The 61,895-nt window shown below is 37.1% G+C and overlaps 1 protein-coding gene and 2 long non-coding RNA genes across 6 annotated transcripts; 2 read left to right on the forward strand and 1 right to left on the reverse strand.

The window, feature by feature from the left end:
• Positions 1–32,697: 32,697 nt before the first annotated feature.
• LOC133298294 (uncharacterized) lies at positions 32,698–40,043 on the forward strand. Of its 3 annotated transcripts, none has more exons than XR_009749775.1 (4): positions 32,698–32,977; positions 33,058–33,171; positions 33,267–33,343; positions 39,882–40,043. It is a non-coding gene; the product is annotated as an uncharacterized LOC133298294 (long non-coding RNA). The 3 variants fall into 3 exon arrangements; XR_009749774.1 differs by lacking the exon at positions 39,882–40,043 and adding an exon at positions 34,138–34,333; XR_009749773.1 differs by lacking the exon at positions 39,882–40,043 and having other exon boundaries at positions 33,267–33,804.
• A 5,589-nt stretch (positions 40,044–45,632) lies between these two features.
• Positions 45,633–48,275, forward strand: LOC133298290 (uncharacterized). 2 transcript variants are annotated; one of them, XR_009749772.1, is made up of 5 exons: positions 45,633–46,029; positions 46,110–46,223; positions 46,319–46,395; positions 47,225–47,296; positions 48,018–48,275. It is a non-coding gene; the product is annotated as an uncharacterized LOC133298290 (long non-coding RNA). The 2 variants fall into 2 exon arrangements; XR_009749771.1 differs by lacking the exon at positions 47,225–47,296 and having other exon boundaries at positions 45,637–46,029.
• Positions 48,276–59,583: 11,308 nt separating this feature from the next.
• LOC133298289 (uncharacterized) lies at positions 59,584–60,510 on the reverse strand. The gene has a single exon (XM_061497559.1). It carries the CDS (start codon positions 60,508–60,510, stop codon positions 59,584–59,586), a length of 927 nt encoding a protein of 308 aa, XP_061353543.1.
• Between the last annotated feature and the right edge of the window lie 1,385 nt (positions 60,511–61,895).

Below are 61,895 nucleotides of genomic sequence, written 5' to 3' on the forward strand. Positions count from 1 at the left end.
TAAGCTCCTAGTTCTGGTTGATCCTCTCTCTTGTGGCCCCACCATGTTGGTGGGCATTATGGTTGTATTATATGAAAGTATGTGGTATAATGTATATGTGCATTCATTCACATTCATATATATGTTATATGATTCTCTATGTTATGATGATGCACTGATGATATATGTTATGAGAATCCTGGCCAGTGACTATGGTATGTAGGCTACCTATGACTCGACTATGGGAGCTATTGCATACAGAGGTTGAGTTGGCTGTCTATGGCTTGACCCTAGAGTCACACATGTGTAACCGTCTATGGCTTTTACCCTGGGATTACACAAGGATGATATGATGATGCTATGTTTATGTTGTATGCCTATATTATATGCTATATATCTGACTTGTCATGCAGGAAGTGGGCTCAGGGGATTAGAGGGTCTTCTATGAACCTTGAGCGTACTGAGATGTTTTATCTCACCCCGTTTGGGGACATCATTTCAGGTACCCAGAGTAGTGGTGATGCTTCTAGGGGCAAGGCCCCCGCCTTGGAGTAGTAGATGACGCTGCTGATTTATCTTTATTATGTTTAGACTCTATGATGGCATGTATATTTATTAACATGCTTAATTATCTTATGTTGAGATTATATGATGTATTTATCTAGGCTCATGACTGTATGATTAGAGCCATGGATTATGGATTATTTATTGATGCTTAGATGTTTGGAAATTTATATAGACTTGATGTATGTATTTCGTTAATTGGGAATTGAGCTATATCGTTTGTATTGATCCATTGAGGGGATTGCAGTACGTGCGGGATTTGCAAGCTGTCTGTTTAATTATTGTATCTATCAGGTTGTGTATGTGTGAGACCCATGTTCCTAGTTATCCGAAATACAGCCATTATGCTGTCCGTGAGACTCCATCAGGAATGACACTTGATGTCATATCCTGATGGTCAACGACCACTAGTGATGGCCAATGGTTTTATTTAGTATACTTAGATGTTAATTTTACACGAATGCAATATATCAGATGAACGCTGTGAAAATATTTTAGAGTGAAGAAAAAATATATCATGGCCAGGGGTGTTACATGCAGCCTTGGACCAAGCCAATCATGACCTGGGCAAAGCTGACATAGAAAAAATTGTTGCAAAGGAAGCCATGATGAGTGAGAGGGCCAAGATAAAGGTTGTGGAAAAGTCTTGCGACTTTGCCAGGAAGGAGTGAGACGAAGCTGAGAAGGAGGAGATGATCTCGCCAAAGAGATGACGCAACTATAGTCTAGAGTGAAGACTAGAAACAATCATTTTGTATTACAATAGAACATCTCTCACCCTAGTGTGGTGATGGCTATTTCAAAAAGAAAGGCCATCCCTTCAAGTAGCACAGCAACACTAGAAGAAGACGAACAAGAAAGCTAGAAGGAGCCAACCTGGATGACCCCCATAATAGCCTACGACCTTGAGGAAGGAACCTTGCCAAGAGATCAACAAGCAGCCAAAAAGCTCATGAAAGCTTCCACATACTACACCATCATCAATAACCAATTCTAGAAGAAATGTTTCTCCATTCCCCTGCTCAAATTTTTGAATCCCACAAAAGCCTTTATATGCCTTGGCGAAAGTACATGAAGGAATAAATGACCACCACATAGGAGAAAGTCCCTATCCCACAAACCTTTGCTTGCAATATTTTATTGGCCAACTCTGGAGGAAGATGCCAAGTATCATGTGTGACTTGGCATCAAATGCCAAAAACAAGTAGATTTTCATTGCGCACGCCAGAGGAGCTATCATCAATATCTTCCCCACGACCCTTCTATCAATGGAAAATGGATTTGTTGGGGCTTTTCCCAAATGTCATTGGAGGATATAAGCGGCTTGGGGGATATAAGCAGCTAATTGTGGACATTGATTATCTCACTAAATGGATAGAAGTTGAATCACTGTCAGTGTCACAACAAATAAAATAAGAACATTTTTCTACAAGATAGCCTATAGATTCGGTGTCCCACACACCATTATCATAAATAATAGAACATAATTTTTTGACAAAAAGTTCAACAAATTATTAAAAAAGCCGCAGGTAAAACACATTTACACATTAGTGGAACATCCGCAGACCAATGGCCAAGTAGAAGCTGCAAACAAAGTCCTTAGGAGCGGACTAGAAAGAAGATTAGAATAAACAAAAAGGGATTGCTATATCACTTAGATTATGTTTTTTGGGGATATAGCATAACACCTCACTCAACCACAGGGGAAACTCTTTTTGGTTTATGGGAATAAAGCTATGATCACGGTGGAGAGAGGAGAACCCACTTGGAGAAAGATGTACCTAAACAAGGACGTTAACAACCAAGTAATTCTCAATCTGGATGAAGTAAAAGAAGTCAGGGCGATGGCTCACATCAAAGAAGTGGAACTTAAAAAAAGAATCACAACAAGATACAACAAAAAGGTGATCCCGCAAAAATTTGAAAAAGGAGACTTGGTCCTAAAAAAAAATGATGCATGAAACAAAAGCACAAGAGAAATAAAGCTTGCAGAAAATTGGGATGGACCATACCACGTGACTAGCAAAGCTAAAAGGGGAGCTTATTGTCTAGAAACACTTTATGGGCTTAAGGTCCTACAAAAATGGAATGCTAACAAAATGAGAAATTTTTACAGCTAATTGCCTGCATATTGTACTTCAATGAAATCAATAAAAGAACTTTTCATATATTATTCCTCTTTTGTGATCTTTTTTGAGAATCTCACTAGCAAACCCCAATGAAATAACTTTAATCCAAAGGACATCTCATGAAATGATTGAAGATCAAAATTGAATATCTAGAAGCACCCCACAATAAGAAATTGAACTCCAATCTACGGCCTGAACCCTAAATTGGAACCTAAGGCATGAACCTTAGGATGGAGACTTGAACACCAACCTAAGGCCTAAACCTTAGGTTAGAACTTAAGGCGTGAACCTTAGGCTGGAGACTTTAACTCAAATCTAAGGCCTGAACCTTAGGTTGGAGCCTAAGGATTGAACCTTAGGCTAATGATTTGAACTCCAACCTAAGGCCTAAACACTAGGTTGGAACCTAAGGCGTGATCCTTAGGACGAAGAAGTACATACAAGAGCTTAAGTCGTTAAGCAATACATCATCTGGCAAGGGCAATACAACAGCTCATGGCGAAGAAATCTATAAAATAAAGACACACATACCACGAAAGTTAAACCAAGGTATAAATATATTTAAGTATAAAAATTGTTATGAAGCCTATAAGCTCAAATCAAGTACAAACCATAGTAAAGTTACAAACAAAAGAACAAAAAATCTAAGTATCAGGGGATCCAACAACAGCATCTTCAACACTAGCATCATCACCTCCAACATTAGCATCCTCTACAATATCCTTGGTTGCATCCAAAATCTCCTCCTTAGCAACACGTGGAGCAATCTCTTCTTCCACAGGCTCTTCCTAGTTAGCCAAATCTAGAGGCTCGTCTTCCTCAGTAAATTCCTTTTTCTTCATAAGCACTCCATCTTGAAAAAAAATGAAGGTAGTGAACTCCTCGAAAGTTAACTCCGTCTGGATTCACAAGAAGAACTTGCTCCCGAAAAATTTTTTGAGCCTATTTTGGAGCAGTAACTGATGGGGCTACGTTCAAGCCCCCTTTGTGGCGTTCTAACTACAGATGCCATTGTTTTACTTCCCCATTTTGCATAAATATTAATTAAAGGAAATGCAATAAATTTTGACTTTAGTAAATAATTAACCATGAAGGAAGAAAAATGAGAAAAGAGAGGAAAGAGGGGAAGATGATATGTATTTTGGTTTTCCTTTTTGATTTCACACATTCCTACATTTTTCTTTCTGCAAGGTACCTCAAAATGGCATCCACTAAAAAGGCAATAATGACATCAAGGCATAAAAGGATGAGGGAATAATCCTGACATGTTCTAAATTGGTTAGAAAAGAGAGGAAAACAAAGCCAACTCAACCATTTTTCAATAGCTCAAACCATTCTCCTTCATTCGATCCTAGAAGAAGAGATATGTCCTTTGATCAAACAGAGGTAGAACAAGTTGCAGTATTCACCAAACTATCACAATTGTCCCCTCCTTATAAATAGAATATCGAATGAAGACATAAAAGAGCCTTTTCTGGAACAACACTCACATCTTTCTCTCTTCTCCATGAGTCTCCACACGAGAAACCACACCATAGTTTTCCATTTTTATTTTTCATATTTTAAGCTTTCATCACTGTTATTGTTTTTGTTTTTGAGTCTATAACTTCTGTTCTTTCTCTTCATCTTCTTCAATCTGAATTCCAAATCTGTAATGGAATTTCAAATTGTTGGAGTTTGTGTATTTTTAGCCATATCTTTGAGTTTGAACTAATTTTACTTTGGAAGGATAATTTGTAAAGCTATAAATCCTAGTAATTTTAGTTACTTAATCTAATGGATTTATGATTTTTTGTGTTTTAATATCTTGTATCAATGAAAATTGAACAAAATTGAGAAAGGAACTTCCATTAGGAAGGGATTCCTGATTGTATAACATTGGTTGGAAGGTGAAGAATGTGGAAACACTTTCACAGATTTTCTTAGGGATAAGGAACCACCAAGTTCACTAAGATTCGATTATGCGTAATTTTTGGGAATGAAACAGTAAGGGAACGTGGGGTTTCGTATACCAAAGTATCCCAAGAACTTGAGGAATCAATGTTGGAAATGAAAGTGACCTGATCAAATTCATTGGATCAGGTCTTGAGCCTATATTATAGTTGATTTACAGTGGATCAGTGCATCCATTCCATTTTTGTTAACTGACGTTCCACATTCTAGTCTACTTGTGTTGTTCTTGAATATTGCTCAATTTAATTTTTGTAATACTCTTTAATGTTTCAAATCACAAAATCGATTATTCCTATGATTTGTTCTTCTTTTAATTAGGGAGGAATGATAATATATAACGAAGCGAGGAACTCTTTGGAGCAATCTGAACCTTCTGTTAGAGTGGGAACATTATTCTGATAGTTGTGAATGATATCAGAAACAATCCAATCATGTTTATAGTTATTTGCTTTATTCATTTTAATTCTTAATACAATTTATAGTTCATCTCAGCAATACTTTCTCCATGGAAATGATATTCTGGGACATTATACTCCCTATTATTACTTAGATGTATGCTGTTGCGTGACTACAATAATCTCGGAACAATTTTCCTTGGTGGCTCAGACAACCAACAATAACCCAAGAAGGGTCTAAACCATATGCAAGAATAATGAAGTATTGAACTCCAATCCAAGGCCTGAACCTTAGGGCAAAGAAACAAAATTCAAGGATGAAGTTGACCACCAAACTTGCAAACATTTCGCGAAAGAAGACACATATGTCGCAGAAGAAATATAAAAAAATACAAGTACGAAACTTCCTCAAATAAAGAGTCCTCTTGCAAATGGAAATTCATGGAATGCAAGAAAAGCATCATCCTCAAGGGTTCTTATAACAACCTTCATAACCAAGAGAGGTTAAATAAACAAATCAAGAAAGAGTTCAGTAGTTTAAGTGGTGTTTATAGAAATTGTGATCAGTTATGTCAAGTAATGATCCATTGATCATGAAATTGAGATAATGAGATACACAGGGATACATTTCATGCCAAGCAAGTCATATAGTACATAAATATATGTATGAAGAGAATTCAGGACATATATGTCATTATAGAGAAAGTCATGAATTACTTGAAAATTAGACTAGATGTGGTCAAAACTTGAATTGGATTTTATCATTAAATTCTTTAGAGAATTTAGTGGGTTCAATATGATATTGGATTAGTCTAATAATGATTAGGTTAAAAATTAAAAATGAGTCAAAGTTTAAGGAAAATCAACCAATAAGAATGAAAATAAGTCAAAGTGACTTAAAAGTAAGCAAAACTAGTCTTAAACTTGAATTAGATGACATAATTAAATTGAGTGGTAAATTTCATTGAGTCAAGGTATCTTTAGATTAATCTAATGATGTTTAGATTAATTGTTAGAAATATGACACAATATGGATTTAATTAGCCAATGAAATTAAAGATAATTAAGTTATTTTAAAAGCTAACTAGTTAATTTGTTGTATTGATATTTTGTGAAAAAAAATCTGATGTTCCTTGTCTTAGAAGGATCCCAAATCAGCGCATGATGACAGGTAAAAGAGTGTGTAGAAAGCCAACCAATAGGAAGCAAGCTAACAAATAAAAAAATCTTGGAAGTCAACAAAATAGACTAGATATTTTCTACTCACTTAGCAAGTCGGTTCTTCTTCTTTAAAGAAGCAAAAATCTGCACTCTCATGCCTTTAAAAATTGTGACTACCATGAAGGAAGGAAGAGCTTGAGAACTTGCTTCTTTAGTCACTAAAATTCATAGACACTTTGAGAGAAAATCATCCTTATAACTAGTAGAACATAACCATAACTTCTAATCCGTGAAAGGAGCTTCACATGTTCATATTTTATACACTTTCTTATGACTTCATGGCTGCCATCCATGAGAAGTAAGATGTTTTCATGTCTTGTTGAAGGAAAATTGAGAAAATAGGCACCAAGGAGTGGTTTAAGGTAATATGATGATTCCAAGTCATGATTCTGTGAATTTTGCAAATATTACTTGTATACCAAGTAAGCGTGATATAAAAGCACTGACAAGTAAGCTCTTGGTTAGGAGTTTTCCTCCGCCTTTGTTGTTCCACCAAAGTCCATTAAGGATGATGGTTAAATTGTGTATAGATTGACAGTGAGATATTTAGTATATATGCATACATGTGCATTCATTCATATAGACAGATACATTGATGATGTGTTTAATTTATGTACATTGATCTTGTGACGTGATATAACGTAAGTAAGCAAGTAGAAAGAAGATTAACGGAACTACATATCTTCCATAGTAAAAATATAAAGACGGATAGCGAAAGAATAAATCTTCCGTAGTATTAAGATTATGAAGAAATCAAGACGTAGAAAGGTGATTGAGTAGTCAAGATGTAGATATTTGTTCTTAGTTATATAATATATTATTATTAAATTATTACAAAAAGCAGGGAAGTATAATCTTCCGTATTACAAAAAGAAGGGAAGTATAATCTTTCGTATTACAAAAGCAAGGAAGTATAATCTTCCATATTATCATAAAGCAGGGAAGTATAAATCTTTCGTAATATAAAGCAGTGAGATATAGGGGAGTATAAAGGCTTCTGAAAAAGTTAGTGGGAAACAATCAGTGAAATACAGTCAGTGAGATATAATCAGTAGGATAGACTAGTAAAATTACATGTTGTATTATATGCTTTATATCTGACCTTTCATGCAGAGAATGAACTCTTAGGTGGAGACTACTCCATAAACTCATAGTCTTATTGGGATTCATTTCTCACCCAATCATGGGGCTATAATTTAAATTACTGGTACATCAAAAGCAGGAGAACCTGCAAAGGAAAAAGGACCAGTTCAGTGAGGATAGAGGAATTTGTACAGGTATGGAACTGTACAGATAATTATAATTAATAGTAGAAGTTAATTGAAAAGAAAAAGTTATATAACGAAATTACATAAGGTAATTAGAAATTTTATTAAGTCTTCTGCTACTTTAACTTAGCTAGATGCGCATAGTGTGACCATATGTAGTTAACACTTCGATTAGTAAATTGGGGTGTTACAGTTCTCATATTCCCCTAAGGTATACATTCTTTTATCATTTAGAACAAGGCCAAACTCTTTCATCTCTGCACTCAAACAAGTGAAGCACCAAGCTAGGGGGGCCACTGATCTGGAGTAATATATTATGGTTCACATTTAAAGACTTCACCATGAAGAAAGCATATACAAGAAAGGCTTTTAGTCAACAAAGGTTGGCCTGTATTTCAGCATGTTACTTTTGCAACTTTTTTGCAAAAGTCATCTCAAACTGCATACACAATAACCAATAGGGAGACCTTACTGTCTCACCGCTTGCAAGAAACAATCAAGGACATCCCCTAAAGTTGTCCATCCCTCTACTATAAATACAAGTGTGCTAAACACAAGGTACATATCTTCTTCTACATGAATAAACATGCTTACACAAAATCTGACTTGAGCTTCAGAGTGTCTTCGAGGTACATCCCACCTTGTTCCAGCGATGACTTACGGAGTTAAAACTACATCAAATCACTTGTAGAGGAAGTTGCATTATGGTCAGCCAACATAAAATTAGTTTTGATCATATATATATATATATATATATAGGGGTAGATCTTTTGACACTAGTGTCAAATTTAAAGTTTGACACCTCATTTGAGAGTCGTTAGATCAAAAAAGATCAAGGACTCTGATTTGTAAGCATGTGACACCATTGATCTTTTTTGATCTAACGGTTCTCAAATGAGGTGTCAAACTTTAAACTTGACACCAATATAAAAAAATTATATATATTTATAGGTAAAATCATTTCTGCAGTCACTTTACGTACAGTAACGACAGGTGTATGGTTATGATTCTCCACATTTAATGCTTTCATCCTTTGTATAGTTATGATTTCTCCCATTTAATGCTTTCAAGTATATATATGGCAAGTATTTGATTGCTGCACGTACAGCAGCTGCAGAAATGTAAACCCTATATATATATATATATATATATATATATATGGGTTTTGCATCTATCATTTAACATGACCACAACAACTTTCCTACACACACAACATTTTGTGGGACCCGCAATTTTTGAAACCAAAAAAAAAAAAAAATCTCCGGCACGCAAAACGAATCTCTATAACATAACACAATCACTTTTCCTACAACATAACTCTTATAAAACCCTATATGTATATATCCTTTTGTTATTTCTATTGTGTACAATTGGTTGTTATTGTGGCTTCTCTTCATTAAAAAAATTTAAAAGATATTGTCAACCGCTATATGTAGTGAAAGGACATAATAATATTATAGTTGTGTTGCTAACGCTTGACGAGGTATTTTATGTGATCTTATTGCCTCGTTATTTGGACAACTTTAATGATTTGACTTGCGTGATGTAGCTAATAGCCAATATGTCCACACAACGACACCATGATGTAAAGTATATTCGTTTAGCAATGGTGATATATGGCTTGTTGGTTTACATTTGAACCGGAGTATCATCGGTCTGGTCCAATTGTTGTAAAATATATAAATATTGCAAACCTGGGAGTTGAACCCGGGACCCAAAGTAAAATCCAAGGAACGTCATATCACCATATTTGGTAATTTTGCATGTTTTACTATATATTTATTTTTAAACTTAGTTTAGCCCGTTCCATTATCGATTGAATCAAGAATCTTTTAATTTAATTATTGTTAATAAACTCGGATCGATCCGGTCGAATTGACCCGAAAATTGGTGAACCGGTTATATTAATGGTCGGAATGAAGCAATGAATCGAGCATTCATTGGATTCGGTATGACCCGGCCGATTTTGGTAAAAATCTGTGACCCGACCAGTTAATCGACGATCCAGCCCAATATATTTTAAAAAAAAATCTTGATTGACATATTTGAATGATCTGTTGCTTATTGACTTACATATGTTATGTACCTACAATACTAATATTATCTCAGTTATGCACTATGCAGAAATTTTTTATTTGATTTATAGTTAGAGATGTCATAGATTGAACCTGAAACATCAGTATTACAAGCATTATATATTTGTTTGATCCTTTATCGGACAATAATGTGTACTTTATTATTTTTTATATTAAAATATTTAGAATTTATAGTATTTTTTTAGCTATTTGAGTATGTTTATAATTTTTTTAATATAAATTATAAATTTACATATAATTATACGATCATGCAGTTGAACCAATAACTCACTAATTGAACCAGTAACCCGGTACCTCAACCAGTTCAATGATCGAGCTGGTTTTAATAACATTGAATTTAATACACTAACTAAGTTGATAAGCACTCCGAAATTAATATATCTTTTTTTTGGTATAACAAAGAGGTATCCCCATTCAAACTCCTCCGGTCACCTTGTCTTTGGAATACGACCCCGAAGGCTATCCCTCGTTGAAACAACGGATGCATTGAGCTTCGTCACCGAAGGAAGGATGAGATTAATCTCCATTCAAGAAGAGAGGCTCATCCTCTGATATGATCCCCAATAGGAATGGAGGAATGGATCTACTAGGAATGGAAATTCTAACCCCAAATTCATCCACCAACACGACCTGTTAAGAACAGAGCGTATCTCACGCTACAGACCTCGGAATCGGACGTTTCCAAATCGAGGTGAAAGATCTCTTTCTAAATCGCGACTCTGACTCAAGAATCACTGAAAACCGATGCGTGTATCAGGAGATATGAACCGAGACTATTTTGGACGAAAATTGAAGGTTTTGGTGATAGGGTTTGATACAAGAATTTGTGAACACAATCAAGAAACGATAACTGGAAGGCGCCACAAGGATTAGCACCCTTGATAAGTTCTGAGATTCTCAAAAGAACCCTAGAGAAGCTAGTCTCTCACAAAAAAAAAAGGTTATCTTTTTATTCTCAATTCCCCCTTCAAAAGCTATGGTGTTCCCTTATATAGTGGGCAACATCCATATTGAGTTTAACCTAAAAGTGCTTACACATAAAAGAAAATAGACAGCCCAATAATCCAGCCCAATAAACCTTATTACAAAAGTTTAACTGAATATAAGAAAAATAAAATTAAGTGCAGAATTTGGGCCAAGTAAAAATAAAGCCTTCATGCATATCCATTGAGGCTTATTCTTCAAAGTCTTCAATTTGAATCAAGTGTATCATTATGGGCTCTTCTTCCTTTAGACTTGGGCTTGTCTCAAGTAAAGTGGTCACCAAGAGATTTAGAGCCTCTTTAGCCTTTTTAGTTTTTGCTTTCGTCATTAGACCTCCAAGACCTTGTATGTCCTCCAAGTTTGTTGTCTTGGTCATGCCACCTCATATGTCCTCGTCATCCTCTGGTCCTAAAGATTTTTCAAGAATTTACTTGAGACAGAGTTTGAACTCCTAATCCAAATAAACTCTTGAAAGTTCAGTTGCCAACTAATTTACTCTTGGATATTTATATTTTGTCATGAGTATTTATCTTGGTGATTGTGTTCCTTGATAAATGAAACAAGGGTTTTTTTTTGGGACAAATCCAACAAGTTAGTTGTATGTGTCGGGAATGTCTTAGAGGACACCACAATGAATAAACATAAGAAATTAAGAAAAAAAATGTTATGATAATTTTATTTTAACAAGAGAAATGTTTAAGAAATCTACGTTTTAAAAAATTAATCTTAAAACTATATCACTTTCTTCCGTGTATTTATACACATCCAATAGCATTATTGTAATTCAAAAGTAATTAAAATAAAATAAATAGTTTGAAACACTAAGTTAAAATATTTATAAAGTTTAGTGATACATTTTTAATCAATAGCTTTAACCGTAATAATTTTAAAAAAACGGAGGCTTATCAAGAAACATATTTACGCTAATAATTCATACACAGAAGTGAACGTGACGCTGAATTTATAGAATGAACATATAATTAGCTCAAAATAGTATGGTATTAGGGGGCGAAGTTACAGCGGTCCCGGACAAAAAAAAAACTTAGTGAGACTGAGGTGAGAGAAGGAGAGAAAAAGTTGAGGAGAGAGGAGAGAGAAGAAAAAAAATTTAATACATGTGTCAATTTTTGAGTGAAAGGACCACAGTGATATTGGAACATATTAAAAAAATTCCGGTATTAGAGTACTTAACTTTATCGTTGGTGAATGATTAATTTATATTGATGTAAATTTTATATTTATTATTATCTGTTGATTTCACCTGACTCTAATTACTCTAATTTATTAATTATATGAATTTTTAGATGAAGTTAGATAACGATTAAGATTGTGTCAAAATTTACTATTTTTATATTCATGTAAGTTAATTATTTCCCTTACTGATATTTATTTTTGGTTGTTATATTCCCAAAAGAGAGAAGGAATATAAGTATTTGTTTTTTGGTAAATTGGAATATAATTATTTTCAAATATAAAGAAACACAATGAAACTTGTAACACTTTTTTTTCAAATAATATCGTACTTTTTAGAAAAAATAATAAAGAAAATATGTTAACATATGTGTTTTTATTACTGAAAAAAATATACGGATATATTATAAAAACACAGGATACAAATTGTCTACCAAAAAAAAACAGGATACAAACAATATTATAGACTTTTATAGTCTTTTATTTTATTTTATTTTTTTTATAATCATTGGAGGCAATGTTATTAAAACCGGCTAGGTCATTGACCCAGTCGAGGTACTGGATCTCTGGATCACTGGTTCAACCAGTGGGTTACTGGTTCAACCGCATGACCCGGTAATTATATGTAATTTTATAATTTATATTAAAAAATTATAAACATACTCAAATATCTAAAAAAAAGGACAAAAATTTAAAATATTTTAATATAAAAAATAATAAATGATATATTATTATCCAATAAAAGATCAAACAAAAATATAATGATCGTGATACGGGACTTTAGATTAAGAAAATGACATCTCTAACTATAAATCAAATCAAAATTTTCTGCATAGTGTATAATTGAGATAATATTAGTGTTGTAGGTACATAACTTATGTAAGTCAATAAGTAAAAAAATATTCAAATATATCCATTATAAATTTTTTTTACCGGGTTGGGTCACCGGTTAACCGATCGGGTCACCGGTTTTCATGAAAACTGGCCGGGTCGCACCGGTTCGTTGCTTCAACCGGACCGGTTATATGACCGGTTTACCGGTTCCCGGGTCGATCCGACCGGGTCGGTCCGGGTTTAAAAACACTGATTGGAGGTATCTCCAATTAACCATATCTATCTAACTTACCCACGTTGCCTAGCTCTTTATTTATTTTATTTTTTTATTAAGCAATTTATTTGATTTTTCAAGATTAATATGCTCCCGTATTAGTACTCTAAATATTTTTATTATTAAAATTTCCCATCAAATGTCTAAAGCATCATCATATTTGGAAAGAAAAGATGACTAATGCAAAAGTATAAAAAGGGAGAGTGAATTGTGCAATAACTTGTTTTGCAAGAAATCAATGAAAATTAATCCCTCTAACAAGAAATCAACCCAAAATGAAATTAAACAAAAATCAATCCTTTATGTAAAAGCATAATTAAAACATATCAAATAATGTCCAATAACAAAGATATAGCAGTGGTATTGAAAGATAAGAAGGGAAAGGGACAACCACACTAAGATTTATCCTGATTCACTCACTAACCACTTGAGAGCTACATCCAAACTGAGGTCGTCGATTCCACTATGTTCTAGTTTCTAACAGGTGTCAGAAAAATCATTTTACAAAGAGTTTTTACAAGAACTATGATCAAACCTTTAATCACTCTCAACCTATAACCTATAAGATTTCTCCAATCAATCAAGAATGAATTACAATAGTCCAAATCGTTCAAATAGTAAAGGAGAAATCTCTCCTCGTTCAACATAAAAAAAAAGATCTAAAAAAATCAAAAGATGAAAGAGATATTGAGCTTTCCCTCTAGGATGTAAAAATATAGCCAAATAGGTGTTAATTCTCTCAAATTCTAAGTTCTGATGTATTTGTAAATTAATCCTTATTTGTGAACCTTAATTGCTAATTTATATAGGCGTAGAAAAGATTAGATAGCCGTTTATAGTCGTTACACCTCTAATTTTTAATTAACTCACGTGACCAGTGAAATATCCGAATATTTATCACGCATATATCCGGATATTCTGGATTTCAATACCGGATATTCAAATATCTATATCCGGATATTTTCAGACAGCAACCTAAAAATTGACCCAAATGATTTCTAATTGATTTTTACTCACTTCCCACTCATGTATGAATACGATGGGACGAAAATTTGTTCCCTCTGAGTTGATTTTATTGACAAAAGCTCATCTGTTCCGCAACCTGGCATCCATTTTTGCTACTAAAAAACGTTCCCAGATAATAAGAACAAAAATATTGGAAAGGGAACGGATGCCAACAGAATAGCTGATAAAAAAAATAGTAAAAAGGGAACGAATTGACTTATTTCTGTACCAACTCTACTAACCCTTATCCTGACCCACTACTTTGTAGGAAAAAGCCTGAAAAGAAGCTTCCAGAAAGCAGAGAGTGCACAGTAATCAAGCGGCAATGAGCATGTACAGCAGAGAAGGAAGAGTGTTCATTAGTTAAAAGGACAGAAAAGACATTTGAATTTCAGAGCAAAAAGGCAAAATCCAACCCCAAGCTGTCTCTTCGAAAAACTTTCCTCATCTGTCAGAACAATAGTCCACCGCCTCTCCACACAAACACAGAATAACTGATGGAAAATCACAAGTTTACCATCACCTTCCTCAGCTTATAAATAGGAGAGCCCAAGATGAAGAAAGCATCTTGTTCCTTAAGAAGAAGACCATAGACTTCATAGTTTAAGTTTCCATTTTGTAATTTGTATAGTTTTTAACAATAGCTAAGTGACAACACTCTTCTCTCCATTCTTCATCACCATTTGAGACTCCTCACGAGCAAACCTCCATTTTCTCCATTTTTATTCTTACTTTGGTAATCAACTTGTGTTTATTAATAAAAGTCTGTTATTTTTTTCTCATCCAATCGTCTCTTCAATCTGAATCTCGAGTCTATGGGACTTCAGATTGAGATAACTAAGTTTGTATTTCATCCATGAGCTAAGTTATTTTGGAATGAAAAAACTGTGAAATTCTTAATGAATAGTGTTTCAAACTTTTGAACTAAACCTTTTGTATTTCTATGATTTAAGTGTTTTTAAATATCTGGGAATCAAAGGAAATTCAATGCAACTGAGAATGGAACTTCCTCAAGGATGGGATTTCAGATAGCTTAATTGTAGGAGAAAAGTAAGATTGTGGAAACAATCTTACTGGTTGCCTTAAGAATAAGGAACCACCTCGTTCCCTGAAGGTTCTGTACTTAGTAACTATTGGAGTCAAGGGAGCCAAAGGAATATGGAAACTTGTGAGCCATTTAGTCCATGAGTTGAGGAATCAGAGTTGGCAGTGAAAAGACCTAAACAAATTCAGAAGGATTAAGTCTTGAGTTGAGAACACAGCTAGTTAAGAATGGAACAATGGATCCGTTCCTTTGTTAAAATTGTTATCTGTTTGTCATATCACCCTAGTGTCTCTAAACTGTTGTTAAACTTTAAATTCTGCTTTTGTCTTTTCAATATCACAACACCAAACTTCCAATGATTTGTCGTTCATCTTGAAATCAAGAAGGATTTGAATATATAACGATGCGAGTAGTTGTTTAGAGTCAATCTGCACCTATTATTTTAGGGGAACAATCCTAAGATACTAGAGAACGAAAGACTAGACAGTTTAAAACTGTTCTTTTATTCTTTCCAAATTCTTTGAAGATTAGTTCAAAGTATTATTTAAAGTTACTATCTTCGTGGGAATAATGATTTGGGCACTAATAATCTCACTTATTACTTGATGCGTGCACTTGCGTGTTGACTTTGTACTTCGAAGTTATTTTTCCACTTTTGCGTGTTGTCTTAGCCTTCTAGCTTGTAACAGCCTGTTGTACACCGGTATTGTTAACATTAATTATGATATTAAGCGCAGTTACAATCACAGCAATTCATTTATGAAAATGCGAGTAAACTTTTTTCGTTTATTACGCGAGCGTTTAAAACAATAAAAAGCGTAATAATTAAAAGTTGTGACCGTAACCGTAAACTCTTTGCGGAATAATTATTAGACTACTTTTATAACTTATTTTAGTTACTACAAGTCACTAAGGGGTTCCCACAAACCCACTTAGCTAATTTCTCATTTTTATGTTTTCTAAATATCCGAACATGGTTCGGTATTTATTTTTCTGCGGACAAAAAGCATTCTACAAGCCTCCTATCTTTTGATATGTTATTTTAAACTCAATTACCTTTCTAGGAAGCTATTACATGAGTTATTTCGATCTCGTTTGCTCCGGATATCGCCGTTTGAAATTGGACAAGCAAAGCTGCCAGCCAACCCCAAAACAGCTCCAAACATCCCTCACTCCACGAATTACTGCAGAAAATCCACTCAACCAATTGCTCTTATATTTTTATACAACAAACTAGACACCTCAATGTTCAATTTGACATATCATACACTTAATTGTACTAAGAAAAGAAGCGGGAATAAATTTCCCAAAACCGGTCCAGAACTGCCACAAGTGCAGTGAGCAATTGGGAAGTCTGCACTCTCTGCCTTCCCCAGGCCGGCGTTCAACCCAGAATTCTCTCAAATATTACTACAAGATAGAAGACATCTCAATATTCAAAATGGCGTATGGCACGTCCCTATCGAATCTCTTTGGAGGGAGATATGCTCTCCCGAAGTTCGCCTAAATTCTGCCAATTCTACAGAAAATTCGCTAGAGTTTCCTTTGTTTTTACAAAAATCCCAAAGTTTGCAAATGCTTTCTAATACCTCAAATGTACCTAATAACCAATGGGTGACACACACAAGGACCAACAATACCTTGGGGCACTTACAACCCAACTCAATTTATAGTTATAACACAATTCATACCATATTGCTCACTTTATTAATCCTTGAATTATTTCAATCACCAATGTCCATTTACATGCATTTTCTAAACATACACATAATCATAATCCTAAAATAGGCCTAAAGCCCTTCCATCATATTACATCAAGTATTCATTGTACAATTACAACATCTCAATTACATATTACAACTTACAAATTCATAACTTTAAATTACAACTTGAAACATAAAGCTTAAAATGACCTATACAACATGTACCTAGACTTAGGAAAAAATAGCATGAACAAATATGACATGAAACTCATCCTACATACATATGGGATGTTCATGCCTTAAGTCTATCCTAGGCCCAATGGTCATCAAAATGCAAAACATAAAAATGTCCTCCAACACTCATCCTACGGCCTCTTGTCCGCCGCTCCTGTACCACTGCTACCTCCTGAAATAAAGCCCCCAAGACGGCCTCTTGGCCGCGGGTTTCAATGGGAGGGAGGAGAGAGATGATGATGACAAATGGGGTTATGCACATGTGGCATGCCCTACTTAAGAAGGGTGGGTCCCCCGCCACCTCACGCGATTTAAAACTAATCCGAATTTCCACTAAACGTCCGTAAATTCATGACCTATTTAGAAACTCTAATTTTTAACATTAACCATTGTCCTTTAATTATACTTGATCAGATAAATCCTGAGTTTTCCGGTTATTCAGAAATACTGCAGTTTTAAGCTGTTGCGCGCGCTGTTGGCACGCTTCCCCAAACTAACTTACTTCCATCAAATTTTATCAAAAATCATATTTCCTAGTTCTATAGACCATTTATAACTCATATTTAAAACCTACAACTCAAAACTCAATCGGCACGCTTTACAGTGCAACTGTACCCGATACTTTTACCCGGTAAAAATACTATTCACTGAATTTTCTGAAACTTGCCTAACCACTCAATTTTTCGCTCTGAATCCATTTCCAGGGTTATTTTTATCATCTGAGACCTTCTTCTAAATTTCTATCTTCCTAGGGTTGCGTGTTGGCTAATTGTTGTTTTGCCCTTTCTTTGTATTTTGGCCTTACTTTCAGGATTTTCACTAATCCTTCTCTTTAATTCTCATTTGATATTTTAATATTTAAACTTAGAAATGCGATGTGTTATATTTACCCCACCTTTTAGAATTTTGTTCGCATAATTAAATCATACCTGTCAGCTAACTCAGGATACAACCGAAGAATCTCATCCTCTCGTTCCCAAGTAGCCTCCTCAGGTGTACGTCCTTCCCACTGAATCTTTAGCATTGGAATAACTTTGCTTCTAAGTCTCTTTTCACTGCGGTCGAGGACCTCAATAGGACCTGCAGGAGTCTTTAAATTTTCTCTAATCTCAATGTCATCCGATATCACCACATGTGATTCATCCGGAATATAGCGCCGCAACTGTGATACATGAAAAACAGCGTGCAGATTTGACAATTGTGGGGGCAAGGCAAGCTGATAGGCCACTAAATCTACTCTTTTCATTATCTGATACGGCCCAATAAACCGAGGACTCAGCTTCCTCACGCCCAATGCACGTCCAACACCCGTAACTGGAGATAACCGCACAAATACATGATCACCTTTTTCAAATTCAAGCGGTCTGTGTCTATTATCTTAATAAATTTTCTGTCGATTATGTGCCTGTTTTAGTTTCTCTCTGATCATTTCAATTTGTGCTGTAGTTTCTTGCACAAAATCCGGCCCAAATCTCTCTTTATCACCTACCTCAGTCCAACAAGTAGGAGTACGACATCTCCGTCCATACAATGCCTCATACGGTGCCATGCCCAGACTGGAGTGAAAACTATTATTATACGAGAATTCCACCATTGATAAATACCTGTCCCAAGCAATGCCCTGTTCCAATGTGCAAGCTCTCAGCATATCCTCGAGTGTCTCTATATGGTCCTCTCAGTCTGACCATCAGTCTGCGGGTGATACGCAGTGCTCAGCCTAAGCTGAGTGCCAAAAGCCTGCTGCAAGGCTCCCCAAAAATGAGAAGTAAATTTCGGGTCCCGATCACTAACAATGCTAACCGGTATCCCGTGGAGCCTTACAATCTCCTTTACATATAACTTTGCTAATTTCTCCGTAGAGAAGTCCACTCGCACTGGCAGGAAATGTGCAGATTTAGTAAGCCTATCCACTATAACCCAAATTGAATTGTGACAAGCCTGAGTCCGAGGCAAACCAACAACAAAATCCATAGAGATGCTCTCCCATTTCCACTCTGGTATGTCCAACGGCTGAAGTAAACCAGCAGGTTTCTTATGTTCTATCTTGACTTTCTGACAAATTAAGCACCTCGACACATACTCAGCAACATCCTTCTTCATCCCAGGCCACCAGAACTTAGTTTTCAGATCTTGATACATTTTTGTAGCACCTGGGTGTACAACATACTGACCCTTATGGGCCTCAATCATTACCTCCTCTGCTAACTCCTTGGGCACAACAATCCTGCCCTGATACAATAATAACCCCTGTTCATTCAAAGATATTCCACTCTGCCCTTTCAAATACTTAACACTGTCATTCCGTACCTGCATTTCTTTAATTTTCTCATGTAATTCATTTTCCACCCGTAGACACTCAAACTCATCCATCTTGCCTACAAAGACATCCCTCAATTTAAAATCACAGAATTGTTCAATCACTTCATTATCCCACAACATCAGCTGGGACACACTAACAGACTTCCTACTCAAGGCATCGGCCATCACATTAGCTTTACCCGGATGGTATTTCAATTCAAAATCATAATCCTTCAAGAATTCCACCTATCTCCGCTGTCTCATATTCAGCTCTTTTTGATCAAACAAATATTTCAAACTCTTGTGATCACTGAATACAACAAATTTCATCCCATACAGAAAATGCCTCCAGATTTTTAAGGCAAATTCTGATATTATTCATTTTTTAATAGTTTTACTCATTTATGAATATTGATTCATATCTATAATTCATTTCATTCATAAAAGTTCATAAAAAAATTATGTATTTCTTATAAATGAATAGATAGCATAAAATAGTCAAAATCGTAATATTCTTATTCATAAATATTCTTATTAATATAAGTATTCATAACATAAATTAAATATTATAAATAAGAATATTCCTATTCTATTTTTATATTAGAGATTTTTGAATATTTAAAAATCTCTAAAATAAGAAATAAATAATAGATATTCATTCAATATCTTAATTATTTTAATTATTATAAATTGTTTTTTTTATTATAATAATTAATTATATATAATTAATTATTATAATCTTAGTATAATATATATATACAACTTTTCTTTTTTGAATATACAATTTCAAACAGAAGATTATTAAAAAAATAGAATATTAATAAATATATAACAAAATTGGAATAAAAATTATAATTTTATTACACATATTAACATAATATTAATATTGTACGTATATTATAATTATATATATACAATCAAATACAATAATAAAAAATGCGAATTCAAAAAAAGAAAAAATATAATGAATTTTATTAAAAACAATGGCAGCAAGCTCCAAATCGTGCGTCGGATAATTCTCTTCATGAGGCTTCAATTGTCTAGAAGCATAAGCAACCACTCTCCTCTCTTGCATCAACACATACCCCAAACCTTTCTTGGAAGCATCACAGTATAATTCAAACTCACCTTCCAGATCGGGGAGGGTCAACACAGGAGTAGTAGTCAATTTCTCTTTAAGGTCTAGAAAACACCTCTCGCATTCCTGGGTCCACACAAAAGAAGTATCCTTTCGTGTCAATCGGGTCAATGGCAGTACCATTGTGGAAAACCCCTCAATAATATTTTCGAGCATATCCAGCAAGACCCAGAAAGTTCCGGATCTCAGTAACAGTCTTCGGTCGTTCCCAGTCAATTATAGCATCAATTTTATTTGTATCCACAGCAACACCCCTAGCAGAGATAACATGACCCAGAAATTGCACCTCAGATAACCAGAATTCACATTTAGACGGTTTCACATACAACTTTTTATCCTTTAATATCTGCAACACAGTCCTCAGATGCTCTGTATGCTCCTCCTCACTCTTAGAATAGATCAAAATGTCATCAATGAACACAATTACAAACTGGTCCAAATACGATTTAAAGATGCGATTCATATAATCCATGAATACCGCTGGGGCATTAGTAAGCCCAAAAGGAATCACCTGCTACTCATAGTGTCCGTATCTAGAACGAAATGCCGTTTTAGGAACATCCTCCGGCTTAATCCAAATCTGATGGTATCCGTACCGGAGATCAATCTTAGAAAACACACAGGCACCCCTCAACTGATCCAACAAGTCATCAATACGCGACAATGGGTACCTGTTCTTAACCGTAACTTTATTCAATTGCCGGTAGTCAGTACACAATCTCATGCTTCCATCCTTCTTTTTCACGAATATTACTGGTGCTCCCCACGGGGACACGCTCGGTCTGATAAAATTCTTTGCAGACAGCTCCTCAATATGTTTCTTCAACTCAGCCAACTCCAGCGGAGACATCCGGTATGGAGCCAAAGAAATAGGCCCCACACCAAGAAACAATTCAATCGAGAACTCAATCTCTCTCTCAAGTGGAAATTATGGTATCACGTCAGGGAATACATCCACAAACTCATTAACCACCAGAATAGTAGAAATCTCAATCTCCTTACCACCTACCAATCCACCCAAGAAAATATAACCCTGATCCCCAGCCTTCGAGGCTTTAACAGCTTGACACATAGACAGAAAAGGAGACGGACCCACTGAGGGCCTCTCATGTGCTAGTCTCAACCTCTTCCTGCAACAATCAATCATTGCACAGTTTTGAGATAGCCAATCCATACCCAAAATCAAATTGACAGAGGCCAAAGGAAAGATAATCAAATCCATAGTGTAACCACTGCCTTCGTAGATAAACCCAACCTCTTTACAAATAAAGGAGGAATCACTAACCTCTCATGTAGCAGTAGTAATACGCTGTGACACCCTCCCCTATACGCGTCCAAGGGAGTTGTCTGCTAAGCGGATTAGAGTCGTAACGAATTTTAAATAAATACTAAACTATGTTTTCAACTTAATAATTCAATTTTAGGATTGAAATCTGGTGGTTTACTGAAATCAGAGTGTGACTTTACAAAATACATGACTTGCTGAAGTAATAGTTTTCCTGCGAAACCTTACTGCTTGCAAAAATGGTATAAATTCGAGTTCAACAGCTTAAAAATTATTTTTTGATACAAGAAAACTAGACATTCGGGGCTTTGCGTGCATATAAAAATCAATTCATTCGGAGGTGTCTAGCTCTCGAAACAGAACTCGCAAAGTAAGAGATAAATCAGTGAAAATGTTCCAAAACGACCTAACTTGGAAAAATCATAAAAGTCCGTGCTTACATAATTTCATTGTAAATGTTTGTATAATCTAAAACTAGACACCTGGGGCTACGCGTGCATATAAATTATAAGTAAATCGGAGATCTGTAGCCCCAGAAGCGGAACTCGCAAAGTGCTTGCAAAAATAGTTTATAAATCAGCATTCAAAACGTTCATGAATTGTTTTTGTAAAATATAATCAGAATAGTTCAAGTTAAATGCTGACCATAAGGTCTCTGAATACACCAATTTAAAACAGGTTCTGACATTTTTCCGATATCACAAAATATTAAAGCAATATCATTAATCAGTCAACAGCTAGCAGAAACAGTGGACAACAGCATAATTTTCCAAAGCAACAGCAAACAAGTAGAACATGTCCAAATCAAATACTTCAGCAAAAATCCTTTTTCGTCTCCCTGCAATTTATAAAAATTGAGCCCCAAAAGGGGTGAGAAAGAATCCCAGTAGTGTGATAGTAAAACCAGTATTGCCACAATATTAGACTAGGTACAAAATTCCAAAACAGTCGCATCAACATGTAATTCCGGACAGATGCCAACATATAGTCATAGTGTGTACATAACGTCTAGGTACTAATCATGATGCGTATATAACACCATAGTCATCATAGTGCGTATATAATGCCATGGTAATGTACGCTCATAGCACTGCAGTGCACGTACTAACATACACAGTGGAGATTCCATATTGGCTCCCATCAAGGTGAATTCCAACTAGGGCCTATGCGGACTGAAGCCAAGTGTCCCATACCCTGGTACCGGAGGGATGCCTATATGATGCGTGCTCAATCATATGCTTACTTATATTATATAATTCAATTTCCAAACTGGATGCACAATGTTGTATGCCATGATATGCTTCGTACACACAAAAGAAACAGATGAATTATGATGTATTTATGCATGACTAGATCATCATCATAATAGCATATACTTCATGTACTTTTAATACCAAACTGCCGCATAACAATTACTTCTCATAACAGAAGTTTCATCATATAAAGTCCATAGGCAAAATACATATAACATTTAACAGAGTACACATCCAAGGCACATGTGAGCAACAATTCACAATTCCATACACTAGCTAATAGTCACAATAGGTCTCACCACCAAACACTTACCTCGAGTCTTTAACATTTTTAATCAAAACATCACCGAATAGTCCACATATTAGGATCTTGCGCACCTAACAATTATATGCATCAAGTCAGAATTTATTACACATATTTCCTATACATTACATAGCTTTCCCTTGTCCTAAATCCTTACTTTACAATCGGTTCCCATGTTCCTTTATTAACATAATTTTCGGATTGAGGGTTTATTTTACCAATGCATAACAAGTGACAAAAACCTAAGGGTCCATGTACATACCGGTTATATTTTATAACTAGCACCTACTTAATTCTTATCTCACCGATTTTCTAACAGTGACAAGATCCCCCAAGGTAGACTACACATGCAAGCTCAGTTTGGCTAGTACTTAGGGGTTCCTCATTTATTCATTTACACAATCTATTTTCTGTACAACATATGCATGCGTAATTTCCTTTAACATGCTGTTTATTTAATTCTAAGCATATGCAAGGTCTAACAAATTGATTTTAACTACACGAGCAGTTTCGAAACTCAAACTGAATCATACTTAAATTCAGAAAAATCATTCTTTTAATCTTGCATGTGTTAATGGCAAGGCTGTTCATAAGGCAGTAGCAACGAGAATAAAACAACAAAAGACCAGCCCCTAAAAGTACACATACACGGCTGAACAGTTTAGTAGGGAAGGCTTAGAATTCGACTCACCTCCTTGGGTGTTCTCACAATCACTAATCGGCCCAAAGAGTAGCAGCAAAAGAACGAACATCACTCTTATTTTTTTTCCTAATCTCCAAGAGCTCGAATTCAGTTGCATGCAAGAGGAAAGGAAAGTTCTACCACAACCCTTTGTTTGTTGGTGTGCAACCGAAGAGAAGAGGGGAAACAAGAGAGTATTGAAGATGCCGCACTTCCTTAAGCTCCAAGATTGTGGATTCTGAACACATGCAACAGGAAATAGCTCTAATATACCGAGTGATGTGTGAAGGAACAAATGAAGGCAGACACCTTACCTTCTTGCTAGAAGGGTTCGTCCAACAATGAACAAGAGAAGGAGATGATGCCAACTATCTTGCTCCCTGTTCATGGAGCTCACGGCTTGAGTGGTGTAGTTGATGAGATGGAGTTTTCGTTGTGTTCTTATCTCCAAGGGCTTACGGTTTCTGTTTGTGAGGGAACAAGGAGATGAAATGTTGATTTTGTTTCTGACTCAAATGAGAAGTAATCAGATTGGAGTTTGGTGCTTTGTCTTGCGCATAGGAAGGGAAAAAGGAACTAAAGTGAGGCTGGTTAGTTCCTATGATGACCAGATTTTATTTTGGTTTCCCCACTTTCACGCGCACAAGGAGTGAAGTGAGGAGGATAATTTTCTTGGTTAAGGATGGGCATTGGCCGAGACATGGTGCATGGAAACAAAGTGTCCAAAGATAGGTCAAGGTGGCGGACATGCAAAGCAAAGGAGAGTGAGTGACCTACATGCAAGTCATAGAAAAACTAGGTGGTAAATATTAGCTGATTGCAATGCTACAAGGATCAGAACATGACTTGATTTTACTCCCACTATGCGCACCATGTGAAAGAGGGGATAGGGAAGGTGTGATTTTCGGCCAATAGAGTTTCATGCAGCTGACCATTTTACTTTAATTGGACAAAGGCTTACAAGGCTGACTTGAGGTTACCTAAGATTACAAACAACCAGAATTTCCTATCAACCTATGCGCATAACAAGGATTACAAGAGTGGATGAGGTTTTGCCATGTGTTACTAATCAACCAATGCATGGCAACTTGTAGATTTATTTAAGATAAGATGTGAGGATTAATTGTAGATTATGGCTGAACTTAAGCCCTTTGGGGTCGTCGGCCAACACAAGGATTGGGTCCAAAAATATAAGTCCCAAGGCTCTTCTATCTTAGGAATTAACACATGCATTATTATTTTATGTTACCCTCTAATTATTTACTTAAGGGTGTATTTACAGAACTAAAATTAATCACATGCTTATAACTAATATTCAAATTCAGAAATATTCCTACTTATTCCCAATAGCATGCATGCACAAAAATTACTTCCCCTAACTCGAATGAATTCCATCATGAACATATATATATATATATATTTTGAGTTCAACACATGTATTCACGTTACTAATGGAAGTTTATATACATTCCTAATTTTTACGGGATGTTACATACGCATAGGGGTAAACATCTATGATACTCTTAACCCCAATCCTTTTGCAACATATTCAGCCACGAACGAATGTGTCGCCCCCGAATCAAATAAAATAGACAATTCAATATTTGAGATAAAAATTGTACCTTTAACCAGATTAGGTGCCTTCTCTGTTTGCTGCACATTGGTAGTATAGACACGCTCAACCGTAGGGACAGATGGCAAGGCCTGTAGATTCGCAGCTGCCCAGTATTACTGTAATAATTGTTGGCATAATGCCCAACCTTACCACATTTAAAACAAGCATTTGGAACCGTAGTACAAGGGCCCTGATGAAACCTCTTACACTTATCACATCGAAAATTAGAATTCCTGTCATTAAATCCGCTCCTCTGACCACCACCCCTCTTGAACTGCCCCGAAGGCTGCCTTACCTGCAACCCCCTACCTCTATTATTATTCTGATGGTAGCCACCTCTGTTATTATTACCTGGAGGACCAAATGTCCTCGAAGAACTAGACTTCGGATACCTGTTATAAATAATTTCAACCCGTTCGCACTGGGTCACTAACTCAGCAAAATTCCTCACGGCAGTATTGGACATCCTCTTAGCAATTTTCTCGTTCAAACCTCTCTGAAACTTAGCAGACAAAAACTCGGGAGTCGGCAGCACACCCCCATAATTTGCAAACTTCACTAACTCATTGAACTTTGCCACATAGGCATCAACAGTCATGGTACCCTGTACCAATTTCTCAAACTCACCCTGTTTCGCTTCCCGAACATCCCGGGGAAAATACTCCTCTTGAAACAATCACTCAAACAAAGCCCATGTCAATTCTTCCCCCTGAATAGTAAAAGGGCGAGATGCATTGTACCACAACTCGTGGGCATCCCCCTCAAGCATGTAGACAAAATACAATAATCTATGGGGATCCTGACACCCCATCACCTGGAATATTTTCTCCATGCCCATCAACCAGGTAGTCACAACCTTCGGGTCCCTTGACCCCTGAAATGCTAGTGGTTTATGCCTTCTAAAAGAAATGAGCCTCTGCTCATCAGTACCAACAAATACTTGCCCAGCAACCCCAGATGACTGAGCAACAACAGAAGGATCCACAGAAGGCTCTGGGATATAAATAGGATCAGTAGTGTGGTGACTAGCCTCATCAGACTGACAACTAGCACCACTCCCCTGCTGGTGAGGTGTAACAGATGGCGTACGGGTGTGAGTCTCTGTAGCCGTATGTGGAGGAGAATCATTCATTCTGTTCCGAGCTCTATCCGCCCTCATCTCATTCATGAAGGCATGCATCATATCCTGATTATTTTTAGTCAGGGTCTCGGTAGCAGTCTCTTCCTGCAAAGCATTTAGAACTGCAGTAATAGGATCTGGTGCTACTAGACGACCTGCACCTCGAGTTCCACCGTGACCACGTGCCCTACTCATGATATCTGTACATGTAACACAAAGGAATGAGTTGATCAGACCCACATTGAGGAATCACATATGCAGTAATCATAAACAGTTCACAAATAGCTATGCAACACAAAATACAGTTATGCATTATCAGAGCTCCCTTACAAAACTGCTCTGATACCATAAAATGTAACATCCTTTTGTACACCGATATTGTTAACATTAATTATGATATTAAGTGCAGTTACAATGACAGCAATTCATTTATGAAAATTTGAGTAAACTTTTTCCATTTATTACGCGAGCGTTTAAAACAATAAAAAGCGTAATAATTAAAAGTTGTGACCGTAACCGTAAAATCTTTGCGGAATACTTATTTAGACTAATTTTATAACTTATTTTAGTTACTACAAGTCACTAAGTGGTTCCCATAAACCCACTTAGCTAATTTCTCATTTTTACGTTTTCTACCTATCCGAACATGGTTCGGTATTTATTTTTCTGCGGACAAACCGCATTCTACAAGCCTCCCATCTTTTTTTATGTTATTTTACACTCAATTACCTTTCTAGGAAGCTATCACACGAGTTATTTTGATCTCGTTTGCTCAGGATATCGCCGTTTGAAGTTGGACAAGCAAAGCTGCCAGACAACCCCAAAACAGCTCCAAACATCCCTCACTCCACGAATTACTGCAGAAAATCCACTCAAGCAATTTCTCTCAAATATTTATACAACAAACTAGACACCGCAATGTTAAATTTGTCCAATCATACACTTAATTTGACTAAGAAACGAAGCAGGAATAAATTTCCCAAAACCGGTCCAGAACTGCCACAAGTGCAGTGAGCAATTGGGCAGTTTGCACTCTCTGCCTTCCCCAGGATGTCTTTCAACCCATAATTTTCTCAAATTTTACCACGATATAAAGGATATCTCAATCTTCAAAATGGCGTATGGTACGTCCCTATCGGACCTCTTTGGAGGGAAATATGTTCTCCCTAATTTCGCCTAAATTCTGCCAATTCTACAGAAAATTCGCCAGAGTTTCCTTTGTTTTTACAAAAATCCCAAAGTTTGCAAATGCTTTCTAATACCTCAAATGTACCTAATAACCAATGGGTGGCACACACAAGGACCAACAATGCCTTGGGGAACTTACAACCCAACTCAGTTTATAGTTATTACACAATTCATACCATATTGCTCACTTTATTAATCCTTGACTTATTTCAATCACCAATGTCAATTTACATGCATTTTCTAAACATACACATAATCATAATCCTAAAATAGGCCTAAATCCCTTCCATCATATTACATCAAGTATTAATTGTACAATTACAACATCTCAATTACATATTACAACTTACAAATTCATAACTTTAAATTACAACTTGAAACATAAAGCTTAAAATGACCTATACAACATGTACCTAGACTTAGGCAAAAATAGCATGAACAAATATGACATGAAACTCATCCTACATACATATAGGATGTTCATGCCCTAAGTTTATCCTAGGCCCAATGGCCATCAAAATGCAAAACATAAAAATGTCCTCCAACACTCATCCTACGGCCTCTTACTCGCCGCTCCTGTGCCACTACTACCTCCTGAAATAAAGCCTCCAAGACGGGGTAAGATATACGAATATATCTCAGTAACCTAGAGGTTCTGGAGAAAACTTCGACAAATGGCTCACTTCGATGCATATAAATAATATAAAACAAAATCTTGAAAAACGGGATAAAGCAAGGGATTTAGAGAAACTGGGGAATATAGGAATACAAAATACGAAGAAGCTGGAATGGTAGCTACCAATACCACGCAACGCCCTGCCTAATGGCTTGGCATATAAGCCTAGGGGTCTCATCCAAGGCGTGATCCAAGAACAACTAACCAAGGTACCCCTCCCATCCGCATACATCCGAGACTTCCTAGTGTGCTCCTATCCAGATCATACACCACGACCCTGGGTCAATTGGAACTCCCTCTCGGAGACCTATCCAGTGGAAGTCCGAAACGCCTGAAGGCAAAAACTGTCTACTAGCCAGAGACTCGGTACCTACGTACCAACACACATACTACATGCATGATCATGTTATTCTACACTACTCATATACATTTCCTACCATCACCCTCAACGGGTATGGTGGAACACACAAGGGGAACAAGCCCAATACCAAGATGTTACCTTAATAAGCCTCTTCACTTAGCTCCATAGCAGTATACTCTCCGAGCTCGTTACTAAACAGAATGCCTACACAGAGGACATTCCCAATTACTCAAAACTCATACGAACACATGCCAATTACCAATTATACAAGCATGATTCATTCACTTACCTCAATCCCACTTGGTCCAGGACCAAGGGCATTCCACCGACTCACGGTTCGAGGTTCAAATCGACGTACGGCAACCTACAATAACCATGTATGAATCGTCAGTACAGGACAATTCTATCAAAACGTGAAAAACCTCAAAAACCTCCCCTACACCCTTCTAAGTTCGGCCAAAGTAGTGTAATTTTGAGATTTATTTTTCTAAATTTTCTTTCTCATTTTCCTAAGCATCCTTAGGTTGCTAAAAGGCCATATCAAGTGTCGTTTTTCACTTTACGTCTTTTAAACGCCGCTTTGCTTAATATTTCACTCTAGGATCCTTTATGACTCTCAACACCATTTATTATTTTTCATTGATTCTCCAACCTTCCAACCACCACACAACCCATCTAAATACCGTTTAGAGTAAACACCCTTTTTAGTCCCTGGCAATATCTACGAAGTCCTTTTCAGGCCCTGGCAATAAAAAAGGACCAAATTGGTCCCTGAAAGTACAAGAAAAGGGCCACTCTACATATTTGGGAGTTGACATAAGGACTAACATGACCCTTTTTTTGTAATTTCAGGGACCAATTTGGTCCTTTTTTATTGCTAGGGACTAAAAAAGACTTCGTAGATATTGACAAGGACTAAAAAGGGTGTTTACTCTACCGTTTAACACATGATTCATCATCCAAGCCATGCCAACAACATCAAATCCCTACAATTCCCTAAATGGGCGAATTGTATCATAAGCAATTCCAAAGGATCTTTACTTAATTTTAACCAGTCTACACCTCATACAATCCCATTATATCAACATACAAGCATACAACAACTCGACAATCCAATCCTAACACATTTCCCAAATTCAAAGTCATGACAACCTAAAATTTTTCTAAGTTAAAAGTCCACATTTTTCACCAATAATTTTTATTGCATTTATGGCTAATACATATCATTCTAAGACACATTCATGTACAAACATTTTTCATTTGAGCTCTCTAAACACATCAATCAACTAAGCCCTCTTTAGGGTTCATAAATCCAATCACATAATTCAACCATTTAAATGCAAGGAAACTTACTCAAAAGCTTGGCACAAGGCTCATCCTAAATATACTCCACCATTGGCCAAGTGAGCCGCGGCCTTGGAGGGGAGATATCTCAAAAACTAGTGGCTTTCATAGCTTAGGAGTACCACCAATGGCTTTAGAAGGCAATTTCCAATGAATTTCAACACAAAAATCAAAGGATTTGGTTAGGTTTTGAGTGATTTAGTAAGGAAGAAGAAAGCTTGGTGTATTTCCATGGGGGAGGGGGGTTGGCCGCGGGTTTCAATGGGAGGGAGGAGAGAAATGATGATGACAAATGGGGATATGCACATGTGGCATGCCCTACATAAGTGGGGTGGGTCTCCCGCCACCTCACGCGGTTTACAACTAATCCAAATTTCCACTAAACGTCCGTAAATTCATGAGCTATTTAGAAACTCTAATTTTGAACATTAACCATTGTCCTTTAGTTAAACTTGATCAGATGAATCCTGAGTTTTCCGGTTATTCGAAAATACTGCAGTTTAAAGCTGTTGCGCGCGTTGTTGGCACGTTTCTCCAAACTAACTTACTTACATCAAATTTTATCAGAAATCATATTTTCTAGTTCTATAGACCATTTATAACTCATAATTAAAACCTAGAGCTCAAAACTCAATCAACACACTTTACGGTGCAACTGTATCACGGTATTTTTATCCGGTAAAAACACTATTCACTGAATTTTCTGAAACTTGCCTAACCACTCAATTTTTCGCTCTGAATCCATTTCTAGGGTTAGTTTTATCATCTGAGACCTTCTACTAAATTTTTATCTTCCTAGGGTTGCGTGTTGGCTAATTGTCGCTTTGCCCTTTCTTTGTATTTTGGCCTTACTTTCAGAATTTTCACTAATCCTTCTCTTTAATTCTCATTTAATATTTTAATATTTAAACTTAGAAATGTGAGGTGTTATATAGCTTCACTTGGGACTTGTTGCACGGCCTTCCATGTTGTGCAAGCTCGTTCAGCTAGTTAGTACTTTGTTATTCATCAAAACAATGCATCTTGGTCTTGGTGACCTATGGTTCAACAATCTCCCCTTTTTTGATGTGACAAACACTTCATTGAGAAATGAGGTTAGTAGCATAAGAAATCAGAATTAAGCTCCCCTTTACAATATGCTCTCCTTAAAAACGTACCCTCTCCTTTAATAGGTGATTTATCATATACATTTCTAGGAAATCATATTTCTCCCTTTTTTTAATCACTTTTAAAACAAAGAGGACATTTTCCAATCTCAACAAATTTCTCCCCTTTTTGGCAACATCAAAAATTGCTAAAACATTTATATATATCATAAAGAAGCAAAAAGTCAACCTCTAGTCAAACTAACTTCATATTTAACATCAAGATCATAAAGTATTCATTAAAATGACTAAAAAAAAGAATTAAACAATATTTTCCAGTAACTAAAAGAATGCCATTGGAGAACAAAAAATTCTAATATTGGTGTAGGGCATTAAAGTAATAATTAGTAATAATCAAAACACTTATATGTGATATCAAAGCATGAAAATAATGTATTAGAGCATTGAATACATATTAACAAACCATATGTATTAAGATAAAGGATTTAATAATCTTAATTCCACTTTTAGCTTTTTGTATCGATCTTTAGGCAATGGCTTGGTGAAAACATCCGCTAATTGAGCATGTGATTCTACAAATTCTATAATGACATCTTTTTTTTGTACATGGTGTAACATCCTGCAAAAAAAAAAAAAATAATTTGGAAACAACATAACTTGTAACTAGGGGTGTGTAGCATGCTTGAAACTCGAATTAAATTTTGTGTTTACAGTGGAATTAATTTAATAGGGAATGAATTATTTTAGTGTAGCTTATGAGTGAATACTTAGGTATTTTAAGAATTCGAAACACTAGTTAGGAAGGAATAGTAATAAGTTCAATTATAATCTATTTAGAAACCTTAATTATTAACTAATGGGCATATGAAATTACATATATATATATATATATATATATATATATATATATATATATATATATATATTTATGATTAATATGTACATATTTTAGGTGCTAAGTGAACCTATCATGAAATAATATTAATAACATATTACAATTTGATGAGTGACCCTTAAGAAGTATGATTAACATAAGAATATTTTTAAGAATCCCTTGGAGAACTCTAGTTACACATAGACATAGTAGCTTCATGAGACTACATGGCTTAGGTGAATTAATGGGTCCAATTCCCTCATGGGCCACGAGCCAAACATTTTAAAATAAGGGTTTAAGTCAGCCAATATTTCTCACTTATGCTTGGCCAAAGGAGGACACATGTACAACCTAATCTCTCACCAAAATTACCTGCATGAAAACCTATTGGTCAATAGCAAAGCAACCTTGTCTCTCTAGAGCCCAATATGGGCAAAAGATATCTTAACTTTCATATGATTTTATTGGGCAAGAGCCAACTTTCCTCTACCTTGTTCTCCATCTAGTACGCACAGCAAAGGAGAAAAGACCACCATCAGGTTGATTACTCATTCTGGTCAGGAAGATAAACTAACTAGTCATCCCATGTGTACAAAGCCGCGAGCTCCTAGGGAGAACACCCCAAACACCTAAGCCCATCCTTTGATACTCCTCTCTTGATTCAATCGTCCACCAAGCCAAAAAACACGCAGACCCCTTTCTTCTCCTACTCCCCTCAAGCCGCGAGTTATCTAAGAGGGGAACAACCATTCAAGTTTCCATTTTCCCTGTATGGTGCGGCTGAGTGGCAGCAAGCAGCCAAGAAGAACGCACCATGAGTCCATTTTCTTGCTTGTCTTGTTCGGCCGTGAGTTACATGTAAAGAGGTGTAGAAATTTCTCTAATCGTTTGTGTATCCTTCCCTCTTCGATTTGATGAGAAGATTCAATTGCATGCAGGTTACCTTTTCGGTTCTTAAAGGAACTCCCCTGCATGCAGCAGCAACCCGACTTATGACAAGAAAAACCAGCAACCTTGAGTTTTGACTCAAGCTTCTTTCTTCGCAAGAACAAGTGAGCAATTCTCACATTACTTGCTCTCTGATTTTGGCATGAGAAAGGATGAGTGGGCTGTTTCTTATGTGTTTTCTGTTTTAATCCTTGGACAGTGAAAGGTGAAGGTGCTGTCCTCTTATGGTTGGGGCACACGAACTGATTTTGGGAGCTGGTTGGGAACATATGCAAGGTAGGAATCTGAACCGTGTCCTCCCTTTTTTTTCCTCCCTCTAATTCGGCATTTTGTTATGTATTCAAGAAGAAGATGTTGTGCCATTTCTCCTTTGTGTTCTGCCATTGGGAAAAACCCATGAACTTGGTGCTTGTTAGCACAAGGAGAATCCAATTGGTGAGCTTGGAAGTGGCTCCCATTAATTTGGTGGGACGGTAGCTGGAATTAGAAAAATTAATTAAGTTGCATGTGTCCATTTGGTTAAAGACAGCATACTATCATTGAATTACTCTGATTAAGTAATAGTAGTAGGGTTATATTAGAGGAAGGATTAGAATTCATTAGGGATTAGCCTTAAAATTAAATGTAGGCAGAAAATTAATAAGCGATTGGAACCGAGCTTTGTATGTACCATAGCATGTGTAGACAGCTTAAATTATGCCCCTTCAATGACTCCAAAACCGTATAGGCAAGGGATGTACATGATAAATTAGTAGCCTCTAGGAGATGGTCATAAAACCAGGGTACATGCATAAGCAATTTGAAGTTACGATACTAATTGACAATGGAGAAAAAATTAAAGCAAGCAAGTAAGGAATTAATTTAGTATTCGAAGCTTGGCATTTCAGTTAGAACTTTAGGAATTGGCAGCGTGGAAATTACATTTGTTATATAGTAAATAATAAAACGAAATTCTGTTTTGGTAATTGATTTAATTAGGTGCAAAGACTTCTAAACCTCGGGGAACTCTATGTGATGTATATGGTGTCATGAAATAAATTCTGATTGGATATATATATCTATTTGATTAGGTGCGCAAGATCCTAGCCCATTGGATTGTTTGATTGATATTTGGCTGTCTGAATAATGCTTGGACTCACAAGGTATGTGTTTGGTGGTATTACCTAATGTGACTATTAACTAGTGTATGAAGTTGTGAATTGTTGCTCACATGTGCCTAATGATTATCCTGCTATTTATGATGAAAGTATTCTGCCTATGGAAATGTTATGATGGTAACTCTGTTATGAAAATAAATGATGGCGTGGCAGTATGGTATCAAAAGTACATGAAGTATATGTTATGATAATGATGATATAAGCATGCACTTTACATCATACCGCATCCTCTTTTCTGTTTTGTGTGTGACAGCATAGCATTGCATGCATGCACATGACTCATGTTAGCCTTGAAATTTAGAATAGTGATATACAGGACCATGTGTATGAGCACGCATCATATAGGCATCCCTTCGGTACCAGGGTATGGGACACTTGGCTTCCGTCTGCATAGGCCACTGTTGGATTTCACCTTTGAGGGAGCCATTATGGAATATCCACTGTGTATGTACGCGCACGACAGTGCTATGAGCGTAATGATGGTGTTATTTACGCACTATGAAATGTTAGTACGCGCACGAAGGTGCTATGAGCATAATGATGGCGTTATATACGCACTGTGTTAGTATTTGGGTGTCCTAGAGACAATCTTATGATTAAATAAGGACATAGATGTAGACCTTTTTAATATTGTCGCAAATAAATAAAAGCACTCTTTATCTTGTTTCATAATTCTGTCTCGATATTAATGTTAATATATTATGAATAACTTGATAAACCCCGTGGAATAAAATAGGTATCTCTTGAGTATCTGTGATGAGATCACAATCATGAGGATTCAAGAATACCGGATGTTTATTCCTAATTTTATGTTCCTAGTCTAGAGATACTGAGAATGGGGTCAGTAATCTCGGGTAAGACTAGCACGACTTATCTACTTGTATATGGATACAAGGTATAGACCTCATGTGCTACAGATATGGAGATGTCTTAGCTAAAGTCGCGGGTGGACCTATAAGGGTATAGCTCGCACTGAACAGACCCACAAAGAGACTCTGTGAGGAACTCTCACAGAGAGTATCATTAGAGTAGTCTCTTTATATTTGGGTATGTCTTTCCTAAGACCAGAAGTTATTACCTAGACTGTGTTCTAGAAGGCATGCTTTGATTGTGCACCTCGTCTGCCTGAAACATGGAGACTCATAGGTATACTGTTGGGCTTGTCCTGAAAGAACACAGGGCTAGGGTGGTAAGAGACCCAACTTGAGATATCTCAAGGTTTGGGGATCGCCAGCTTATGTCAAGACATTGGCATCAGACAAGCTTTGTGCTAAGAGTACTAAATGTCTTTTTCTGGGGTATCCTAAAGGTACTAAAGGATACTACTTTTACTCTATGGATGAACACAAAGTGTTTGTATCCAAGAATGCTGAGTTCCTTGAGAAGGATTTGATCTCTCAAGGAGCCAGTGGGAGTAATATTGATCTTGAAGAAGTTCAAGAACCACATGAACAGATTGAGGAACCCAAGTCTGCTCAGCAGGCGACGTTCTCCGATGGAGAAGTAAACACACAACCCCGTAGGTCTACGAGGGTCATCCATCCACCTGAGAGGTATGGATTTGTGATTGAGAATCAACAAACCGTTGAGGATAATGAACCGAGTAACTACGAGGAGGCAGTCAAGGATGTTGACTCTTCTTGTTGGCTTGAAGCCATGGAATCTGAAATGGATTCGATGTATCAGAACAAGGTATGGACCTTGGTTCCTAAACTGCAAGGAATAGTTCCTATCGGTAACAAATGGGTCTTTAAAAGAAATACTGATGCAAATGGCAACGTTCAAACTTACAAAGCTAAGTTGGTGGCAAAAGGATATCGTCAAAGACAAGGAGTTGACTATGATGAAACTTTCTCACCAGTTTCCATGATCAAATCTGTAAGGATCATGCTTGCGATAGCAGCATATCACGACTACGAAATTTGGCAAATGGATGTCAAGACCGCCTTCTTGAATGGGTTCTTGAAGGAGGAAGTGTACATGACACAACCTGAAGGCTTTGTAATCAAAGATCAGGAGCATATGGTATGCAAACTTCAAAGGTCGATATATGGGCTAAAGCAAGCATCAAGGAGTTGGAATATTCGTTTTGATGAGGTCGTTAGGAGTAACGGTTTCATCAAGAACGAGGATGAACCTTGTGTTTATAGGAAGGTTAGTGGGAGTAATGTTGTCTTCCTAGTGCTTTATGTAGATGACATATTGCTTATAGGAAATGACATCCCCATATTACAAACAACGAAAGAATGGCTTTCAGAAAGCTTCACCATGAAGGATTTGGGAGAGGCGGCCTTTATACTTGATATAAAGATCTATAGAGATAGATCAAACAGGCTGCTGGGTTTATCTCAATCCACGTATATTGACAAGATGCTAAAAAGGTTTAGCATGGAAGGGTCGAAAAGGGGTTTTCTACCAGTCAGTCATGGGATACATCTTTCAAAGGCTATGTGTCCTAAGTCACAGCCTGAGAAGGATCGCATGAGTGGAATTCCATACGCTTCGGCTATTGGGTCCATCATGTATGCCATGATATGTACGAGACCAGATGTCTCATATGCTTTAAGCATTACGAGAAGATACCAGTCTGACCCTGGAGAGGGTCACTGGACGGTAGTCAAGACCATCCTTAAATACTTGAGAAGAACTAAGGATACGTTTTTGGTCTATGGTGGGAGTTAATGAGCTTACAGTGAAAGGGTTCACTGATGCCAGCTTTCAGAGTGACAAAGATGACTGCAAGTCACAGTCAGGGTTCGTATTCACCTTAAATGGTGGGGCAGTATCTTGGAAGAGTTCCAAGTATGAGACAACAGCAGATTCAACGACAGAAGCTGAATATATAGCTGCTTCAGAAGCGGCTAAGGAGGCCGTGTGGATCAAGAAGTTCATATCTGAACTTAAGGTGGTTCCAAGCGTGGATGAGCCCATACAGTTGCTATGCGACAACACTGGAGCCATTGTGCAGTCAAAGGAACCTAGGTCTCATCAAAGATCTAAGCACGTGCTTCGCAGATATCACCTGATTAGAGAAATGATTGATAGAATGGATGTAAAGATGGATTATGTTCCCACAGATGATAACCTGGCCGATTCTCTTACAAAGGTTGTTTCTCAGAGAAAACATGATAGTCATTATGAGGCTTTGGGTATATGACTTAGGTCTGATTGGCTCTAGGCCAAGTGGGAGCTTGTTAGTATTTGGGTGTCCTAGAGACAATCTTATGATTAAATAAGGACATAGATGTAGACCTTTTTAATATTGTCGCAAATAAATAAAAGCACTCTTTATCTTGTTTCATAATTCTGTCTCGATATTAATGTTAATATATTATGAATAACTTGATAAACCCCGTGGAATAAAATAGGTATCTCTTGAGTATATGTGATGAGATCACAATCATGAGGATTCAAGAATACCAGATGTTTATTCCTAATTTTATGTTCCTAGTCTAGAGATACTGAGAATGGGGTCAGTAATCTCGGGTAAGACTGACACGACTTATCTACTTGTATATGGATACAACGTATAGACCTCATATGCTACAGATATGGAGATGTCTTAGCTAAAGTCGTGGGTGGACCTATAAGGGTATAGCTCGCACTGAACAGACCCACAAAGAGACTCTATAAGGAACTCTCACAGAGAGTATCATTAGAGTAGTCTCTTTATATTTGGGTATGTCTTTCCTAATACCAGAAGTTATTACCTAGACTGTGTTTTAGAAGGCATGCTTTGATCGTGCACCTCGTCTGCCTGAAACATGGAAACTCATAGGTATACTGTTGGGCTTGTCCTGAAAGAACGCAGGGTTAGGGTGATAAGCTGAAGGAATTCGTCAAATCTCTGTGAGAGATTAGGTTATCTGTAAATCGGAGAAATCGGGATGACATTTACAGGGGCTCGGGAATCTATGCATAGTAAAAGAGATCATGAGATGATCTGCCTTTAGAGTCTGTAAATTGAAGATTCTCTATTTCGAATAAAGCTTACCCTAAACCGCAGGGGTTGATACGCTTCCTTACCCTAGGTTTTATGGGAAGGTAACCGAGACGAAAGGAAATATATACGGCAACCAAATATGTGCAATAGGATGATCAAGTCACTAATCTAACTAGTTCTGGGGCAACAAAGCATTGTTAGTGCTCTGTGTTGTCATTAGATGGGTTGTGGGCTTATTCGGCCCAAGCCCATTTATGTCAGTGGCTATGTTGGACCTAATGGGTCACACACTAACACCTAATTGTCTAGATGCTCTAGCATTAATGGTATTGGGCCTAACAATTGTTATTAGCCCAATAAGTAGTTTGGAACTCCACAGATAGGGTGGAGGGCGCATGGATCTAAGTAATGGGCTTGGATAGTCCAAGACATTACTAATTAATTTAATTAGTTAAATTAATTATCAAATGTTTAAATTTTGAATTTGAAATTTGAAATTGGAATTTTGAATTTTGAAATTCGAATTTTGAATTTGAAATTTGAAATTTGAAATTTGAAATTTGAAATTTGAAATTTGAAATTTGAATTTTGAATTTGAATTTTGAAATTTGAATTTTGAATTTGAATTTAGAATTTGAATTTGAATTTAAAATTTAAGTGTTTGAAAGTTTGAATTCAAATGTTTGAAATTCGAATTTGAATTGGCTATGAAAAGTTGTTTCATAACAAAAGGATAAGATGAGATCTTGTTGGAACATATCAAGATGAAATCTTTTGGACATAAAATAAGAAGATTTCGGGTGCTGATTTGGCTGTTGGTTAGTCATCAGAATCAGCTCCAGAAGATACGATCTGTTGGGAGAATATTTGAGTGATTTGATTCAAGTTTGAATGCAACTACTCAAATGTATCTGGTCATTATTTAGGCTATATGGGGCGCACCATATAACTGATTATATGATGATTTATGATCAGATATTTGATTAGGTTTTGAACCTAATATATCATAAAGATATGATAGGATGTTGTTGGCAAGATTTGATGAGGTTTGATTTGCAACAAATCCTATTCTCTCTCTCTCTCTTTGATGGAGCGCCCTTTTGGAAGGGATTTTTATTGATTAAAAATCTGATTTGATTTTAACAAATAGGCTCCTCTTATGCGCCTCTATATATATGTTCCTTCTAGGGTTTTTAGAAAACCAACCAAGCCATTCTCTTCTCCTCTCCTGCGCCACTTTTGTGAAGTTTTCACATAAAAAGCTTCACTTTTTCAAACACTTTTACCTAGCCTTTCTCTTCACACAGTGTGCGCTTAGCAAGCCTCATTGTAGTGATCACTTGGCGGTTTCACAAGAAGGAGTTCTTGCACCTAGACGCAGTGGGTGGTGTGGATCAACGTTAGAGGGTCTGAACTCTTCAGACCTACCTTGATCATCACGAGTTTTCACGAACAAGGTAACATCATGCTTTCCTAAAGCATGATCTTGAATGCATGTGTGTTCCGCAATGAAAAAGTTTTGTTTTTTCCTCCAGCATGCATCGGCCTTCAAGGCCATTTCCAACTTTCACTATGATATGTAACGAAAAATGAAATGTTGATGTGACAGTTTATAATTTTGTGCCTAGTCTAATATTGTTGCATTATTGGTTATGCTATCACACTACTGTGATTTTTCTCACCCTTTGGGGCTGCTATTTTTATAAAATGGCAGGAGGACGCAAAAGCATATAAGGACATGGATTATTTGGATATTTGCTGTTAAATTCTGCTGTTTGGGATTTTTGCTGCTGTCTGCTTGTCTTATGGATGTTGGCTGTTTATGATATATGATGTAATATTTTGGAAGATTAGACTACTGTTGAAATATGTTTTATTTTGATGTTTTCAAGACTTTTATAATTAGTTATTACTTTGGAAAAAAAATTCCTGGTTACGTTTTGCGTAAACAATTTCTTGACGTTTTGGAATCAGCGTTATAACTGTTTTATGAGCACTTTGCGAGTTGTCGTTCTGGGGCTACAGACCTCCGAATAAGGTATAATTTATATGCATGTAAAGCCCCAGTTGTGTACTTTCATATTATATAAACCTTACAATGAAATTCTAAGATCCCGATTTATTATGATTTTTACAAGTCAGGAGGTTTTTAGAAAAATACACTGAGTTTTTGAGTACTTTACGAGTTCTGTTTCATGGGGCTATTCTCCTCCGATTCGCGTATAATTTATATGCACGCGAAACCCCAGATGTCTAGTTTCTATATAACAAAGAACAGTTTTTTGAATCGTTGAAATTGATTTTCTATGAATTTTTCAAGACAGCAAGGTCTGTCAGGATAGTTAGGAAATTCAGCAAGCTATGTATTTTTAAAATTGTCACTCTGATTTTTATGAACAACTGGATTTCGACGCAAGTTTTAATTAGCAACTGGAAATGATTTTTCAATACTCAAGTAATGACGTTAAAAACTCTAATCCGCTTAGCTAACAACTCTCTTAGATGCATACAAGGGAGGGTGTTACATTAATTGGTATCAGAGCAGTTTTGATTCGAGGTGTTTTGCATTGGTTGCTATTTGTTAATCATTGTTGTTGGTACATGTTGGTTTAATCATTGGTGTTTGAATTTAACTGTTGAACTTTTTGTTGGTTGCTGAATGTTTGGATTAAATCGCTGGACTGTTGGAATCATGATTGGCACGTGCTGAATTGTTCCGTTAAACTATGAAAGTTAGTATGATTAAAATGTTAGAGTTATTATGAGCTATATTGAAATCACCTTATGGAGTTGTTATGTACAGCAGTATGAAATTAACTTACTTGGAGCAGCTTTAAGTCTCTAGAATTGTGTGAGATACTGTTTGGTTTTCTGAAATGTAGACTGTATTGTATAGATTTACCTTGTTGTTGACCTGATAAGTATAAGGCAGTTGTGCAGCAATAAGTGTAGCCTGGTTGAGAAATTGAGTTTAACCTGTTCTATTGATTGACTGGTTTGCTGTTGATATTATATTGATGTTGTTCAGGTTGCCGTATATTATGTTATGTTTTATTATATGCCCTGTTCGATTGTGCTGTCCATATTATGCATTGAAATATTTGATTGGAAGTGTTTGCTGCTAGTAAATTGTGCAAGAGTTGTCTGACTGTGTTATGTTGCAGTTGAATGGAAAATGTGTGAATTGTCTACTTGTATAATGGATTATTTGAGATTCTGTCTTGAAGTGGGAACCGTGTCTTAATCTTAAAACTACTGTCGTGTATGTCATGCGGTGAGTAGGATCCGCTCGTTGCTTAGCATGACGAAAGTATAATTAGCATCTATGAGACACGAAAACCTCCTCAAGAGAGAAGTCTGATGCGTGGTAGATTGTAATTGATTAATGCCTGAAGGAAGAATAAATAATGAAGTATGAAATTTTTCGATTCCCAGTGTGTGATGAGGTGATACTCCAGTTGTGACTGGGAATGGGTTTGGCCAACACATTCTCCGGTAACACGATAGTATCAAACTGTCAAACACCGAGAATCAATTAATGAAAAGTTTTGTTTGGTGGTTTTGGTAACCATATTGGAAACTAGTTAGGAATTCAATCTAGGGAATGCCTTGAATAATTAGAATAGGTAAACTAAATTTTGTAGAACCATATAAGTGGACGTCGTAAGGAATTGAGGTTTAAGTTGTATTAAAAGTGAGTGATCTCTGTTTGATGAATTGAATACGTGAAAACTTTATTTTGGTATTGGCTTATCAGGATAGAGATTTAATGACGAGTCTGCGGTTTGTTAAATTGAAATTATGAAAATACATTATTAGCTTTGGGTATTGGTTTGTTGGGTATAGCAATTAAAGAGAAGTCATTGAAATTGAATCTTTGGTAAAGTGTCAGAATTTGAGTTTATGAATTGCTTAAATTGTTTTAACCGTCTAGAATGTGAACCCCATAGTAGTGATGCTTAGTTAAAATCAGTTGGGTGCTGTGCTCAAGAAATTACATGTGTTATATGATCTGGATGCGTATGTTTCGCTATAATCTAATTACTACATGAGATTTTTTTTATTTTTGTGAATCTAGTTGAGTTGATTTTTCTATTTTGAGCAGCTGATTTTTGTGAATTTTATTTTATGCTGAAAGTGGGAAATCTATGTGTGGTATATCCTAGGAAGGGTATTAGAACTGAGTTCAATGTGAAAAGTACAGCTTTGTCAGTGATCGTATTTTATTAGTATTACTTATGACTCTAAAGAGAATATTAACTGCAATTAAGATGTTGAGTATGGGTATTGTGTGTGGGAATTATAAAAGTCTGGTTTATTTGATGAATTATGACTAGGAACTGTTTAAATTGTAATGTGTAATGATTGGAAAGTTCATATCATGGTTAATGAATCCTCTGATCTGTGGAGTCAATTACATCCGAGGTACCTAGGACAGCGGAAAGCTCGAGGAAGTTTCCTCATATGGGTGTTTTGACGAGCTGTATGAGAGGTACCATCTTACGTGATATGTACGAAGATCATGATAAAATTAATTAGTGTATACATGGTTGCTTGGTATTCTGATTTTGTCGAGTACATTGTAAAAGGATAGACTTGGTTATTTTTGATTTTAGGAAAATATTAGACAGTAGCTACAGACTAAACGAACAAGCTTAACATCTCTTGTAATCTCGGCAGTTAGAATTAGTCCCTTGGAATCTCAGTATCCTCACCCGTGTCTTTAATTCAGCTTCATAGCTAGAATGAATTAGAAGTGCCTCCTAAATCATAAGCTCTAGACAAAAGCACTACTCAACAGTGTAATTCCTTTTCCGTAAGATAGTGGCAAATATTGTGCTGTTTACTTAATTGATGCCGTTAAATTTTTATAACTCAATAGTAATGGACTAAGATCTTTAGAAAATGAGAACATTAATTGAATTCTGTCTGTGATGAAATTTTTGCGATTTTACAAAGACCCTTCTACATTGTAAGTTGGAATATGATACATTCTGTTTTACTTACTTGAATTCTTGTAGACTATTAAATTGTAAAATTCTACTCTTGATGTTTGTCAAGACAGGTAATCGGTTGTGAGGTATTTATTGAATTGAATTTTATCATGTGTAAGGAGTAACTAGGGTGTGGATGAAATTATAATTTGTAACCTACAAACTGTAAAGATAAAATAATTGTTATTGATGGTCTTAGTTAATTAGTCTTTTGTCTGCACGAGTAATAAGTTACATCCAATTGTTTTAAAATTGTCTAATTCAGGATTGTGAAATTTTGATTGTGTGACCAATTGTGAAGTAACTTGCTAGAATAAATTGGTAACCCTCAACCAATCGTGCCTAAAACTCTCGGGTCATCTTGTAGGTAATTATATGCAAATTTAGTATAGTAAATATAGCATGTGTATCAGTAAGAGGGTACAAATATCTAAATTTCATATTTTTAGATACTTCAGACCTATTGCCGATACTAATACTAAGTAGTAGCCAATGCACTCTTGACCTTGACAGTAATATATGTTGTATATGTACATCCTAGATGTAAAAGTGGATAGAATTTGCCTACGGTTGGAATGGAATACGAGTAATACGAACCGATTTGTATTCCATTTCCTTTGAAAATATGAACACAGGAATAGAATAATTTAAAGAACTCGCAAAAATTTTTTATCTCTTTTGTAAAGGGTTCGGTTAATAATAAATAAAAATGGTTTGCAACATTTGACTCCTTACTGCAGAAGGATTTAATAGTAGATAGAAACGGGGTCGGTTGAATTTCAAGTATTTCATTTCACAAATAGGACACGGAAACTTACTTCGCATTTTGAATTGCACAAAAAAGACTATTTATCTCAAAGAGGTTATTCCAAATTCAAAGCAATGCCTATAGTACCCTCTACAAACTCCACTAATTCACCCGTCATTACTTCATCCAGACCATAAATATGAGCAATGCCATCGCCTACTTGAAGTACGGTCCCTCTTCGTTAGTTGGGGGAAGAATCTGCATGAATCGTATTTTTAATTCTCTCATCTCTTGAAGATATTTGTTCTAGATCAAAAAAGAAATGACCCCCCGAATTCTTTCGGATTTTGAGGCACATTAAAGTGGAAATCATGTCATTGATTTGGACCCACATAAAGAAGCGAAGAACATAGATAATAATGTTAAGGGATAACCACAAATGTATACAGACATGGAAGAAGATTATATATATATATATATATATATATATATATTGGGTCTTAAAGGAGAACATGAATTAGGAGACCAGTGTGGTTGTTTCTTTTCTGTCAACCATCAAGTATAAAATTTATATAGTGAAGAAATATTGTACAAATGGATTTGATTGGTTGACAATTAATTCTATAATAAAGCCCTGAGCCTCATTATAATTTAGGGATAATTGGAGTTATTCGTTGATTAAGATTATATGTTGGTTTTACTTCGCCTCTGTGGCAGTATGAATTTGATGTTGTTTAAAAAGAACCAGACAATTGGGTGTCTATGATGATGCTTAGGAAAGTTTTTATTTCCTTCCGTACGAGTATGGTTTATTATATATTCTCTAATGAACTTGTAAAGTACGATTTATTTATAATATCCTGAGTTAATTAATAATTTTGATAACTGCCTGGCTGTATGCGATGTAAAGTCTTGCATAAATGTATGTGTGTTTGGCATTCGCCTTGAATAGTTAGCGGAATGGTAGGACGAAGTTTGGGGACAAACTTCAAATTTGGTGGGGAGAGTGTAACATCCCGCAAAAAAAAATAAAAAAAATTGGAAATCTCATAACGTGTAACTAGGGGTGTGTAGCATGCCTGAAACTCGAATTAAATTTTGTGTTTACAGTGGAATTAATTTAATAGGGAATTAATTTAATAGGGAATGAATTATTTTAGTGTAGCTTATGAGTAAAAACTTAGGTATTTTAAGAATTCGAAACACTAGTTAGGAAGGAATAGTAATAAGTTCAATTATAATCTATTTAGAAACCTTAATTATTAACTAGTGGGCATAAGAAATTACATACATATATATATATATATATATATATATATATATATATATCTATGATTAATATGTACATATTTTAGGTGCTAAGTGAACCTATCATGAAATAATATTAATAACATATTACAATTTAATGAGTGACCCTTAAGAAGTATGATTAGCATAAGAATATTTTTAAGAATCCCATGGAGAACTCTAGTTACACATAGTAGCTTCATGAGACTACATGGCTTAGGTGAATTAATGGGTCCAATTCCCTCATGGGCCACGGCCCAAACATTTTAAAATAAGGGTTTAAGTCAGCCTATATTTCTCACTTATGCTTGGCCAAAGGAGGACACATGTACAACCTAATCTCTCACCAAAATTACCTGCATGAAAAGCTATTGGTCAATAGCAACCTTATCTCTCTAGCGCCCAATGTGGGCAAAAGATATCTTAACTTTCACGTGATTTTATTGGGCAAGAGCCAACTTTCCTCCACCTTGTTCTCCATCTAGTACGCACAGCAAAGGAGAAAAGACCAACATCAAGTTGATTACTCATTCTGGTCAGGAAGATAAACTAGTCATCCCATGTGTACAAAGCCGCGAGCTCCTAGGGAGAACACCCCAAACACCTAAGCCCATCCTTTGATACTCCTCTCTTGATTCAATCGTCCACCAAGCCAAAAAACACGCAGACCCCTTTCTTCTCCTACTCCCCTCAAGCCGCGAGTTATCTAAGAGGGGAACAACCATTCAAGTTTCCATTTTCCCTGTATGGTGCGGCTGAGTGGCAGCAAGCAGCCAAGAAGAACGCACCATGAGTCCATTTTCTTGCTTGTCTTGTTCGGCCGTGAGTTACATGTAAAGAGGTGTAGAAATTTCTCTAATCGTTTGTGTATCCTTCCCTCTTCGATTTGATGAGAAGATTCAATTGCATGCAGGTTACCTTTTCGGTTCTTAAAGGAACTCCCCTGCATGCAGCAGCAACCCGACTTATGACAAGAAAAACCAGCAACCTTGAGTTTTGACTCAAGCTTCTTTCTTCGCAAGAACAAGTGAGCAATTCTCACATTACTTGCTCTCTGATTTTGGCATGAGAAAGGATGAGTGGGCTGTTTCTTATGTGTTTTCTGTTTTAATCCTTGGACAGTGAAAGGTGAAGGTGCTGTCCTCTTATGGTTGGGGCACACGAACTGATTTTGGGAGCTGGTTGGGAACATATGCAAGGTAGGAATCTGAACCGTGTCCTCCCTTTTTTTTCCTCCCTCTAATTCGGCATTTTGTTATGTATTCAAGAAGAAGATGTTGTGCCATTTCTCCTTTGTGTTCTGCCATTGGGAAAAACCCATGAACTTGGTGCTTGTTAGCACAAGGAGAATCCAATTGGTGAGCTTGGAAGTGGCTCCCATTAATTTGGTGGGACGGTAGCTGGAATTAGAAAAATTAATTAAGTTGCATGTGTCCATTTGGTTAAAGACAGCATACTATCATTGAATTACTCTGATTAAGTAATAGTAGTAGGGTTATATTAGAGGAAGGATTAGAATTCATTAGGGATTAGCCTTAAAATTAAATGTAGGCAGAAAATTAATAAGCGATTGGAACCGAGCTCTGTATGTACCATAGCATGTGTAGACAGCTTAAATTATGCCCCTTCAATGACTCCAAAACCGTATAGGCAAGGGATGTACATGATAAATTAGTAGCCTCTAGGAGATGGTCATAAAACCAGGGTACATGCATAAGGAATTTGAAGTTACGATACTAATTGACAATGGAGAAAAAATTAAAGCAATCAAGTAAGGAATTAATTTAGTATTTGAAGCTTGGCATTTCAGTTAGAACTTTAGGAATTGGCAGCGTGGAAATTACATTTGTTATATAGTAAATAATAAAACGAAATTCTGTTTTGGTAATTGATTTAATTAGGTGCAAAGACTTCTAAACCTCGGGGAACTCTATGTGATGTATATGTCATGAAATAAATTTTGATTGGATATATATATATATATATATATATATATATATATATATATATATATATATATTTGATTAGGTGCGCAAGATCCTAGCTCATTGGATTGTTTGATTGATATTTGGCTGTCTGAATAATGCTTGGACTCACAAGGTATGTGTTTGGTGGTATTACCTAATGTGATTATTAACTAGTGTATGAAGTTGTGAATTGTTGCTCACATGTGCCTAATGATTATCCTGCTATTTATGATGAAAGTATTCTGCCTATGGAAATGTTATGATGGTAACTCTATTATGAAAATAAATGATGGCGTGGCAGTATGGTATCAAAAGTACATGAAGTATATGTTATGATAATGATGATATAAGCATGCTTTTTACATCATACCGCATCTGCTTTTCTGTTTTGTGTGTGACAGCATAGCATTGCATGCATGCACAGGACTCATGTTAGCCTTGAAATTTAGAATAGTTATATACAGGACCATATATATGTATGAGCACGCATCATATAGGCATCCCTTCGGTACCAGGGTATAGGACACTTGGCTTCCGTCCGCATAGGCCACAGTTGGAATTCACCTTTGAGGGAGCCATTATGGAATATCCACTGTGTATGTACGCGCAAGACGGTGCTATGAGCATAATGATGGCGTTATATACGCACTATGAAATGTTAGTACTCGCACGAAGGTGCTATGAGCGTAATGATGGCGTTATATACGCACTATGATATGTAACGAAAAATGAAATGTTGATGTGACTGTTTATAATTTTGTGCCTTGTCTAATATTGTTGCATTATTGGTTTTTCTATCACACTACTGGGATTTTTCTCACCCCTTTGGGGCTGCTATTTTTATAAAATGGCAGGAGGACGCAAAAGCATATGAGGACATGGATTATTTGGATATTTGCTGTTAAATTCTGCTGTTTGGGATTTTTGCTGCTGTCTGCTTGTCTTATGGATGTTGGCTGTCTATGATATATGATGTAATATTTTGGAAGATTAGACTACTGTTGAAATATGTTTTATTTTGATGTTTTCAAGACTTTTATAATCAGTTATTACTTTGGAAAAAAATTCCTGGTTACGTTTTGCGTAAACAATTTCTTAACGTTTTGGAATCAGCTTTATAACTGTTTTATGAGCACTTTGCGAGTTGTCGTTCTGGGGCTACAGACCTCCGAATGAGGTATAATTTATATGCATGTAAAGCCCCAGTTGTATACTTTCATATTATATAAACCTTACAATGAAATTATGAGATCCCGATTTATTATGATTTTTACAAGTCAGGAGGTTTTTAGAAAAATACACTAAGTTTTTGAGTACTTTACGAGTTCTGTTTCATGGGGCTATTCTCCTCCGATTCGTGTATAATTTATATGCACGCGAAGCCCCAGATGTCTAGTTTCTATATAACAAAGAACATTTTTTTGAATCGTTGAAATTGATTTTATACGAATTTTTCAAGACAGCAAATTCTGTCAGGATCGTTAGGAAATTCAGCAAGCTGTGTATTTTTAAAATTGTCACTTTGATTTTTATGAACAACTGGATTTCGACGCAAGTTTTAATTAGAAACTGGAAATGATTTTTCAATACTCAAGTAATGACGTTAATAACTCTAATCCGCTTAGCTAACAACTCTCTTGGATGCATACAAGGGAGGGTGTTGCACATGGTCTCTAATGAAATGATGTCTAATATCTATATGCTTTGTTCTAGAGTTCATAATAGGATTCTTAGTTGGATTAATTGCACTTGTGTTATCACATTTAATTGAAATGTGAGTGAGGAATAAACTATAGTCTTAAAGTTGTTGCTTCATCTATAAGGCTTGGGCAACACAACTTCTGGTGGCTACATATTTCGCTTCGGTGGTTGACAAAACAACACTCACTTCCTTTTTACTATGCCAAAAGACTAAAGCATTCACAAACAAATGACAAGTATCACTTGTACTATTCTTATCCAACTTACAACTGGCATAATTAGAATCAAAATATCCAATTAAAGTAAAGAGGGAATCCCTTAAGATACCACAAACCCATATGTGTAGTGCCTACTAAGTATCTCATAATCCTTTTAACAACATTCAAATGTGACTCTCTATGACACGATTGATAGAGCACATAGACAAACACAAAACATAATATATGGTCTACTAGCGGTCAAATATAATAAAGAGCCAATCATTCCTATTTATTTTGTTACCTTAATCAGTTTACCATCATTATCCTTGTGAATTGGAATTGAAGTGCTCATAAGAGTGTATAACAGCCTGTTGTACACCGGTATTGTTAACATAGATTATGATTTTAAGTGCAGTTATAATCACAGCAGTTTATATAAAAATACGAGTAAACTTTTTTCTTTTCATTACTATGCAATTTAAAACAATTATAATACGTAATGATACAAACTGTGATCGCAACTGAAAACTAAACGCGAAATCAATAATATACTTTCTTAACTATCATACAATACTTATTTTAAGTTACTAAGAGGTTTCCATAAACCCACATAGCACAAATCTCATTTTTTTCACTTTCCTAAATTTGAGTACGCTTCTGTCTTTTCAAAACTGGGCATGATCTACACATTATTAATTTCCCATCTTTAAGTATGTTGAATTAGACTCTATTACCTTTCCAACAAGGTATCACATGCCTCATTTAGAGTTCTCTAACTCCGGTTTCATCGTTTGAAGTTGGACAAGCAAAGCTGCCAACAAACTCCAAACAAAGCACCAAACATCCCTCACCATTTTTACGATTTCCAACGATTTACTAAATCAAATGCACTCAAATTTTTACACAGGATACTAGAAACCTTGATCTTCAGTTTGGTATTTCATAAGCCTAATTTGGGTAAGAATTAAGGGAGATATGATTTTTATAAACAGGGACCCGAAACAACCCCTGCACTTGTCCAGTTTGGGCAGTCTATGTTCTCTTCGTACTACAAAATGGTATACAACTCTAAATGGCACCAAATTTTGAGAAAACATAGATGACATCTCAAACTTTAAAATAGTGTATGGTACATCCCAATTGGACCTATATGGAGGGAGATATGCTCTCCCAAAGTTGGCCTAAAACTGATCATTTCTTAGAAAATTCGACGGCATCTCTTTTGTTTTATTAATTAATCCCACTTTACCATAGTGTGTTCTAAATCATCAAATTGTACCTAATTGACAAGGGTGGCACACAAGGATTAACAAACCTTGGTACTCTTACAACCCACAACATATTTACATCATTTTCTTGATTAACTCACAATGTATTTCACACTTAAACCTTTTGATACTCATTTCAATAACATATTTCAATTTCATGCATTTGACATCATTGGACAATATTATAGCCTAAAATAGGCCTATGTCCCTTATATCAGATACATACATCGTTACTTTACACAAGGTTCATAATTCTTTAATTACATTAATCCATCATCAAATATAACTACTAATCAAATGCTCCAAATACACAATGACATAATCACTAGACTTAGCCAAAATATAACATGAACAAGAAAAGCATGGTACATGTCACTCTTGCAATATAATATGTTCATGCTCTAAGTCTAGCCTATACAAAATAATCCAAAATACAAAATGGCATGCTATCCCCATGCACTGCACATGCTTTCCACATCGTCAACGTGTGGGCCTCTTACCCAGGACTCCAGCACTGCTACAACCACATGAAACATAGCCCCATAATGCGAGGTGAGATATACGAATATATCTCAGTAATCCAAAGGCTCTCTAGAGGATCACTCCGCCCAATAGCTCGCTCAGATGTAAAATAACAATAATACAACCATACACATATCATACAAATCATACGGCCCAATGGCCTACGACATACGGCATATCATCGGGCTCTCATCCAAGAATGTATCCCCCGGATATCATTCAATGCACCCACAACTATAACTCCCGAGATATTCATAGAGTGCTCCTCAACTGATCACAACTCTATGGCCCCAGGCCAACTAGAACTCCTTACGGAGGCCTCTTCAGTCTTTAGTGGAAGTCCCCTATGGCATACGACAACTATCTACTGGCCAGAGATACGGTACAACTCTATGTACCCATTCAACAAACATGCATGACCGTGGTATACTTACACTATTGTATCAAACAACTTCCAACCACTACCCCAATGGGCATGTGGAGCACACATGGGAATTAACCCCAGACCAAGAGATTACCTTTTTGAAGCTCCCGAGCTAGGTAGCTTCAATCGTAAGTTACTCCAAGCTTTACTTGTACAAGAAATGCCTACACATAAGGTAATTCCCACGACATTTAGTACCAATATCCTTTTGGTCAAGGACCAAAGGCAATCGACAAGCTCCAAGCTTTAGTTTTCTCGGATTTCGTACGTGGGAGGCAACCTACAATGCTCACAATACATGGTCATCAATCCACTTGTTACACAAGTTATAATCCAACACAATGCACCTCCCTCCCACAGGTATCCAATTCGGCCATAATGCCATTTTTACAAATTTTATTTTGTTAATTGTATACAACATTTCTAATGGTTTACTTGTTCACCCACAACACTATATCAATACCCCAATTGTATCAAACATCACTCAAACCATCACTTAGCACAATTTTCTCCAAGAAAGCCCAATATGGCCGTGGGTGATGCATAAAGGGAACTAGGGATTTTTCTTTTCTTTTTAAGGTTCAAGGCTCATTCTTAGGTCTGCACTAGTTCATCTACACACCAACTAACACCCTTCATTAAGTCCAACATCCAATTGCACAATCACACCCTAATTTCACTTACATGGTCGAATCTATGCTCTATGTACATCAAGTGACCTTTCTTTCAATTCACATGCATTACTCACTCATACAACCCACTTATACTTGATTCAAATCCACATAAATTCAACTACACAATTTTTGCATCATATTTCTCTTAATTCCCCTATATGGCTGAATTCTTGCATACTTGGCCCAATGGATTACTAATTGATTTTTCACACATCCAATGCACCACACATCACGTAATTAACTAACATAACTAATCTGCAACACAATTTCACAAGCATCCAACAATCCAATTACACAAAGTTATACTCATTCATCCAAAATCCACTAAGTTATCAAACTTTTTCGCAATAAATTTTATGAGTTCAATCACTCTAATTCATCATTCTAAACAACATTTATCTAATGCACAAATTTCATTTGAGGTCCCCAACTACATCAACCAAGATACACATGCTTTAGGTCTTCAAAATTTGATCTCAAAGATTAACCAACAATAGGTAGTGAAACTCACCAATAATCAAGGCCCAAGACCCCTTAAGAAGGTTCCCAAAGCAATATCTCAACCAACAAGCTCCAATGGTGTCAATGTCTTCAAATTTTTTCAAGGATGGGTAGGGAATTTCTCAAAATCTAGGGGTTTTCAAGAGGAATGGAGGTGTGGGTTGGATTCATTGGCTCATTTACTTGAAATTTCATGTAGTGGATGAGTGGTTTTGGGGAGGAATTGATGAAGAAAAATCCAAGCCCCTTTCAATGGAGGAAGCTCAGCCTTTGGAGAGCGAATGGTGAGGAAGATGAGTGAATAGTGGCTGATGAATATGTGTTGTAACACCCTATTCTAAGAGCCGTGGTGTTATCATTGCTTACACTTATGCGCTATTTAGGGAGCTTACTGGCAGCGAAATAAATTCCTTTTCGATTACTACTAAGTATATGGTTACTTAAGTGTCTTATGGAGACGGTGACTTATGTTACATAGAGGCTTGATCTTAATCTAAGTCCTATAATTTGAAACCTTTAAGATTCCTTATGGAAACGTTCCTTGCTTAGGTTCCTCTTCCACTCATCGTTACGCCTGAGTAAGAGTAAGGTTCCTTACACTATACCAAATCATGATTTAGATGAAATTCTAAAAGCAACTAAGCGTAATCATAATAACCTCAAAGTAAAATAGTTAGGTACAGTCATCCAAAATAACTACTACTACTCAATGTCTAGAGATCCATCCAAAAGCTCATAATATCCTAACATCTCATCCAAAATGAAAAACATAGCGTGCACATATAACTTGTTACGAACTAATTTAGTACAGTCATCCGATAATAAACGTAATGCATCTTTCTTTACTTCCAGGCGTACTAGTCGCTTGCCATCCCTTACCCACATCTTCATTCTTGGCTTTTACCTGAAAGGGATTCCCCAAGAGGGGTGAGATTGGGGGTCTCAGTAAGGACTCACAGTTGGACCAACCTCCAAACCATGATGCTTACTCCTGCAACTGTCATATAATAATATATACAATAATAGAATGGGAGAAACATTGAAACATAGTTTGGAAAATAATCATGCTTTCATTTCATCATACCAATCTTGCCATGGCAATTACTCTCCATGGTCTTACGGACGAATACCCAGGGTCCTCGTCAGGTTGCCTCTGTGGTATTAGTGCACATGCCATCATAATATAACTTGCATGAACAAAACATTAGTTCCAAACAACCAAACATATCACTGTAATGTATCACATAACAGATTGCAGTCAAACCAACACTTTAACATAAAGGGGCGGCAACCATAGGGAAACCACTACAACAACCGTAAATCACTTACACAATAGTCTTGTCTTATCACTTCCCAAGAGTTCAAGGTGGTTCTGGTCCTTTCTTGTTCCTTTGGTTCGGCCTAATAACATAACCATCCTTAGTACATAGTTCTAAAATTAAAGATCTAAACTTAATATTCCTCTTGACATAGGTTCGGCCCTTTTAGATGAAATGCCTTAGGTGATGATTTTCACTAGTTGTTCTTATGCATAGGTCCTATACATTTTTTTTTTTTTTTGTAATAAGGTCCTATACATTTCGACCATACATCATGATACTTAAGAAAACATTCACAAATTTCTTTTCTAAGCTTGTTAGGGTTCGGCCATTTAGGGGTGTATACCTAGAAGACATTTTTGATAACATGTTCATGACTTAAATGCTCATATAAAATGGTTGATCCTTAAATCAAACTTTAGACTATACTTCACATTCGGCCATTTTAGGTTTAGGTTGTTTAGCCAATGTTTTGAAGATTTGGAGAGTGCATGCATATCATTTAAGTTCGGCCATGTAGAGATGGTATACATAGGAGATGATTTCTAGGATGATAGATGCATGCATGGCTTTATTAGTCCAAGATCTAGTCATTTAGAATGGTTAGGGTTCATTCTTCCAGCTTGAAGAGATGAGGTCTTACCTTAATGATGATAATACAACTTTATCTAATGCTTCACACTTGATCTTCAAGGAGCCTTGAGTTGAGAGTTGCTTCCAACAACCTCTTGGTCTCTTGCTACACAAAGAGAGTGGAAACTTAGGGATCCTTAGTCTACACCAAACAAAATGAGGTGAAGCCTTTACCTTACCTATGTGGTTGAAGACAAGAGGGTTTGGAGAGCTTAAAATAATTTTGAGATGATCCTAGGTCCTTGAACTTGCTATGGCCGAGGCTTAGGAGTAGAGAAGGAAGAAGTGTTTGAGTATTTTACTTGCTTGGTTTGTTTGGGAAAGGGATGGCCGAAGCCAAGGTGTGAGGGAGAAGGATTCTTTGTCTTGGTGCTTAGTGCTTCACGACCTTAGGGGGAGGAGGAAGCTCTTTTCTTGTTCTTTTATTCAAGCCTAGTCATCATTTCCTTGGGGTATTAGGTTAGAGGTGCTTGAGTATTACTTGTGAGTGTGAAGGAAACTACTCACATGCATTGGTGGGTGATGGTGCTTGAGTGTGGAGTGTGTGATAGGTCTTCTTTGTCATCCTTGTAGAAGGTTCGGCCGAATGTGTGAGGAGAGGAGAAGATTTGATCATGTGATCCTTCCTTGGTGGCCGTGTAGAGTGTGCATAGGGAGAAGGGAAGACCTTGGTCTTTGGAATGTGTCATGCATGGCTTGGAGTGTGGAAGAAGCAATGTTCCTTTTCTCATCATGTTTGCGTCATCCAAGGTGGGTATGGAAAGGAGAGTTGCTTTTGGAGAAAGGAAATCACATGCATGGTTAAGGCTTGGAGTGTGGAAGAAGCAATCTTCCTTTTCTCATCATGTTTGCGTCATCCAAGGTGGGTATAGAAAGGAGAGTTGCTTTTGGAGAAAAGAAATCACATGCATGGTTAAGGCTTGGAGTGTGGAAGAAGCAATCCTCCTTCTTTCTTCTTGTTTGCGTCGTCCAATGTAGGATGGGAAAGGAGAGTTGCTTTTGGTTAAAAGGGATTCACATGCATTGGTTAGGGTTGGAGTGTATCTTACACAATCTCCTACTTCATCCATGTAGCGCCTAGGGAGTGTAGAAAGCAACTCCTTTCCCCTTTTCTTCTTGTCAAGGCTGAGGTTGACATGTGAGGGAGGTGGGATTAATTCAAATTTTCCAATCAAGTTATGACACCTCATCAAGGGTTGGTCTTTGGATTTGGGTTGGGTTTGGTGGGTGTTTTCGGCCCATTAGGTTGCTAGAGGTTGGATCATTAGTAATTGGGCTAAGGCTTGGTACAAGTGGTGTGGGCTTGGATCTTTGTGTGTATACTATTTGGGCCATGTCTTATTCAATTACTAAAATGGGCTTGCATTGCTTTGAGCTTAAATCCTTTCTTAAATTGTCTTGACTTATTCATATTCTTAAGTAGGTTGGGCTATGACATTGTTTGGGCTTTAAACCATATTGAGCTTAAGTTATTACTTATCTTAGTTAGAGTGGGTTCAAGGTCATTCTAGCTCAAGACTAACTAAGGATAATTGTTTACTAAATATGGGCTTTGCCCTTTGATTCCATTTCATTAGGCTAATTCCGAGTACATGATTTTTGGGTTATTACATCCACCCTACCTAATAAAATTTTCATCCCGAAATTTACAATTATTCTAAGTCGGGATACTTCTGGCGGATCTCGTATTCTCGCTCCCAGGTTGCTTCTTCGGGAGCCCTTCCTTGCCATTGCACCTTTACCATTGGTATCACCTTGCTGCGAAGTCGCTTCTCTTCTCTATCCAGAATCTTGCAGGGTACTACCGTCATTTTCAGATTGGGTCGGACTTCAACGCTGTCGGGTAATACGATGTGGGAAGGGTCTGATACGTACTTCTTCAGCTGGCTTACGTGGAATACATCGTGAAGGTTTGCCAGATTGGGTAGTAATGCTAACTGATAGGCTACCGGTCCTACCCTTTCTAGAATCTGATAGGGACCGATATAGCATGGAGTTAACTTTCGCACACCAAGAGCTCTGCCAACACCAGTAACAGGGGAGAGTTTGATGAATACATGATCCCCTACTTCGAATTCCAGGGGTCGGTGCTTCAAGTCATAGTAACTTTTCTGTCGGTCTTGGGCTTTCCGCAGCCTGTCGCGGATCATCTTGATCTGCTCCGTCGTTTCTCTGATCATGTCTGGTCCGAACAACTCTCTGTCGCCAACTTCTTCCCAGCATACAGGTGTACAACACCTTCTTCCATAAAGTGCCTCATACGGAGCCATGCCGATACTGGCATGATGGCTGTTATTGTAAGAGAATTCTGCCAATGGCAAGTACTGATCCCAACAGCCTTCCTTCTCTAAAGCACAGGCCCGTAACATGTCCTCAAGTGTTTGTATTGTCCTCTCTGTCTGCCCGTCGGTCTGGGGGTGATAAGCCGTGCTTAATCGTAGTTGGGTTCCGAACGCCTGTTGCAATGAAGACCAGAATCAGGATGTGAACTTAGGATCCCGATCACTGATTATGCTCTCAGGGACGCCGTGCAACCTTACAATTTCCTTCACATAGATCTGAGCCAACTTCTCTGTCGTGTAAGTCCCTTTCACCGGTATGAAGTGTGCTGATTTGGTCAGTCTATCGACCACTACCCAGATGGCATCGTAGCTTGCTTGAGTTCTGGGTAAACCTGTTACGAAGTCCATAGATACACTTTGCCATTTCCACTCCGGAATGCTCAAGGGTTGTAGGGTGCCTGCCGGTCGCTGATGCTCAATCTTTACTTTCTGGCATACCATGCATTTGCTTACGTATCTTCCCACATCTCTTTTCATTCCTTTCCACCCGAAGTTCTTTTTCAAGTATGCGTACATCTTGGTGGCTCCTGGGTGTATTGAGTATTGGCTCTTATGTGCCAGCTCCATGACTTCCTCTCTCAGGAGTTTTGTAGGGACAACTATCCTCCCTTGGAAGGTAATTATGCCTTGCTGGTTCAGGCTAACCCCAGATTGATTCCTCAGCCTCTTCAAGCAGTCGACAGCTTGCTGAGCTTGTTTGATTCTTTCTAGTAGTTCGTCCAAGATTTGCACCGCCCAATATTCGTCCTCGCATTCGCTATTTGCCACTGCTAAGTCCAAGTTTCGAAATTCCTCTATCAGTCGATGCTCGGCTATCATCATGCTTGCAACTCCTCTGGTTTTTCTACTCAAGGCATCTGCGACTACATTTGCCTTGCCGAGATGGTATTGCAATTCGAAGTTGTAGTCCTTTATGAACTCCATCCAACGGCGCTGTCTCATGTTCAGCTCCTTTTGATCGAATAAATACTTGAGGCTCTTGTGATCACTGTACACTATTACAGTTATGTCGTACAAGTGATGACGCCATATCTTCAAGGCAAACACGATCGCAGTTAACTCCAGATCGTGTGTGGGGTAGTTTTCTTCGTGCGGCTTCAGTTGTCGGGATGCATACGCTACTGGTCTGCCGTGTTGCATAAGTACGCATCCCAAGCCTATCTTGGAGGCATCACAATATACCTCGAATGGCTCCTCCGGGTCTGGCAGCGTCAGTACTGGAGCTGTTGTCAGCATTCTTTTTAAATCTTGGAAACAGGCTTCACATTCTTGGTTCCATACGAAGGGGACTTCCTTTCTTGTTAATCGGGTGAGTGGCAACACCCTCTTCGAGAATCCTTCTATGAATCTTCGATAATATCCTGCTAGCCCAAGGAAGCTTCTTATTTCTGTGACAGTCTTTGGTCGTTCCCAGTTTACTACTGCTTCGATCTTACTGGGATCCACTGCTACTCCTTCATCTGAGATTACATGTCCAAGAAATTGGATCTCTGGCAGCCAAAATTCACACTTTGATGGTTTTGCATATAGTTGTTTCTCCCGCAATACTTGTAGCACCATTCTTAAGTGTTCTGAATGCTCCTCTTTGCTCTTCGAGTATATTAGTATGTCGTCGATGAATACGACCACGAATTGATTCAAGTAAGGTTGGAAGATTTGATTCATGTAGCCCATGAATACTGTCGGGGCATTGGTCAATCCGAAAGGAATGACTAGGTACTCGTAGTGTCCGTATCTGGATCTGAAGGTTGTCTTAGGGATGTCTTTCGGCCTAATCTGGATCTGATGGTATCCTGATCGGAGGTCGATCTTTGAAAACACCTTTGCACCTCTTAACTGATCAATTAAGTCCTCGATACGAGGCAAGGGGTACCTATTCTTGACAGTCACCTTGTTGAGTTGCCGATAGTCCGTGCAAAGTCTCATAGATCTGTCCTTCTTCTTTACAAATAGAACTGGTGCTCCCCACGGGGATACACTGGGTCAGATGAAATTCTTCCCTAGCAGGTCTTCTAGCTGCTTCTTCAATTCTACCAATTCAAGGGGAGACATACGGTAGGGTGCAATTGAGATTGGTCCAGTCCCGAGAATAAGTTCAATAGAAAACTCCACTTCCCTTTCAGGGGGAAATGTGGTAATGTCGTCAGGAAATACATCCTCGAATTCTTTGACCACGGGAATGTTCATCAACGGTGTCTCGCTCGCACCTACTAGACCAGCTATTAGCATGAAAGTGCAATCTCCTAATTCGACCGGTGGAGTATTGGGGAGTGGGGTCTCCATCATGTCCCTGCTGACTATTATACTTCGGCTGCTACAATCAATTACTACGTGTTGTTTGGCCAGCCAATCCATTCCCAATATCAGGTTCAGTTTGGCTAAGGGGAGGATTATGAAGTCTTGGTTGTACTTCTTTCCTTTATATCTGAATTCTACATTTTTACATGCGAAGTGAGACATTGTCGCTTCCCCCGTCGCAGAGGTAACTTGCATTGGGGATTGCATTGGGCTTATGGTTAAGTTAAAGGCTTTTGCCACATAGTCGGCAATGAAGGAATTGGTTGCTCCAGAGTCAAATAACACAGATAGTTCCTCACCACATATATTAATCGTACCTTTAACTTGTTCGGCCGCCTGGTCCGCCACATGTTGGTCTAGATGTAGACTCTGCCCATCCTTGGTGCCTTCGCTGCTGGTTGTTGTTCATTCCATTGCGGACAATCTTTGATGAAGTGTCCATCTTGGCCGCACTTGAAGCATTTCATCGATCGCTCAAACAATTTCCGAAATGTGCCTTTCTACATTTGGGGCAATTGGGAGCCCTGTTGCCATTTCCTCAGGGATTCCCGGGCCTCTTGAACTTGTTATCATCACGCTTGGGTTGCCACGATCTGCCTTCGTTCTTCCCTCTCCATGGTCTGTTTCTAGCCATCGGAGTTCTGTGTCCGGATCCGCTGGCCTCCGCGGGTTTTCTTGTTTGTAAACCGACTGCCTCCACCTTTCTACATCTGTTTACTAAGGTGGCCAGGTCACAGGTGTCGTTGTCAGCTACTAATTTCGCAATCCTAGCGGATAGACCTCTTTGAAATTTTGCCGTCATAAAATTCGGCATGGGCATGGTTCCTCGGTAAGTCGCCAATCGGAGTAGTTCGTTGAATTTGGCGTGATATTGGTCTACCGTCATGGTCCCTTGCACGAGTCGGTCAAATTCGCCTTGCTTGCTGTCCCGGATTGACATCGGGAAATACTTCTCCAAGAACATTACATCAAATACAGCCCAAGTAATTGCCGCATTTTGCATCTCCAAAGGTTGAGACGCATTAGCCCACCAATGATGGGCGTCTCCTTCCAACATGTACACCGAGAATAGCACTTTTTGATCATCGGTGCATTGGACCACTCTGAATATTTTGTCCATGGCCTGCAGCCACTGTACAGCCACGATCGGGTCATGTCCTCCTCGAAAGGAGGGTGGTTTGTGCTTCCTAAATGTCAATAGTAGATCTTGATTATTCCGGCCCACCGCTTCATGGTTCGGGAGTGGTTGGGGAACAACACCAGCTCCTCCGGTGCCTGAGCCGCTTGCAGTGTTGTTATGGGTTGCGTTGTGAGGGTTGCGTCTTATTTCGTTCAGAATATTCAGAAACATCTCCCCCGCGTTTTTCTGCATCTCTGTGATGGTATCCCTCAAGGTATTGATTTGGCCTTGCATGTCCTCGGGGCCTTGAGTATTGTTGCGGGTAGGTGGTCTACGCGGTGGCATAGTGCTGCACAGGTGTTACAGGGTACAACAAAGAGTTAAAGAATAATTCATATCCTAAAGATCAGAAACTGCTCTGATACCATTAAATGTAACACCCTATTCTAAGAGTCGCGGTGTTATCATTGCTTACACTTATGCGCTATTTAGGGAGCTTACTGGCAGGGGAATAAAATCCATTTCGATTACTACTAAGTAGATGGTTACTTAAGTGTCTTATGGAGACGGTGACTTATGTTACATAGAGGCTTGATCTTAATCTAAGTCCTATAATTTGAAACATTTAAGATTCCTTATGGAAACTTTCCTTGCTTAGGTTCCTCTTCCACTCATCGTTATGCCTGAGTAAGAGTAAGGTTCCTTACACTATACCAAATCATGATTTAGATGAAATTCTAAAAACAACTAAGCGTAATCATAATAACCTCAAAATAAAATAGTTAGGTACAGTCATCCAAAATAACTACTACTACTCAATGTCTAGAGATCCATCCAAAAGCTCATAATATCCTAACATCTCATCCAAAATGAAATACATAGCGTGCACATATAACTTGTTACGAACTAATTTAGTACAGTCATCCGACAATAAACGTAATGCATCTTTCTTTACTTCCAGGCGTACTAGTCGCTTGCCATCCCTTACCCACATCTTCATTCTTGGCTTTTACCTGAAAGGGATTCCCCAAGAGGGGTGAGATTGGGGGTCTCAGTAAGGACTCACAGTTGGAGCAACCTCCAAACCATGATGCTTACTCCTTCAACTGTCATATAATAACATATACAATAATAGAATGGCAGAAACATTGAAACATAGTTTGGAAAATAATCATGCTTTCATTTCATCATACCAATCCTGCCATGGCAATTACTCTCCATGGTCTTACGGACGAATACCCAGGGTCCTCGTCAGGTTGCCTCTGTGGTATTAGTGCACATGCCATCATAATACAACTTGCATGAACAAAACATTAGTTTCAAACAACCAAACATATCACTGTAATGTATCACATAACAGATTGCAGTCAAACCAACACTTTAACAAAAAAGGGCGGCAACCATAGGGAAACCACTACAACAACCGTAAATCACTTACACAATAGTCTTGTCTTATCACTTCCCAAGAGTTCAAGGTTGTTCTGGTCCTTTCTTGTTCCTTTGGTTCGGCCTAATAACATAACCATCCTTAGTACATAGTTCTAAAATTAAAGATCTAAACTTAATATTCCTCTTGACATAGGTTCGGCCCTTTTAGATGAAATGCCTTAGGAGATGATTTTCACTAGTTGTTCTTATGCATAGGTCCTATACATTTTTTTTTTTGTAATAAGGTCCTATACATTTCGACCATACATCATGATACTTAAGAAAACATTCACAAATTTCTT

The sequence above is a fragment of the Gastrolobium bilobum genome, unplaced genomic scaffold (genome assembly GCF_033153095.1).
Source record: "Gastrolobium bilobum isolate Gb01-03AN ecotype WA unplaced genomic scaffold, APGP_CSIRO_Gbil_v1 utg86272, whole genome shotgun sequence".
NCBI lineage: Eukaryota > Viridiplantae > Streptophyta > Magnoliopsida > Fabales > Fabaceae > Gastrolobium > Gastrolobium bilobum.

Coding starts and splice junctions, on each gene's coding strand:
- LOC133298289 (XM_061497559.1), bottom strand. CDS start 60,510: ATGCCACCGCGTAGACCACCTACCCGCAACAATACTCAAGGCCCCGAG.